Source organism: Anolis sagrei, chromosome 6 (genome assembly GCF_037176765.1).
Source record: "Anolis sagrei isolate rAnoSag1 chromosome 6, rAnoSag1.mat, whole genome shotgun sequence".
NCBI lineage: Eukaryota > Metazoa > Chordata > Lepidosauria > Squamata > Dactyloidae > Anolis > Anolis sagrei.
Genome location: NC_090026.1, coordinates 10,149,980 through 10,222,068, shown reverse-complemented (window position 1 = coordinate 10,222,068; position 72,089 = coordinate 10,149,980). Strand labels below are relative to the sequence as shown.

Genomic DNA, 72,089 nt, shown 5'->3' with positions numbered 1-72,089 from the left:
CCATGGCAACCATGGGGCTGTCCCAATGGGTATCTGGCCCCACTCACAACGCGGGACACACGTTGGACTTGGTTTTCTGTCAGGGATGGGAGCATGGTGGTGGTATTGAGGAGTTGTCTATCTCTCCGTTGCCATGGACCGACCACCACCTGGTCAGATTTAGGCTCACTGCACCCCCTAACCTCTGCAGGGGTGGGGGACCCATTAAGTTGGTCCGCCCCAGAAGGCTTATGGATCCGGATGGATTCCTGACGGCTCTTGGGGAGTTTCCCGCCACCTCGGTTGGTGATCCTGCCGATGCCTTGGTCACCCTCTGGAACAGGGAGATGACCAGGGCAATAGACACGATTGCTCCAGAATGTCCCCTCTCAAGTAGCCGAGCTAAACCAGCCCCTTGGTTCACCGAGGAGCTCGCAGCGATGAAGCGAAGGAAGAGGGAACTAGAGAGCGTGTGGCGTTCGGATCCGAGCGAGCCAAATCGAACACGGTTTGTGTCCTTTTTAAGGGCATATGCCGCGGCAATAAAGGCCGCAAAGAAATCTTTCTTTGCGGCCACTATTGCGTCTGCGAAGAACCGTCCGGCGGAGCTATTCCGAGTTGTCAGAGGCCTTTTAAACCCCACCACTCAGGATGGGAGCCCTGACAACTCGGTAGCCCACTGTGAAGCTTTTGCTCGGTTCTTCGCGGACAAAGTCGCTTTGATCCGTTCTGGGCTGGATGCCATATTAAGGGCAGTCTCTGAGGATGTAGCTGGAGCATCTGCTTGCCCGGTTTTGATGGATTCATTTCAATTGGTGAAACCCGAGGATGTGGACAAGATACTGGGAGGGATGAGGCCTACCACATGCATCCTAGACCCCTGTCCATCCTGGCTTTTAAAGCAAGCCAGAAGGGGATTGGCCGAGTGGGTAACGGTGGTGGTTAATGCCTCCCTTCGGGAAGGCAACATTCCAGCGAGCTTAAAACAAGCTGTAATAAAACCGCTGTTGAAGAAACCATCACTGGACCCCACTCAATTCGACAACTTTCGGCCAGTTTCCAATCGCCCCTTTTTGGGCAAAGTCCTGGAATGTGTGGTGGCTTCACAACTCCAGGTATTCTTGGACGACACGGATTATCTGGATCTGGCGCAGTCTGGCTTTAGGCCGGGACATGGAACTGAGACAGTCTTGGTCGCCTTAGTGGATGATCTGCGTCGGGAGCTCGACAGGGGGAGTGTATCCCTGTTGGTGCTGCTGGACCTCTCAGCGGCCTTCGATACCGTCGACCACGGTATCCTTCTGGGACGCCTCGCGGGAATGGGCCTTGGAGGAACTGTTTTACAGTGGCTCCGGTCCTTCCTAGAGGGTCGATCTCAGAAGGTGTTATTGGGAGACACCTGTTCTACCTCACAACCATTGTCTTGTGGGGTTCCTCAGGGTTCCATCTTGTCTCCTATGTTGTTTAACATCTACATAAAGCCGTTGGGTGAGATCATCCGGAGTTTCGGGGTACGGTGTCATCTGTACGCAGATGATGTCCAACTCTGTCACTCCTTTCCACCTGCTACTAAGGAGGCTGTCGAGGTCCTGAACCGGTGCTTGGCCGCTGTAACGGTCTGGATGAGGGCGAACAAATTGAAATTGAATCCAGGCAAGACAGAGGTACTCCTGGTCAGTCGTAAGGCCGAGCAGGGTATAGGGTTACAGCCGGTGTTGGACGGGGTTGCACTCCCCCTGAAGACGCAGGTTCACAGCTTGGGTGTGATCCTGAATTAATCGCTGAGCCTGGAACCCCAGGTTTCGGCGGTGACCAAGGGAGCATTTGCACAATTAAAACTTGTGCGCCAGTTGCGCCCGTACCTTGGGAAGTCTGACTTGGCCATGGTAGTCCACGCACTGGTTACATCCCGTATAGACTACTGCAACGCTCTCTATGTGGGGTTGCCTTTGAAGACTGCTTGGAAGCTTCAGATGGTCCAGCGGGCGGCAGCCAGGTTGCTAACGGGAGCGGCACTCCGGGAGCACACCACTCCTCTGCTGCACCAGCTCCACTGGCTGCCAGTTTGCTACCGGGCACAATTCAAAGTGCTGGCTTTAGCCTTTAAAGCCCTAAACGGTTCTGGCCCGACCTATCTGTCCGAACGCATCACCCCCTATGAACCAGTTAGGACATTAAGATTGTCCGGGGAGGCCCTGCTCTTGATCCCGCCAGCCTCGCAGGCACGGCTGGCAGGGACGAGAGACAGGGCCTTCTCAGTGGTGGCCCCTCGGCTGTGGAACGCCCTTCCCGCAGACATCAGATCGGCCCCCTCCTTGCTGGCGTTCAGGAGAAGAGTGAAGACCTGGCTCTTTGAACAGGTGTTTAATTAAGCAATGCAGTGCAATCAATTGATTGAGATTGGAACTTGGAACTTGGAATAATAGACGAGGAGATCGGATTATGACTTTATTGATGAGATGTGATGGATTAGTTGTTGTTATATTGTATTGTTGTTATATTGTTATACTGATGTTTTGCTATGTGACTTAGTTGCTTTAGTTACTGTTTTTTAAATGTTTATACTATTGTTGTGCACGTGTATATTGACCTGGTTGTAAACCGCACTGAGTCGCCTAAGGGCTGAGAGAATGTGGTATACAAATAAAGTAAATAAATAAATAAATAAATATTATTTTACTCTAGGTATTATTATGGTTATTACATGAACATTATTTTACTCTATTATTATTTTTATTATTATTGTTACATTTATTATTTTACTCTATTATTATTTTATTACATGTATTATTTTACTCACTTTATTATTATTGGAAGGATACGTGAGCATATTTAACACTGAAGGTTAGAATAATAGCTGAATCACCGTTGCACTGCCTTATCTTAAATTACAGTTTTATGCAAATATTAAAAAAACATTTAACCTACTGATGCCTCAGTTAATGCCATTTTATTGGTATCTATTTTTATTTTGAAATTTACCAGTAGCTGCTGCATTTCCCACCCTTGGCTTATATATGAGTCAATGTGTTTTCCCAGTTTTTTGTGGTAAAATTAGGTGCCTCAGCTTATATTCGGGTCGGCTTATACTCGAGTATATACGTAAGTGATAGTATAAATCTGTATTACTTTGAAGATATGTGGTTGTGTGTTAAAAAGATGGAGTCCTAACTAGATCACAAACCTGTAAGAAAGAGAGAGTGAGGGACAAGGACATGGGACCGCAGAAAACCTCTCCATGAATCACCAGCCAAGATGGCTGCATAACGCTAAGGTGCAAGGCTTTATTGTTGTGGGGTGTGCATTTTCCCTGTCACCCCCCACCCTCCAAGGTTTCTACTCTTTCTTCATCAATAACAACTTATCTTGTTTATCGTGCCCAGAGGTACTTGGCATTTCTGGTTGGGTCCTGGGGCTCCCATTTGGGCTGCCAACCTGGGATAGGACCATTCAGTTACCACACCATGTGATACGCACGATGGAACTGTGGCCATTTTGTGTGGGGGAATGCAAGCTAGCCTCAGTTAAGTGGCATGGCAGCTGCCATTTTGAGCATGTGTGTGAAGGGACGCTGTTGTGCCCCTAGAGGGCGCTGGCACACCACGCTCTACTGGACACACACACACGTTCCTATCCCCGTTGTCCATGAGTTCCGGCAAACCTTAGAAGGGCATCAACCCGAGGCAGGTTAAAGCTTACCTCACCTTTAGGAGTTAGCCAAGCACTTTGCGATGATGTAATCCAGTTGCTATGCTAGCACAGCCTTGTACCAAGCACAACAGGTTATATAAACCTTTGCTGAACAATAAAGGATGAGATCATCATCACTTCTTCACACCCTGAACTGCCTGTTTATTGCTACATCGTCGCCACATCTGGTGACCGCGACGTGATCTTCCTGCCCTACTCACTTGCTGGAATAGCCAAAAGGTGCACCTCAACGGCTGGACCGTTCCCAAAAATCGTGAGTATGGGACTAGGCCTGTCAGCTCTGCAGAAAGCTCATGCAAAAGAGCTGCACAGATTGTTGAAACAGAGAGGGTGTCCAGGAATAGTCCAGAGCAGTCTGGAAGATTTACTTAGAGAGATTGAGTGTCAATGCCACTGGTATCCGGAGAGGGGTTCTTTAAAGCCGTCAGACTGGGTCAAGATAGGAAAAACATTCCATGAGGAACCCCAGGTGGCAATTCAACACCTGTTGCTATGACAACAGTGTTGTGAAGCCATTAGTCGCCTGGGAGTGACAACTGATTACCAAACACTGCTGGCCCCAGTCATAAATCCTGCCCCTAACCCCCTTGAAATCCGATGTCCGCAGTTAACCCTGCCCGCTCCGCCTTCTCATGTCTTTGCTCTTAAATCACCCCCCATCTATATAAATCCCTCTGCACCCCCTGAGGCTAAAACAAATGGCAATGATTGTCAGCCCAGTCTTGAGGATTTTTCGCAACCATATCCACCGGGGGGCATGATTCCACAGGCAATTCAAGATGCTAGAAGGCAGGGGGACTTAACCCTTCATGACATGACAGAATTTGAGGGAACTTTATCTTCCACTCGACACATTCACTCATACCCTGTTATCCAGGCCATCAACGCCCAGGATGCGGCAATTCAACAATGGGAACCCCTACCATTCAGTGTAATTAGAGAACTTAATAAAGCAGTGAGAGAATCTGGTCTTCAGTCAACATACACCACAGGAATGATAGAAGGCATTGGGGCAGGTTACACCATGGCCCCACAAGATTGGAAAGATCTTATGCGCATGATTCTTAGTCCATCCCAATATGTTGTATGGGACATGGAATACCGCCTAGTTGCCATGGCTATAGGCACCCCAGCCATGATTCCAGACCAAATTTATGGCTCAGGGGCATTTGCTGGAGTAGCTGCCCAGTCACAACTTCCAGCAGCCACATTTGATGCTGTTTCTCAGTGCATTCAGCGGGCTTTCAAGCACGTCCCAGTTAATAATAAACCCACAAGATCCTTTACTAATGTCAAACAGCAACCCACAGAACCATATTATCAGTTCATAGATAGACTCAAAGAAGCCGTCGCTCGTCAGATTGACAGTCCCGAAGCCCAAATAGAGCTCCTAAAGAAATTGGCATTTGAGCAGGCTAACATCGATTGAAAAAAGTTCTCAATGCCGTTATTCACCGCCCGGCTTATGAGCTTGCAGACATGATCCAAGCAGCTATGGAAGTCGGTACTCAAACACATGCCATGGCCCTTTTTGCTGAGGCTGTTACATAATATAAACAATGCCTTGCGTCAAGTCTGGGTGGACCATCAAGTTGCAGACTCCCCACTTTCTCTATAGTCATTGCTGAGGCTGTTTAACCCTTTGCCGTCCTTGTCCAATCCCCACCCTCAGCTAAACTCCTCATCATTGAGTGAAACACCTTCCCGGTAGTTATGTTTCCCCAAACCTAGATTCTAATATCATGGCACTCTTCCTATCTTTACAATCCCTTCTCAAAGAAAGGCGAACCCCCCTGTTCATTGCCCACATCAGAAACCACACCCCATTTCCAGGAGAACTCACTGAAGGCAATCGGCAGGCAGATGCAGCCCTCCGCTGTTTTCCCCTCACTCCCTATGAAAGTCATGCCTTCCACCATCAAAATGCAAAAGCTCTTGCCAGAGAATTCTCCCTCCCCCTTTCAGATGCTCGATTGATAGTACAGCAATGCCCTCAGTGCACTCTAGTTCACTCATCCCCAGAATTTGGCGTAAACCCCAGGGGAACTAAAGCAAACCAACTTTGGCAAATGGATGTCACACACTTTTCCTCCTTTTCCCCTGGAAATATCTTCATGTCACTGTTGTCACATTCTCTGGTTACATTTGGGCGACCCCTCACAAAGGGGGACAAACCAAACATGTTACCACCTTCTTTGCACCTTTGCAGTCATGGGAGTTCCTGCTGCAATAAAAACTGACAACGGCCCCTCTTATTGCAGTGCTGCGTTCGCAGCTTTCTGCTCCTCTCGGAGCATCACCCACACCTTTGGAATTCCATACAATTACCAAAGGCAGGCGATTGTTGAACGCTCCAACCATACACTAAAGGAACATCTGGGCAAACAAAAACAAAAAAGGAGGAGTACCCCCTGGTCTCCCTGCTTTCCAGCAATGGTCTGCGCATGTATTATTTACCATTCATCATTTGAATTTAATTTCTTTATCTGATTCTTCTTTCATTACCAGGGTCCAGAAGCATTTCCAAACCTCTACCCCTCTCCCTGCTCCCTTGGTGTTTTATCGCAGGTTGCCAGATCCGGAGTGAAAGGGCCCAGTTCCTGGCTTCTTGTCAGCTGGATCAGAAGAACAGTTCAAGTTGTTTTATTATTGATTGTCTGTTTGATAACCTGTTGCTGTTACATTTAATGTATTCCATCGCTATAGAATTTTTGCCAGCCTCACGCTCTGCTGACCCCTCCTCGACGTGATGTCCTATATGCATACAAATTACTGAAAAATAAAGGGGGAGATGAAGGGATGCTGTTGTGCCCCTAGAGGGCACTGGCGCACCACGCTCTACTGGACACACACACACGTTACTATCCCCGTTGTCCATGAGTTCCGGCAAACCTTATAAGGGCATCAACCCGAGGCAAGTTAAAGCTTACCTCACCTTTAGGAGTTAGCCAATCACTTTGCGATTATGTAATCCAGTTGCTATGCTAGCACAGCCTTGTACCAAGCACAACAGGTTATATAAACCTTTGCTGAACAATAAAGGATGAGATCATCATCACTTCTTCACACCCTGCTACATCGTCGCCACATCGTCATTTATTGCTACATCGTCGCCACATGTGTGAGTCCAGCATGGCAGCGGTCATTTTAAACGCATGCAGAGCTTGAAGACAGTGGCCATTTTGAGAACTTGTTAGCCAATATGATGCCAGCCATTTCTGCCAACACTGTGAATAATCTTCAAATGCTTAGGCTGCATAATGGTGGCCATTCTTTGGCCTACTGGAACAAATGTTTTAAAGATGAAGCCAACTAAGTGTATGCATTTCATTGACATTGCGATCATAGGTCTGTTAATAAGGATTCCTATTTTGAAATTGGCTGGCCACATTCAACATGCTTTTTTACTAAATCCAGTCAATTTAAAGGATATGACTATACATATGAACATATGTGCTAGCAAAACAGTTCTTTATGAACTAGTCATGAGATAGCCAGAATTTAGATATGAATGTAAGTGCAAATAATAATAATAATAATTGCAAAGACTCTGGCATAAACCAGTACAGGTGGTCGCAGTGATGATCGGCACACTGGGTGCCATGCCAAAAGATCTCAGCTGGCATTTGGAAACAATAAACATTGACAAAATTATGATCTGTCAACTGCAAAAGACCACCTGACTTGAATCTGAAAGCATCATTCGAAAATATATCACACAGTCCTAGACGTTTGGGAAGTGTTTCACTTGGAGTTTGTGATACGAAATCCAGCAAATATATGTCATTTGCATATCTCATACTGTGTTTTGTGTCAGTAAAATAATAAGTGTAAGAATTATGATCCCAAGTATACTGAAGGTAGCAATCTTCATCAACCGAATGGATATTAGAGTAGGAAACCCTACTAAATATCCACATTGTAACGAAGTAGATACCTCACCCTTCTTTTTTCAATCCTGAGCTCCAACATGGCGGGCTTATGAAAGCTTCACAAATCTTTCAATCTTTCAAGAAAGAATAATATTTCACTTATATGCTGTGATCAGGCCTGTAGCCAGGATTTCATTTCGGGGGAGGGGCTGAATTTTTTTCAAGGGGGGTTTGGGGGGGGCTGAGTTTTGGGGGGGGCTGAGTCTGAGTGAAAGAGGGGCTAGCCTAGCAAACCTTTTGTATCATTACCCCAATGCCCCCATGCATATGGGATAGATTGAGTATGGTGATCAGATCATGATATGAATAAACATAACAGTTTAAATAATGCACCAGTAAGGCCTTTTCGCGAACCACCATGAGAATTTGGGGGGGGGGGGCTGAAGCCCCTCAAGCCCCCCCCCCCCCCCCCGGCTACATGCCTGGCTGTGATCTATGTAAATTCAAGTAATGCATTATCTTTTAATCCATGTTACGCACACACCCTGTGACCACACTATTCAGACACACATTTGTCTTTTTGTGAATGTTTCCCAAAGCAAGAAGTGACAAAATTATATCTTGGCTTACAATTGTTCAGCAGCAATTACAGGTAATTTGATTATTCTTTCCTATAGAGCCAAAGGATGTTGTTTCCCATCTATTATTTTCCAGTTAAATTGATAATCTCCTGTTCTTTCCAGATGTCCAATCACAAGTTCAGCCACTAGTACATGAGTCTGGTGAGGGCATAAAGAGACCTGGAGATTTCCTTCAACTCTCCTGCAAAGCCTCTGGGTTTTGCAAAGCCTCTGGGTTTGCTCTCAGCAGCCACTACATGAGTTGGGTGAGGCAGTCTTCTGGAAAGGGGCTGGAACAGATTGCAAGAATAGATACTAGACTTGGTTGATCTAGTTCGTTAATTTCTTAATTCGTTATTTATTCGTTATTTTTACACCTTTAGAAGCAATTTTGATGCGATTTAGCAACTTGGAACTGTTTTTGCAATATCGAAGCCATCTTCCATACGACTCCGCTAGTGAATCGTAAATGCTGGGGGGGGGGGGGGGGGGGGCGTGGCCTTCAGGAACAGCTGTTCTCTCAGCTTTCCTTCCCACCTTGCAACCACCTTCCCACCATGCCCACCTCACAAAGCCATCAATGCAAAGAAGAAAGATATAATATAATATAAATAATATAATATAATAATATCATATATATAATATAATATATATAATATATTATAATATAATATACAATAATAATATTATTATATAATTATATAATATATGATATATAATATAAAAATGTAATATAATATACAATAATATAATATAATATAATAATATTATAATACTATAATATAATGTAACATAGTTTGGTTTTGGTTAGTTGTTAGTTTTATCACCAACAGTCAACAACAGAGGGAGAGGGAAGCTTCAGAAGTTCCCCCTGTCCTGTTTGGAGGTTTTTTTCGCGTATTGCGTCGCAATCGTGTCCGCCATTAACGAATCAATTCATATGTTTATGAAATTTTGTAAATATCGAAACTTTAAAATTGGACATTTTGGAAATCCTCTCAGACTTCCTGGTGCCCCCCTGGATACGAAACGTGTTTAGAACCAAATTTTTTCTTGATCAACTAAGCCTAATAGATACTGATGGGGGGTGAGCAGTTGTATGATGACACAGTGAAAGGCCGCTTTCCTATTTCCAGGAATAATCCCTTTAAAATGCTCTATCTGCAAATGAACATCCTGAAACTGAAAATACTGGAGTGTATTACTGTGCAAGAACCACAGAGAAAGGAAATGAATCTGCAACAAGACAAGAACCCTCCTATGCCACCAGAGGAAATCTGAGTTGCTTTTAAGTGCTGTAGAATAGGGGAGATATTGTACATACTTCCTACCCACATCTCAGAAATATGATTTATCTCACAATATGGATGAAAATTAGAGAAGGTGTCAGATTGTTTGAGCAGGAATAATACCATACATAGCAATATCATTTGACATCATATCGAATCATAATATATGGAAACATGCTGAGCTTCATTAATGGCCTCTTCACATACTCGGTGACAACAACGAAAGCTGCTGGGTGTGCATTAAGCCCAATGGTGAGGATTTTGGGAAGCCAATGCTTCCTTGTCCTCCTCACCATGTAGCACTGCCCCACTCTACCATCACATTGGGGGAAGCAAGATGCGCACAGCTTTCCCCAATGGGCAGCCTTGAGCTTGCAATATGGGAGGTTTCTGTGTTGCCAGAGCAAGGCTGCATCCATGATGCCAATGCCAATGTGATGGCAAAGTGGGGCAGCGCTATGCAGTGAGGCAGCACATAAAACAATGGCTTTCCAAAAGCCTTACCATTGGGCTTAATGCATGCTAACGGCTTTCGTAGTTGCCACTGTGTGTGTGTGAAGTGGTCCTTAGTTTGGTGAGATCCAACCCAGAAAGGGCAAATCAGACTACATCCAAAACGACACACTGGAAAAAGAGATAACGAGCTGTTGATCAACAATAATCATTCAACAGCAGATTTCGTTCTTTGGTTTGCCATCACATGAATTTAGGACATATAGATTGTGGTTATTACATATTACATATTACGAGACAGGGTCAGATGCTTCAGTTCTTTCTCTTTATTAGATGGTCCTTGTTGTTTAACTCTGGTCTCAACAGAATAACATAGCATTTCGGGAAAAAGATGCATGTCAGTAGTCCAGCACTTGAGGCTAAGATAGAGAAGATCTCCACGGCTACGATGTATTTCCCTTTAGTGCTCACATAAGTTGGGACAAAAGACAACCACACACTGCAAAAGATCAACATACTAAAGGTGATAAACTTGGCTTCATTAAAACTATCAGGCAACTTCCTAGCAAGGAAAGCTACTGTAAAACTGATGATGGAAAGTAGTCCCATATAACCTAGGACAAGGTAAAACATGATGAAGGAACCTTCATTGCATTCCACAACTATTAGCCCGGTTAATGAATGCATATCCAAAACTGGGAATGGAGGAGAACTCCCTAGCCAGACTATACAAATAACAACTTGTATCGAAGTGCAAAAAAGGACAATTGAATTAGCTAGCCTCTTCCCTACCCATTTTCTCATGTTGGACCCTGGTTTGGTAGCCATGAAAGCTACAACCACAGTGATAGTTTTGGCGAATACACAAGAAACTGCCACTGAAAAGATGATGCCAAATGCCGCTTGCCTCAAAAAGCAACTCACTTTGCCAGGTCGACCAAGGAATAAGAAAGAAGAGAGGAAGCAGAGAAGAAGGGAAATGAGGAGAATGTAGGAGAGGTCCCGGTTGTTCGCTTTCACTATTGGAGTATCTTGGTGCTTAATAAAAATGGCTAACACCAAAGCGGTGATCAAGAAAAATAAAACAGCAACTGAAGCAGCACCAATCCCTAAGGGGTCATCATAAGACAGAAAGGAGATATCTTTAGGAACGCATCTGTTTTTGCTTTTGCTTGGATATTGATCTTCTGGACACTCAAAGCATTCGTTCATATCTGTGGAGGGAAATAAAAGAATTAATGCTGTCACAAGAAATTCAATGTGCAAATTTGATAAAGGTGAATTTAAAATGATGTGTGTGAATGAATGGAAGAGTGGAAGGATGTGTGGTTGGAGTTAATAATTTTGGAAACATCAGTATAATATTAAGGCCTGCAATGGCTAACTACCTGCTTGCTGCTTTGTGATTAAAACCTGCTAATGAGATCTGAAGAGTAAACTGTGATAAGAACTGGGACAGTGATAAAGGAAATGTTTGCAACCTTCCTTATGTCAAGAAGGAAGTCAACATAAGATCAACACCAATCAAGAAGATCAACATCTGGCCAGGAAACTGAGATGGATCCAGGATGGAAGATGTCTATCATTAGTTTACAACTTTGGGTCTACATCAACAGAATATTCCTATAAAAGTCTAATAATGCTCAAATCGTGGCAGACCGAGGAGTCTGTTCCACCCGCCGTGCTCTGCTCCATGGAAGGAGAGAGATGGTGTATTCTGAGAGTGGCAGATCTGCACGGGAGCAATCTGGTCACTTTGGCCTTCTTTCTCAAGGGAAGAGGAAGGAGTGCGCATTTGGAGTCTTGGATTTTGTGCAGGGAGTCACGTTCTGCTGTATGGAAAACAGAGATCTGGTCCTTGGCATTGTTCTTAGGGAAAGAAGTTTTGGCATCTCAGCATTGTGAAGTTTTGGCTTTATGGAAGTTATGGAACTATGCCTTGGCAGGCTGCAGGAAATGAGGGTCTGGCCTGACAGCTGCTTCTCCAAGGAGGGAGAAAGGATATGGTAATATTTGGATGCATGTGGATGAATGCGTGTACATGTGGTCTGAATGTTGAGTGAAAATGTTATTCCCCTTTGTTTGTTTGTTAACCAATGTAATTGTAAATCCAATGTAGCTGCATAGAATCTGTAGGTCTGTATGTCCAATGACATTCTTTGTCTAAATGTTTTCTGTAATCTAGTATACCTTCTCACACTGGAAACTGCAATAAAAAGAACCTATGCTTTAAAATCATTGAAAAGTCATTCATGACAATGCTTTCACATGGGCAATGTACAATGTATCCAAAAGTGGGTTGTTGTAGGTTTTTCGGGCTATATGGCCCGCCTTGCAGTTTAAGATCTACCAGGAGACCCTGCTCTCGCTTCCGCCAGCGTTGCAAATACGTGGGGACGAGAGACAGGGCCTTCTTGGCTATAGCCCCCCACTTGTGGAACTCACTTCCCAATGAGGTAAGATCAGCTTCATCCCTCCTTACTTTTAGGAAGAAATTTTAGGAAGAAATTGAAGTCGTGGTTTTGAGACCAGGCTTTTGTACAGCAGGTATAAATAGCGCTTTGGATATGGAATTTGACTGGAATGGTGATACGGCAGTTAATACTGTTTTTATTTATTTATTTAATTAATTATTTGGCTTGTATACTGCCACTCCCAATTTGGCTCGAGGCGGTTTACAGCAGTCGATTAAAAACAATACAACCAACTTTATAATACAATAAAAACTAGAACAGACATAGTCCCGAGTTATCCACCCATCGAAAGCTTGTCAGAAAAGAAAGGTTTTACAGGCTTTCCGAAAAGCAAGTAGCTCTCGGATGGTTCGGGTTTCAACTGGCAAGGCATTCCATAAATAAGGGGCCACAATCGAGAAGGAACTCTGCCTAGTAGATGACAGATGGTAAGTCCGGATGTTGGGGACTTCAAGCAAATTTTGGTCTTCGGACCGAAGTAATCTCTGGGGTTGGTAGGGGGATAAGCGGGCCCTCAGGTACGCCGGCCCCAGACCATATAAGGCCTTAAAGGTTAGTACCAGCACCTTGAAAGTGATCAGAAGCCGGTGCAGCTGTTGTAGAACTGAGGTGATACGACACCTCGCGGGCACCCCGGCGAGAAGACGAGCCACCACATATTTCACCAGCTTCAGTTTCTGGATCACTGACAAAGGAAGGCCAATGTAGCGGGCGTTACATCAGTCAAGCCTCGAGATGACCGTCACCTGGATCACCATAGCTAGGTCATTTCTAGATAGGAAGGGAGCCAGTCGCCTAGCCTGACGTAGATGGAAAAACGCATATCTGCTCACAGCAGAGACCTGAGCCTCCATTGTGAGCAGAGGGTCCAACAAGACACCAAGGCTTTTTACAGAAGATGACGGACATAGTGTCTCGCCATCCAGGGTAGGCAGCTGATCTCCCTCCCACCCGGATGGCCCAGCCAAAGGATCTCCGTCTTCGCTGGATTCACCCTCAACCTGCTGGCATGCAATCATCCAGTAACAGCCTCAAGGCACTGATGGAAATTTTCAGGTACAGAGTCCGGCCGGCCCTCCATCCCCAGAATGAGCTGAGTGTCATCAGCATACTGGTGGCACTCAAGCCCAAAGCTCAGCACCAGTCAGGCAAGCGGTCGCATATAGGTGTTAAATAATAGAGGAGAGAGAATAGTTCCCTGCGGGACCCCACAAGTTAGCGGAGATCTCTCGGAAACCATCCCTCCCCTCAGCACATGCTGTCCCCGATTCTGGAGGAAGGAGGACACCCATTTAAGGGGTATCCCCCTAACCCCAGTCATGGCTAGGCGGTGGGTCAATAGATTGTGGTCAACTGTATCAAATGCTGCTGTGAGGTCCAATAACACAAGCACCGTTGATCTACCTTGATCCATCTGGCCGCGGAGTTGATCTGTGATGGCAACTAGCACAGTCTCCATCCCATACTCCCTCCGTCCCATACCCCCTACGGAAGCCGGACTGGAAGGGATCGAGTCTGGCTGTGTCATTTAAGAACTGCTGCAACTGTTCTGCTGCTGCCTTCTCAACCACCTTGCCCAGAAACGGAAGGTTCGAGACTGGGCGGTAGCTAGAGCTAATGTTCTAGTTATTGTTTTAATTGTTGTTCTTTTGCCTTGTTATATTTAATGGCATCAAATTGTGCCAAATGTAAGCCATCCTGAGTCCTCCTTCAGGGGTTGGGAAGGATGGGGTAGAAATACTGGAAATAAACAAATAAATGTTCTAAAAGAATTCTCTCCAGACATTTTGCCTGCATATATGGCAAGCATCCTCAGAGGTTATGCGGTCACAACGTCTGAAGATGCTCACAACCTCACAACCTCTGAGGATGCTTACCATAGATGCAGGCGAAACATCACAAGAGAATGCTTCTAGAACATGGCTCTATAGCCCAAAAAAACCCACAAGAACCTAGTGATTCCAGCCATGAAAGCCTTCGACAATACATTGACTTTAAGAAAGTATTTGAAATGGAAGCTGATGAGTCTCCGACTGTATCTGAAGGTAATCCTGAGCAAAGTATTACTGTATATTTTTCTGGTCAGGTTTACTATACATTATTAAAATATCCAGTGGATTTATTTCTTTCCTTTCATCTATACTGTAAAATTAATGCTGTAATGCATCTCCGTTAACTGCTCTGGTTCAGTGCTCAAGATCTGTGAGATCTGTAGTTTAGCAAGGCTACTAGCACTCTTAGGCGTAAAAGGATATACACCTTGTAAAACCACAACTCCCGTAATTCCACAGAGGTATTATTTCACGGTATAGAAGCACTTTACACCTTTTATTAACCACAATGGCCCAACCAATCAATGTCTGAGATTTAACCCCACAAACCCAAAGCTTGATGTTCATTACTGTGAATTAGCATGTACTGAAGAATCATAGAAAGACAGAGACCTCATGGACCATCCAGTCCAACCCCCTGCCAAGCAGGAAAAAAACCTTCAAAGCACCCCCGACAGATGGCCATCCAACCTCTGTTTAAAAGACTCCAAATAAGGGGCCTCCATCACACTCCGGGGCAGAGAGTTCCACTGCTGAACAGTCCTCACAATCAGGAAGTTCTTCCTAATGTTCAAGTGGAATCTCCTTTCCTGTAGTTTGAAGCCATTGTTCTGCATCCTAGTCTCCAGGGCAGCAGAAAAGAAGCTTGCTCCCTCCTCCCTATGACTTCCTCTCACATATTAATACATGGCCATCATGTCTCCTCTCAGCTGTCCCTTTTGAAGAGAATTTTCTAATTCATGTTCCATATTGATATCCTCTGCTGATATTATTTAAAGTATATCACATTCTTTTATTTGCGTTTTCAACACTTTAAATATTTTAATGTAATCCACTAACTTATTCAATTTTTGCTCATTTTTTTAAAACCACAACCAACCATTTTTAGGTTGGAAACCCTCATCATCACACAACCCTATTGATAGGTGAGCCTCTTCGTTGACTCTCTATGTCTGAATTTTAGATTTCTTTTGTTACTTACTAGTTGCATTAGAAATTTTCCCTTCTGGACATGGGAGACAATTGAAGCAGCAAAATTTCTTCCCTTCCTCCTTTGTCTTTAGATTACCTGGCTGACAGGCGGCACTACAAGTAGAGAGGGGAAGCACCTGCCCATAAAAACAAGGAGATTTTGTGGGAAGAGAAGAAGGAGGTTCACGACTACAGACTTTAACACATGGAGGTGGTGAACTGGAACTGTAGCATAAAATGATCATTTGGGGACAATTCTTATAGCTCAAAGTAGTGTGACACGTGTGGCCATCCATCACCTCTCTGTAATTAAGTTATCAGGAGCTACTGATAACAGGCAAACGATAGGGTTACCACACAGTAATTCTTCCCAACCTGTGAACAGGGAAGCGTCAGCTGCCAGAAGTGTGGGAAATAGAAACTTTCTCAAGCCTCTACTAGTTATTTGTTATGTATATAATTCAGATTGCTTACTGTATTGTATATGTGTGTTTTGGTATGCAATTTTACTTTAACTCATTGTTGTAGGAGGGGCTGCAGACCATGTGATTAAAACTGGGATTGTTCAGGACTCCATACAGCCCTATATCCCAGAATATCAAGACAGAAAATCCCACATTATCTGAGTGTTGACTTAGATAATTAAGAGCGGATCCAGACTGGCATTTATCCCAGGACAACCCGCATTTTAAAAACACAGATTTTCCTGGGGGCCTGTACACACCCACCCCAGAAAGTGTACGCTTTCTGGGGTGGGTGTTCACATGCTGTCAAGGGACTGGCCCACGAGAACAACTGGAGGGCCTACCCCCTCCCCCAAAGCCTTCAGACCCCTTAGAAAAGTAAAATAACTTACCCAGCCTCCAGTACACTCTTGGAGCAGCTCTCCTGGCACGTAGAAATGACGCACCAGGAGAGCAGGGCAGGGGGAGAACCGGGTAAGTTTATTTTACTTTTCTAAGGGCTTTGGAGGCTTTGGTAGAGGGGGTTGGGTATTCCTGCAGTTTTCCAGATTGTGGGAGTGGTGCCTGGAATCTTGAGAGCATGACTTAAAGGCAAATATATTTTAAGGGAGAATAGATGTTTTGGGGCAACTAAAAAGAACACTTCTGAAACTCTGCTGAATGTGTTTTTGTGCACTGGCATATCTTTGTCCCTAACAGTCCAAAGACATAGCTAGGCACATCAGTTTAACAGTGAGAAACCTAGTTGCCTTGTATGAATGCTGTTGAATGCCATTTTTCCCAATAGGTTATGACTCTAACTGGTCATGCTTTTTGCCAAGAGGTTATGGCATCATTTTTCAAAAGGTTGTGATTTCTTACAAGGTCATGCGTTTCCAAAAATCATAAAATCTCCAAAAAGTTATGGAGTTTTCCATTTTCCAAAAAGCCAGGTGTGGGGTGGATGCCCTGATGCCCCCCAATTCACCATGGAAGCTAGCGAATCACATGAGATCACCTAGGCTGCTAAAGAAGTGTCCTTCAAGAGTTTAAAATAATCCACACCTGATTAAACCTTGCACGCCATTCCATCATATCCTCATTAATGATCAATCGATTTCCATCCTCATCATTGGGATTCACTATTCCAATTTTAGTTTTCAAGAAAGAATTGTTTGGAAACATGATCAGGTTCATTACGTCAAATCCAGTAATCAGTTCTCCATGATCATTGAATGATATGATTTCTCCAGCTGTGTTGTTAAAAAAAGTGGCTTGAAGAAAGGAATGAAGCTATGAACAAAAAGTGAAACATACAGATATTTGTGTTTTCAAAAGCATTTCATTCTAATTCACTTGTATGAATACTAATCAAAAGAGAGAGCTAGCCTGGAAGTACTATTCCCTCATGGCATTTTGATCATTTCCTTTGTTCTTTCTGTTGTATTTTTGACTTCTCTCAGAAGCCACTGTGGATACAAATGGCTGAGAGTTTCAAAGCTGCTGCAGTTATTATTCTGCATGCGATTACAGTAGTCTGGCTTATCAGGGCCGTAGCCAGAAAAAAAATTCGGGAGGGGCTGAAATTTTCAGCGGGGGGGGTTGAACATTTCGCAGGGGGGTTTGAAACCTGCCTCCTAGCTCACGCTGAAGCAAAGAGCACAGCATGGGGCAGAGCAGCCTTCAATAGCCTGCAGCTCCGTCCTTGTCAACCACCTCTACCAAGTCTGGCCTCCTTAATGAGAGCATTCAACATCCCCCCCCCCCAACTTGGTTGCTTCACTACTGTTCTGTCGCCCGCTGGGCCTGTAAATAATTGTCTTTAGAACAGGATGTGTAACCTTAGCCCAGTGGGAAGCCAGGGGGCCTAAAGAGAACTTCTCAGAGTTTTCCACCACAAACAGTCTTTAGATGGCTTGAGAAGTGCAACAAAGTCTTTTACTAATGAACAATCAAACAGAAACTTCTCTTGTCTTCAGTAAAGTTAAGCAAATGATTCCAAGCTTTTAGGCAACTGGTGAATTCCTAATCTTGCCCACGAAGAACAGGCAACTGTCTTCAATAACTTCTTCTTTAAAGGAAAATCCCCTTTTTAACTTCTCCCAGGCTGACTGTAATCTAACCCTTACTGATGTGGGCTCCGCTACCGGGTCGAACTGCGTCTCCAACGCCGAGTGGACCTACCAGCAAGGCAGTAGATGTTCTCCAGCTGGAGTTCTTTGGTCTTTAGGGCTGTTTTCCTGGAAATTCTTTGGAGACTCTTAAGACCTTTCTCCCCCGGAAGGTCTTAAGGGTTGAAGCTTTTGTACAGGTGAAGCTTGCACACATCCTATACATAAGCTTACCTTGATGAGACTAACTAAAAATGGCTCCCTTCCCAATTGCCCTGCGCAAGGGGCGGGACCAAAACTTAACAATGATGGACAGGTGACTTGCCCTATGACTGCAACCAAAGAAGCCACCTATCTGCAGAGTTCCTGAAACCTAGGACTGCAAGCAAACATTTAATACAAAGCAAATAAAGTTGGAGCTCCTGGTACAGCTGTACCACAACAACTACATCGGCTATTGCTGCAAGTAATGACAGTGTGAATAAATTGCTAATATTTGCTTGAGATAGTGCTTGCAGTTCTGGAGGGACTCTTGATTTTTTTGCATCTCATAGACTTAGCAGGGGGATTTGGTTAACCAGTTAAAATTCATGAATAAACCAGGTTTTTTAAAAAAAGTCTGAAACATTTCAGGGGGGGGGGGTTGAACCCCTAAAAAACCCCCCTCGCTACGGGCCTGTGGCTTATCCAACCTTCGCTCATCCAACATTCCGTATTATCCAACACAGCCTGCCTCCCGCGTAGATCCACAGCTGTTTCAATACATTGCGATGTTTTGGTGCTAAATTCATAAATACAGTAATTACTACATAATATTACCATGTATTGAACTGCTTTTCCTGTTGATTTATTGTAAATCATGATGTTTTAGTGCTTTATTAGTAAAATCATAATGTAATTTATTTATTATTATTTATTTATTTCTTATATTTATACCCCGCCCTTCTCACCCCCGAGGGGGGACTCAGGGTGACCTCACAGAAGCACCATACAATGCCATCATCATAAAACAATCAAAACATTAAAAAATATTAAAACAGTAATTAAAACAATGCCTATTAAAATCAGAAACCAAAATCCATAATAATTTGACCTTTAATACGCTTTCCTTAATCCCTCCTTATTATCCAACATTTTTGCTTATCCAACGTTCTGGCAGCCCATTTATGTTGGATAATTGAGACTCCACTGTATTAGGACTACTGCACTTCTAATGCACAGACATATAATATTGAGGCAACTCTGAGTAATATTACTACTACATCATCATTGTAGCATGTTGTACAGCTAACTGGGAGGCTATTTAACTCTCTACAAAACTCTTCATGTTGGAAAGATTACCTGCCAACCCTGGAGCTCTTGACATACAACTCTTCTAACTCCTGACATCATTCTGTGTTTGACTCTACACAATCCCATGGCATGGAGAGTATATGCCACAGCATACACGGCATTGTAGATGCTGTAGCTGTGACCAGATATGCTCATTTCAAAAACCGAGCTAGGAACCATCTCCAGCTTCTCCTCCCAAGTACATTTATTGCCAGTCTCCATTGGCTCCTGAGGATTTGGAACGGTACAGTCAAAAACCTGTTCCCAGAATTCTTTAAGAAGGTCACCTCCTTCTATACGGTTAGGTTTTGCATTCTGAAGATATGCTTGGAAACCCTGAGGTTCCTCTGAGTGAACTGCAAAGGATATTGTATCTCTGAAGATTTGAAAGTCCATTATCTTTGTAACCCCTGTTACAATAATCTCTGTCTGGGCTGTCATAATCCACAGCTTTCCCAAATATACAGGTTTCATATCCTCAGGAAGTAAAAAAACATGGAATGTGATCATCCACGTGACCACCACAGCATCACCATGCATAAGAAATACTCTGGCATTACCATCTACCATTACTTTCACAAATTTGTTATCCTGCACTTCAGTCAAACGACCATGACGTGGCAATCTTTGCGTGAAGGCTGAACAGATTCCATTTTGAGCAAACAAGGTCTCTATGACTTGCAAAAATTGGTCTCCACTTTCATCATCTGCAACCACCAGCCCAATCCATGTCCATCCAAAGTGATTAAGTAAACGAATAATCCCCATGTACTGATGGAATTCATTTGGACTCATGCGGTAGAAGGAAAAAACATGTGTTGCCTCACTCTCTTGAGATGCAAATGATCCATATGCAAGCTAAAATACAGTGTACAATGGTTCAGTTTAAAAAAAACTATAAGTGAAGTGAAATTATTGTGTTTTAGTTATTCCCTTTCATTTGGTTGCATATGTAATTGAGCAGCTTTTCAAAGAACTGCGGTCTACCCACTTCTGAGAGTAAAGCATGATAAAGATTTCGTTTGTAAGACCCCCTGAATCCTTTCTATGGCATTTGTGTTCTTTGAAGTCATTCCTGACCACTGACATCCCTAAAGGGAAGATATTACAGGGTGTTCTTGGCAAGATATGTTCTAGGTGGTGATGCTTTCCTTACCTTTGGGGTTGAGAGAATGTGACTTGCCCAGAATTACCCAGTGGATTTCCAGGGTCCAACAGAGATTGAATCTTATTCTCCACAACTGTAATCTTTATCTCCTGAATTTCTTGAGCCATTTTTATATGACCTATATCCATTTGTTTCCATTAACAATATCTCTGACTCTTCAGAACAGTCATCTCAATAGTAAGAATAGAGATATGCATATAAATAGCAAAGAATTAAACAAAACCTTTCCATCCTCCATCATGTTTCTCACCTGTGGGATCTTATAGGCTCCTAACAGTTCTGCCATGTGGAAGGAGAGGTCAGACCCAAGTGCTCCAATCACAGCTACTAGGTTCTTCTCTGGGCCACAGCGATAGTTGGGGACAAATCTTTGTGTTTTGAAGAGCAAGTCCAGAACGGTGCGATATGCCATCCTCTCAAAATAGTAGCTGTCATAAATATGGAAACCCAGGGTGATGTTGGGTAAAATCTCTGGATTCTCATTGATTTCATTTACAGCAAATGCCAATGCCAGGATATGCTGGTAGAATTTTGTTATCATCCTGCAAAAGGAGTTTCAGAAGGCATTTCTAGGTTGCATACGATTGCTTTGTCTGCATGTTGGACCTCATCATAGCACGGACAGACATTTCAAAAGGAGAGGGAGAGAGATAAAATGGAATTGTGCATGACACCAGGAAGGGTGCGGATAACGTTTATGAAGTACTGATGAAAAAGGTGTGACTTGGAAATCAATAAAAAATTGTATGAAATGATTCAAAGCAATGCATTAGGCATTGAAATTAGTTCCCACTTTTCCGTTGACATACTATTTTAAGTTCAACATGAATAAGAAAAAATAGAACCTCCTTTTCTGACACAGAAAATAAAAGTATTTGTTATACTTGGGAAGGGTGGTTCAAGGATACACAAAGTATTATGTTATTGTTGTTGAAACTTCAAATATGATGTCATATGACAGGTTTATTGCTTATATACACAATAAAGAGGAGTAACTTCTCTTTGTCATGGATAAATGTCCATATTCATGTATATTCATGTCTGATGATTTAAAGAGTCACTTGTAAATATTTCGAAGGACTATTTGTAGCATCCAAAGTTTTGCCAGATAAGAGTTTTACATGGTGACCAGGTTACAACAAGGTATCCCGGGTGTAGTTCCTTGCTTCGGTGTTGATGATGAAAACACCTTTTTCAGGTAATGAATTCTTCTTAATATTTCAACAAGAGACAAGTCCTTGGTACTACAATTGCATGTATGAAAAGAACAACAACATACATAAAATAGATATGCTATAGCACCCTTATTGTTAAGATTAAATCAATACATAACCAATACAAGATAGTCAAAGTAATGTTCACATGACTTACATTGAAGTTTCAACAATAACGTCATACTTTGTGTATCTTAGTAATAGATATCTGTGTTCTATATATTGCTGCCTATATCAAGGGTGGTTCTAGCACATTGTGAACAAATTAGAAATTACAGTATTGACAACAGATAAAACATTTTTGAGACATAAAGATTAAATGAGCATCACACACATTTTTTCATTATTCTATTTTCTGGCTTATACAGTTCTAACATTTTTACAAATACCTTATACAGAAAAATTGGAGGAGTTCCTTACATGTGAAAATTAAGACCCAGTTCCTGGAAGTCATTTGGGTGTTTTTTGAAGGAAAGCTTGTGGAACATACAAATGATGTGAGATGCAATGCCACCAATAAGGAGGGCTCCCGGCTGATACCACTCATGAGGAACCGGAATGGGCAGAGAATCCTTTCTTGGGCATTTTGTATTCTCTCTTTTGCATTGATGGAAAGTCACCAGAAGAAGCAAGACCAGCAACCTTAACATTCTCAGCTTCTTAGAAACAACGTGTCTAGAAATTCAAATTTCAAATTCAAAACATCACTCGAAGTTCTAAAATTTAGACTGATGGTTAGCAGCTAACGTTGTCAATGTCACTTTGTAAGAAAGACATCTATCAACTTTATCTTTAAGAACTTTAACAGAGATAGGAAAAAAATGCCCAGAGCAACAGACATCAAACCACCTCTATGCAACACTGAAAGTGGATGTGAGTGTGACCTGACGGAGCCTTGTCACCCCTCATCCTCCCTCCGAATGGCACTTGGAGGGGATTTTATAACCTCTATTTGATTTCATTATAGACTGTTTTTCCAAGCCTCTTCTGAAAAGGTGCTGGAGCTTTGACCAACATAAATAATTGTTATGATTTTCATAATTATATGGGGTGATAATTATCTCCGTACCGTCCCAGCTATGGTTAACAAAATGGTTTATAATTATGTTTGCTCAGTTCCTTCTTGTGTATTTCATATATACCGTATTTTGACATACATTCTTCCAATTTGTCCTAACTTCTTGAACTTTAAAAATATGAACCCCCAAGAAAAGTCAGATAGATAACTTTAAAGCCATGACAGATAAGTAACATGTTAATTACAAATATCCACAAAAACTCACTGATGTCCTAGATGACCAGGGTGTCACAGTACAGAATCAGGTCAAGTCTCACTCACATCCACCTTCAGTATTGCATAGTATGTAAGTATCGCATATACTCAAGTATAAACCAAGTTTTTCAGTCCTTTTTTGAGGCTGAAAAAGCCCCCCTTGGCTTATACTCAAGTCAAAGTTATTTATTCTTTTACATTATTATTATTATTATTATTATTATTATTATTATTTGAAACATAACAAGATGAGTCAACTGCAGACAAGATCACTCTGTTGGCTGTTGTATTGGATCACACGTCGGACCCTTCCCAAGTGTCTAGGACTGAGTGATGTTTCGGCGAATGATGCATGCAGATCCCAGTAAGGTGGCCTTCTGCAGCTGGCAGATGGTAATTTTGTCAGCGTCGATTGTGTTTAAGTGCAGGCCTATTATTATTATTATTATTATTATTATTATTATTATTATTATTATTATTTTACTCTAGGTATTATTATGGTTATTACATTAACATTATTTTACTCTATTATTTTATTATTTTTATTGTTACATTTATTATTTTACTCTATTATTATTTTATTACATGTATTATTTTACTCACTTTATTATTTTTGGAAGGATACGTGAGCACATTTACATTGAAGAAGGTTAGAATAATAGTTGAATCAGAGTTGGACAATCTTAACTTAAATTACAGTTTTATGCAAATATTAAAAAACATTTAACGTCCTGATGCCTCAATTAATACCATTTTATTGGTATCTATTTTTATTTTGAAATTTACCAGTAGCTGCTGCATTTCCCCACCCTTGGCTTATACATGAGTCAATGTGTTTTCCCAGTTTTTTGTGATAAAATTAGGTGCCTCAGCTTATATTCGGGTCGGCTTATACTCAAGTAAATACGTAAGTGGTAGTATAAATCTGTATTAATTTGAAGATGTGTTGTTGTGTGTTATAAAGATGCACAATCATTCAAGGGAATCGCTGTTGTCGCATGTTGGGGAATAAATTGTTTTTGTCTAAACAATAAATGTGTGAATTTTTCTGAAATTTCTGGGGACAGATGCCATGGTTATCTTGTGCATTGTATGTAAAATTCAAGTAGATAACTCCTGTAGTTTTTTTAAATGTTGTTTTAAAAACTTTGAAGATTTCCCCAAAATTTGTAGATAAGTGAAACATTCAGAAAATTGGTGAGCTCACAGTGAGTGAGAAAATTGGTGAGCTCATATGTTCTACCCTTGTAGCAAGTCTCACTCCAGTAGCTTTAAAAATTAGGGAGAAAAGAGCCCCTTAATTTCCCCCCATTATAGTAATTGTGTGCACATGCTATAATGAAGTAGTAATGAAATTTCATTATTCTCATTATAGTCACAAAGTTTTCACTTACTATACTTTAGAAACAATTTAGAAATGTATTGTCGAAGGCTTTCATGGCTGGAATCACTCAGTTCTTGTGGGGGTTTTTGGGCTATATGGCCATGTTCTAGAGGCATTTCTCCTGACGTTTCGCCTGCATCTATGGCAAGCTTCCTTACCCTCTGAGGAAGCTTGCCATAGATGCAGGCGAAAGGTCAGGAGAAATGCCTCTAGAACATGGCCATATAGCCCGAAAAAACCCACAAGAACTGAATTTAGAAATGAAACACCAGCAAATCCCCACCCCAGTTTTGTAGTGACTTTTGAACCATGTTTAGTGGTTTGCACACCCCTAGTAAATATAAAGATGTAGGGAGTGCTGGTGGTTCGATTCTAAAGCCAATTCCTTTTTTCACAGAAAAAAATGTTCAAAACTTTTTGAGACTTCTGAATCCTTCCTTAATGGTTTGAAAGTGAGGTGGATCTGGAATTGGTTAAATGGACGAACCCAGAGGGTGCTCACCAATGCTTCCTCTTCATCCTGGAAAGAAGTGACGAGCGGAGTGCCACAAGCAGGGTTCCGTCCTGGGCCCGGTCCTGTTCAACATCTTTATTAATGACTTAGATGAAGGGCTAGAAGGCAGGATCATCAAGTTTGCAGACGACACCAAATTGGGAGGGATAGCCAATACTCCAGAGGACAGGAGCAGGATTCAAAATGATCTTGACAGATTAGAGAGATGGGCCAAAGCTAACAAAATGAAGTTCAACAGTGACAAATGCAAGATACTCCACTTAGGCAGGAAAAACGAAATGCAAAGATACAGAATGGGGGACAATGCCTGGCTTGAGAGCAGTATGTGTGAAAAAGATCTTGGAGTCCTCGTGGACAACAAGTTAAACATGAGCCAACAATGTGATGTGGCGGCAAAAAAAGCCAATGGGATTTTGGCCTGCATCAATAGGAGCATAGTTTCTAGATCTAGGGAAGTCATGCTACCCCTCTATTCTGCTTTGGTTAGACCACACCTGGAATATTGTGTCCAATTCTGGGCACCACAATTCAAGAGAGATATTGACAAGCTGGAAGTGTCCAGAGGAGAGCAACTAAAATGATCAAAGGTCTGGAGAACAAGCCCTATGAGGAGCGGCTTAAGGAGCTGGGCATGTTTAGCCTGAAGAAGAGAAGGCTGAGAGGGGATATGATAGCCATTAGGCCTGTCGGTTTCGTTTCATTAATTCGTTATTTCGTATTAAAATCGTTATTTTTTGCATATCCGAAGCGATATCAAAACATATTTTTAAACCCGGAAGGGTTTAAAAATATCGAAGCAGCAGCCCCATGTATTTTACGAGCTTCAGCTCGTGTCGTTAATGGCATGGAGGCTGCTGCTGAGTGGTGCTGCAGTGCTGGTGCCTGGGAGCCAATCCGGCGCTCCCAAGCACCCCAGCAGTGCACCGTGGCAGAAGCCGGATGGCGCGCGGAGGCCGCTTGTGAGCGCGCGCGCGCCATCCAATGGGCTCCGGCTCCTGCGCCCCCCTCCTCCTCCTCCTCCTCCTCCTCCCAGCTGTGTTGCAGGAAGTGCAGCTGGGAGGAGGAGGAGGAGGAGGAGGAGGAGGAGGAGGAGGGGGGCGCAGAAGCCGGAGCCCATTGGATGGCGCGCGCGCGCTCACAAGCGGCCTCCGCGCGCCATCCGGCTCCGGCTCCTGCGCCTCCCTCCTCCTCCTCCTCCTCCTCCTCCTCCTCCCAGCTGGGAGGAGGAGGAGGAGGAGGAGGAGGAGGAGGAGGGGGGCGCAGAAGCCGGAGCCCATTGGATGGCGCGCGCGCGCGCTCACAAGCGGCCTCCGCGCGCCATCCGGCTCCGGCTCCTGCGCCTCCCTCCTCCTCCTCCTCCTCCTCCTCCTCCTCCCAGCTGGGAGGAGGAGGAGGAGGAGGAGGAGGAGGAGGAGGGGGGCGCAGAAGCCGGAGCCCATTGGATGGCGCGCGCGCGCTCACAAGCGGCCTCCGCGCGCCATCCGGCTCCGGCTCCTGCGCCTCCCTCCTCCTCCTCCTCCTCCTCCTCCCAGCTGGGAGGAGGAGGAGGAGGAGGAGGAGGAGGGGGGGGCGCAGAAGCCGGAGCCCATTGGATGGCGCGCACAGCGCTCACAAGCGGCCTCCGCGCGCCATCCGGCTCTGGCTCCTGCGCCCCCCTCCTCCTCCTCCTCCTCCTCCCAGCTGGGAGGAGGAGGAGGAGGAGGAGGGGAGCGCAGAAGCCGGAGCCCATTGGATGGCGCGCGCGCGCTCACAAGCGGCCTCCGCGCGCCATCCGGCTTGTGTGACTTTTCAGGGCTGTATATGACCATGTTCCAGAAGCATTCTCTCCTGACATTTTGCCCACATCTATGGCAGGCATCCTCAGAGGTCTGTTGGAAACTAGGCAAATGGTGAGTTATATATCATCTAATACTATGGAATGTCCAGGGTGGGAGAAAGCCATTCAATGCTAATCAAGGTGACCATTACTGCAACATTCACACTTAGCCTGTTTGATCAAGAAAAATTTTTTTTCTAAAATGTTTTGTAAAATATTTACGAAAATTCGTAAATAACAAAACATTTTTTTGGAAAGTTTTGTAAATATTTTTAATATCGAAACAAAAAAACACCCCAATTAAGAATCGAATTTAGAAACAAATTTTTTCTTGATCAAACAGGCCTAATAGCCATGTATAAATATGTGAGAGGAAGCCACAGGGAGGAGGGAGCAAGCTTGTTTCCACTTCCCTGGAAACTAGGACACGGAACAACGACTTCAAACTACAAGAGAGGAGATTCCATCTGAACATGAGGAAGAATTTCCTGACTGTGAGATCCGTTCAGCAGTGGAACTCTTTGCCCCGGAGTGTGGTGGAGGCTCCTTCTTTGGAAGCTTTTAAACAGAGGCTGGATGGCCATCTGTCAGGGGTGATTTGAATGCAATATTCCTGCTTCTTGGCAGGGGGTTGGACTGGATGGCCCATGAGGTCTCTTCCAACTCTTTGATTCTATGATTCTATGAAAGTGTTATTTTCTGTTTCATTGGAAGGTCTTTACTTTGAAAGTAGTTGTTTTACTCCAGAAGCCGGGGGGGGGGGGGAGCGAGATTGAGAGAGAGAGCAAAGGGAGGAAATTCATTCACTCTGGTTTAAAAGAGCTTTCCAGGCTTGAGATACAAGCGGGTGGAGAGGAAAGGGAGGAAATTCATCCACTCTGGTTTAAAACAGCTTCTCTGGCTTGAGACAAGGCCAGGGACCAGAAGCAGGGAAAAACTGAATCATTTCCGACTCACTGACTGCTTCATAACAGCTTCATAAAAGCTTCGGAAGGGCAAAGGGACTTCTGGTTTCCTTAAAAACTTCAAAATCATTTTTTTTTCATTTTATCAAGTACAGTTGAAGTGTCTTCTGCACAACAGATTCGAGTAAATGTCTCAAACTTCCACTAGGTGAAACTTGTAAATTTTCACTATTGTGAAATTTTTCAAGACCCCAAAATTGAGCTAGGGGGACCACATTTGGGGTCAGTACCCACATTTTAAGAAGAAGTGTCCTAGAACACCATAATTGGATTCTATGCAATATGAGATTTCTCCCCCCCCCCCCCCTGCAAGCTTTAGAGGGGAAGGCTATTTACTGGGCTCAATGGATGAGGTCCAGTGAAAGTAAAATAGTCCTGGCCAGGGCTGTTAGATAAGAACGGAGTCCTAACTAGATCACAAACATGTAAGCAAGAGAGAGGGAGGGACAAGGGCATGGGACCCCAGAAGACCTCTCCATGAATCACCAGCCAAGATGGCTGCATAACGCTAAGGTGCAAGGCTTTATTGTTGTGGGGTGTGCATTTTCCCTGTCACCCCCCACCCTCCAAGGTTTCTACTCTTTCTTCATCAATGACAACTTATCTTATTTATCATGCCCAGAGGTATTCGGCATTGCTGGTTGGCTCCTGGGGCTCCCATTTAGGCTGCCAACCTGGGATAGAACCATTCAGTTACCACACCATGTGGTACATATGATGGAACTGTGACCATTTTGTGTGGGGGAATGCAAGCTAGCCTCAGTTAAGTGGCATGGCAGCTGCCATTTTGGGCATGTGTGAGTCCAGCATGGCAGCGGTCATTTTAAATGCATGCAGAGCTTGAAGACAGTGGCCATTTTGAGAATTTGTTAGTCAATATGATGTCAGCCATTTCTGCCAACACTGTGAATAATCTTCAAATGCTTAGGCTGCATAATGGTGGCCATTCTTTGGCCTACTGGAACAAATGTTTTAAAGATGTAGCCAACTAAGTGTATGCATTTCATTGACATTGCGATCATAGGTCTGTTAATAAGGATTCCTATTTTGAAATTGGCTGGCCACATTCAACATGCTTTTTTACTAAATCCAGTCAATTTAAAGGATATGACTATACAAATGAACATATGTGCTAGCAAAACAGTTCTTTATGAACTAGTCATGAGATAGTCAGAATTTAGATATGAATGTAAGTGCAAATAATCTGGCATAAACCAGTACAGGTGGTCGCAGTGGTGATCGGCACACTGGGTGCCATGCCAAAAGATCTCAGCCGGCATTTGGAAACAATAAACAGTGACAAAATCATGATCTGTCAACTGCAAAAGACCACCTGACTTGGATCTGCATGCAACATTCAAAAATACAACACACAGTCCTAGACGTTTGGGAAGTGTTTCACTTGAGAGTTTGTGATACGAAATCCAGCAAAAATATCTCATTTACTGTGTCATACTGTGATTTGTGTCAGTAAAATAATAAGTGTAAGAATTATGATCCCAAGTATACTGAAGGTAGCAATCTTCACCAACCTAATGGATATTAGAGTAGGAAACCCTACTAAATATCCACATTGTAATGAAGTATATACCTCACCCTTCTTTTTTCAATCCTGAGCTCCAACATGGCAGACTTATGAAAGCTTCACAAATCTTTCAATCTTTCAAGAAAGAATAATATTTCACTTATATGTTGTGGTTTATGTAAATTCAAGTAATGCGTTATCTTTCAATCCATGTTATGCACCCACCCTGTGACCACACTATTCAGACACACATTTGTGTTTTTGTGAATGTTTCCCAAAGCAAGAAGTGACAAAATTATATCTTGGCTTACATTTGTTCTAATTTCAGCAGCAATTACAGGTAATTTGGTTATTCTTTCCTATGGAGCCAAAGGATGTTGTTTCCCATCTATTATTTGCCAGTTGAATTGATAATCTCCTCTTCTTTCCAGATGTCTAATCACAAGTTCAGCCACTACTACAGGTGTCTGGTGAGGGCATAAAGAGACCTGGAGATTTCCTTCAACTCTCTTGCAAAGCCTCTGGGTTTGCTCTCAGCAGCCACTACATGAGTTGGGTGAGGCAGTCTTCTGGAAAGGGGCTGGAACGGATTGCAAGAATATTTATTTATTTATTTATTTATTTACTATGCTTATATACCGCTGTATCTCAAGCCCGAGGGCGACTCACAGCGGTTCACAAACAGTAAAGACAATAAAAAATTCAATAAACAATTACAATTAATTTACACATTTTCCATTAATAACTAATAAGCAATCCCAATACACAATTATTACAAACCCCATCCCCAATCGCCTCATCATCCATGCATGTTCCAATTTCGTCGTCCATTGTTCCGTTCCTATGTTCAATTACCAGATTGCACTAAATTACTCAAACGCCTGCACAAACATCCAGGTCTTCAACTTTCTACGGAATGCCATGAGAGATGGTGCCAGCCTAATGTCTGTAGGAAGGGCGTTCCACAGCCGAGGAGCCACCACCGAGAAGGCCCTATCTCTCGTCCCCGCCAACCGTGCCTGGGAGGCCGGCAGGATCGAGAGCAGGGCCTCCCCGGAAGATCTCAAAGTCCGGGTGGGTTCATAGGCCGAGATGCGGTCAGATAGGTATCTTGGGCCGGAACCGTTTAGGGCTTTATAGGCCAATACCAACACCTTGAATTGAGCCCGGTAGCAAATCGGCAGCCAGTGGAGCTGGTGCAACAGGGGGGTTGTGTGCACCCTGCGCTCCGCTCCTGTTAGGATCATGGCTGCCGCGCGTTGGTCTAATTGCAGCTTCCAGGCCGTCTTCAGGGGCAGCCCCACGTAGAGAGCATTGCAGTAGTCTAGGCGGGATGTGACAAGAGTGTGGACTACCGTGGCCAAGTCAGACTTCCCAAGGTACGGGCACAGCTGGCGCACGAGCCTAAGCTGTGCAAATGCTCCCCTGGTCACCGCTGAAACCTGGGGCTCCAGGCTCAGCAATGAATCCAGGGTCACACCCAAGCTGCAAACCTGTGTCTTCAGAGGGAGTGCGACCCCATCCAACACAGGCTGTAACCCTATGCCCTGTTCGGCCTTATGACTGACCAGGAATAGATTCTAGACTTGGTTGATCTAGTTCGTTAATTTCTTAATTCGTTATTTATTCGTTATTTTTACACCTTTAGAAGCGATTTTGACGCGTTTTAGCAACCCGGAAGTGTTTTTGCCATATCGAAGCCGCATCCGCCATCTTCCATACGACTCTGCCAGTGAATCGTAAATGCTGGGGGCGTGGCCTTCAGGAACAGCTGTTCTCTCATCTTTCCTTCCCACCTTGCAACCACCTTCCCACCATGCCCACCTCGCAAAGCCACCAATGCAAAAAGGAAAGATATAATATAATATATATAATATAATATAATAATATAATATATATAATATAATATAATAATATACAATTATAATAATATAATATATAATATAATATATATAATATAATATAATATAATATACAATAATATAATATTATAATATAATTATATAATATAATATATAATAATATAATATAATATACAATAATATAATATAATAATATTATAATAATATAATATAATGTAACATAGTTTGGTTTTGGTTAGTTGTTAGTTTTATCACCAACAGTCAACAACAGAGGGAGAGGGAAGCTTCAGAAGTTCCCCCTGTCCTGTTTGGAGGGTTTTTTTCCGCGTATTGCGCAATCGTGTCCGCCATTAATGAATCAATTCGTATATTTACAAAATTTCGTAAATATCAACATTTTAAAATTGAAAATTTTGGAAATCCTCTCAGATTAGAAACGCTGGTGCCCCCTAGATATGAAACGGGTTTAGAACCAAATTTTTTCCTGATCAACCAAGCCTAATAGATACTGATGGGGGTGAGCAGTTGTATGATGACACAGTGAAAGGCCGCTTTCCTATTTCCAGGAATAATCCCTTTAAAATGCTCTATCTGCAAATGAACATCCTGAAACCTGAAAATACTGGAGTGTATTACTGTGCAAGAACCACCGAGAAAGGAAATGAATCTGCAACAAGACAAAAACCCTCCTATGCCACCAGTGGAAATCTGAGTTGCTTTTGAGTGCTGTAGAATAGTGGAGATATTGTTGTAGATACTTCCTATCCACATCTCAGAAATATGATTTATCTAAGAATATGGAAGAAAATTAGAGAAGGTGTCAGATCGTTTGAGCAGGAATAATACCATACATAGCAATATCATTTGACATCATATCGAATCATAATATATGGAAACATGCTGAGCTCCATTAATGGCCTCTTCACATACTCGGTGACAACTACAAAAGCTGCTGGGTGTGCATTAAACCCAATGGCGAGGATTTTGGGAAGCCAATGCTTCCTTGTCCTCCTCACCATGTAGCACTGCCCCACTCTACCATCACATTGGGGGAAGCAAGATGCGCACAGCTTTCCCCAATGGGCAGCCTTGAGCTTGCAATATGGGAGGTTTCTGTGTTGCCAGAGCAAGGCTGCATCCATGATGCCAATGCCAATGTGATGGCAAAGTGGGGCAGCGCTATGCAGTGAGGTGGCACAAAAAACAATGGCTTTCCAAAAGCCTTGCCATTGGGCTTAATGCATGCCAATGTGTGTGTGTGAAGAGGTCCTTAGTTTGGTGAGATCCAACCCAGAAAGTGCAAATCACACTACATCCAAAATGACGCACTGGAACAAGAAATAATGGGCTGTTGATCAACAATAATCATACAACATCAGATTTCGTTCTTTGGTTTGCCATCACATGAATTTAGGACATATAGATTGTGTTTATTACATATAATGAGACAGGGTCAGATGCTTCAGTTCTTTCTCTTTATTAGATGGTCCTTGTTGTTTAACTCTGGTCTCAACAGAATAACATAGCATTTTGGGAAAAAGATGCATGTCAGTAGTCCAGCACTTGAGGCTAAGATAGAGAAGATCTCCACGGCTACGATGTATTTCCCTTTAGTGCTCACATAAGTTGGGACAAAAGACAACCACACACTGCAAAAGATCAGCATACTGAAGGTGATACACTTGGCTTCATTAAAACTATCAGGCAGTTTCCTAGCAAGGAAAGCTACTGTAAAACTGATGACGGAAAGTAGTCCCATATAACCTAGGACAAGGTAAAACATGATGAAGGAACCTTCATTGCATTCCACAACTATCAGCCTGGTTAGTGAATGCATGTCCAAAACTGGGAATGGAGGAGAACTCCCTAGCCAGACTATACAAATAACGACTTGTATCAAAGTGCAAAAAAGGACAATGGAATTAGCTAGCCTCTTCCCTACCCATTTTCTCATGTTGGACCCTGGTTTTGTAGCCATGAAAGCTACAACCACGGTGATAGTTTTGGCTAATACGCAAGAAACTGCCACTGAAAAGATGATGCCAAATGCCGCTTGCCTCAAAAAGCAACTCACTTTGCCAGGTCGACCGAGGAATAAGAAAGAAGAGAGGAAGCAGAGAAGAAGGGAAATGAGGAGAATGTAGGAGAGGTCCCGGTTGTTTGCTTTCACTATTGGAGTATCTTGGTGTTTAATAAAAATGGCTAGCACCAAAGCTGTGATCAAGAAAAATAAAACAGCAACCGAAGCAGCACTAATCCCTAAGGGGTCATCATAAGACAGAAAGGAGATATCTTTGGGAATGCATCTATTTTTGCTTTTGCTTGGATATTGATCTTCTGGACACTCAAAGCATTCGTTCATATCTGTGGAGGGAAATAAAAGAATTAATGCTGTCACAAGAAATTCAATGTGCAAATTTGATAAAGGTGAATTTAAAATGATGTGTGTGAATGAATGGAAGAGTGGAAGGATGTGTGGTTGGAGTTAATAATTTTGGAAACATCAGTATAATATTAAGGCCTGCAATGACTAACTACCTGCTTGCTGCTTTGTGATTAAAACCTGCTAATGAGAGCTGAAGAGTAAACTGTGTTAAGAACTGGGACAGTGATAAAGGAAATGTTTGCAACCTTCCTTATGTTAAGAAGGAAGTCAACATAAGATCGACACCAATGAAGAAGATCAACATCTGGCCAGGAAACTGAGATGGATCCAGGATAGAAGATGTCTATCACTAATTTACAACTTCGAGACTACATCAACAGAATATTCCTATAAAAGACTCAGTCTCATAATGCTCAAATTGTGACCGACCTGAGGAGTCTGGTTCACCCGCTATGCTCTTCTCCATGGGAAGGAGAGAGATAGTATCCCTAAGGAGAGTGACAGATATGCTATGGGAAAGCATGATTCTGGTCACTTTGGCCTTCTTTCTCAAGGGAAGAGGAAGGAGTGCGCTTTTGGAGTCTTGGATTTTGTGCAGGGAGTCAGGTTCTGCTGTATGGAAAACAGAGATCTGGTCCTTGGTATTGTTCTTAGGGAAAGACGTTTTGGCATCTCAGCGTTTTGAAGTTTTGGCATTATGGAAGTTATGGAACTATGCCTTGGCAGGCTGCAGGAAATGAGGGTCTGGCCTGACAGCTGCTTCTCCAAGGAGGGAAAAAGGATATGGTAATATTTGGATGCATGTGGATGAATGCGTGTACATGTGGTCAGAATGTTGAGTGAAAATGTAATTCCCCTTTGTTTGTTTGTTAACCAATGTAATTGTAAATCCAATGTAGTTGCATAGAATCTGTAGGTCTGTATGTCCAATGTCATTCTTTGTCTAAATGTTTTCTGTAATCTAATATACCTTCTCACACTGGAAACTGCAATAAAAAGAACCTATGCTTTAAAATCATTGAAAAGTCATTCATGACAATGCTTTCACATGGGCAATGTACAATGTATCCAAAAGTGGGTTGTTGTAGGTTTTTCGGGCTATATGGCCCGCCTTGCAGTTTAAGATCATCCAGGGAGACCCTGCTCTCGCTCCCGCCAGCGTTGCAAATATGTGGGGACGAGAGACAGGACCTTCTTGACTATAGCCCCCCACTTGTGGAACTTGCTTCTCAATGAGGTAAAACCTGACTTTTAGGAAGAATATTGAGGAAGAAATTGAAGTTGTGGTTCTGAGACCAGGCTTTTGGACAGCAGGTTTAAATAGCGCTTTGGATATGGAATTTGACTGGAATGGTGATACGGCAGATATTACTGTTTTTATTGTTTTAATTAAATGCTAGTTATTGTTTTAATTGTTGTTCTTTTCCCTTGTTATATTTAATGGCATCAGATTGTGCCAAATGTAAGCCATCCTGAGTCCCCCTTTGGGGGTTGAGAAGGATGGGGTAGAAATACTGGAAATAAATAAATAAATGTTTTAAAAGCATTCTCTCCTGACATTTCGCCTGCATCTATGGCAAGCATCCTCAAAGGTTAGGCGGTCACAACATCTGAGGATGGTCACAACAGCATTAATTCTACAGTATAGATGCTTGCCATAGATGCAGGCGAAACATCAGAAGAGAATGCTTCTAGAACATGGCCATATAGCCCAAAAAACCTACAACAACCCAGTGATTTCAGCCATGAAAGCCTTCGACAATACATTATGCAAAAGTGACTTTAAGAAAGTATTTGAAATGGAAGCTGATGAGTCTCCGACTGTATCTGAAGGTAAACCTGAGCAAAGTATTACTGTATATTTTTCAGGTCAGGTTTACTATATACTTATAATAAAAATAAAGGATGGTGGACAAAGTGAAGTTAGTAAAGACACAACCGATTAAGGGAAACCACATTATTAAAATATCCAGTGGATTTATTTCTTTCCTTTCATCTATACTGTAGAATTAATGCTGTAATGCATCTACGTTAACTGCTCTGGTTCAGTGCTCAAGATCTATGAGATCTGTAGTTTAGCAAGGCTACTAGCACTCTTAGGCGTAAAAGGATATACACCTTGTAAAACCACAACTCCCGTAATTCCACAGAGGTATTATTTCACGGTATAGAAGCACTTTACACCTTTTATTAACCACAATGGCCCAACCAATCAATGTCTGAGATTTAACACCACAAACCCAAACCTTGATGTCCATTACTGTGAATTAGCATGTATTGAAGAATCATAGAAAGACAGAGTTGGAAGAGACTTCATGGACCATCCAGTCCAACCACCTGCCAAGCAGGAAAAACATCTTCAAAGCACCCCTGACAGATGGCCATCCAGCCTCTGTTTAAAAGCCTCCAAATAAGGTGCCTCCATCACACTTCAGGGCAGAGAGTTCCACTGCTGAACAGCTCTCACAGGAAGTTCTTCCTAATGAATCTCCTTTCCTGTAGTTTGAAGCCATTGTTCTGCATCCTAGTCTCCATGGCAGCAGAAAATGAGCTTGTTCCCTCCTCCCTGTGACTTCCCCTCACATATTGATACATGGCCACCATGTCTCCCCTCCGCCATCCCTTTTGAAGAGAATTTTCTAATTCATGTTCCATATTGATATCCTCTGCTGAAAACCACAACCAACCATTTTTGGGTTGGAAATCCTCATCCTCACACAACCCTATTGATAGGTGAGCCTCTTCGTTGACTCTCTATGTCTGAATTTTAGATTTCTTTTGTTACTTACTTGTTGCATTAGAAATTTTCCCTTCTGGACATGGGAGACAATTGAAGCAGCAAAATTTCTTCCCTTCCTCCTTTGTCTTTAGATTACCTGGCTGACAGGCGGCACTACAAGTCGAGAGGGGAAGCACCTGCCCATAAAAACAAGCAGATTTTGTGGGAAGAGAAGAAGGAAGTTCATTGACTACAGACTTTAACACATGGAGGTGGTGAACTGGAACTGTAGCATAAAATGATCATTTGGGGACAATTCTGATAGCTCAAAGTAGTGTGACACGTGTGGCCATCGATCACCTCTCTGTAATGAAGTTATCAGGAGCTACTGATAACAGGCAAACGATACTGATAACAGGCCAACCTGTGAACAGGGAAGCGTCAGCTGCCAGAAGTGTTGGAAATAAAAACTTTCTCAAGCGTCTACTAGTTATTTGCTATGTATATAATTCAGATTGCTTACTGTATTGTATATGTGTGTTTTGGTATGCAATTTTACTTTAACTCATTGTTGTGGGAGGGGCTGCAGACCATGTGATTAAAACTAGGATTGTTCAGGACTCGGGGTCCTTCCACACAGCCCTATATCCCAGAATATCAAGACAGAAAATCCCACATTATCTGAGTGTGGACTCAGATAATTAAGGGTGAATCCAGACAGGCATTTATCCCAGGACAACCTGCATTTTAAAAACAAGGATTTTCCTGGGGGCCTGTACACATCCACCCCAGAAAGTGCACGCTTTCTGGGGTGGGTGTCCAGATGCTCTCAAGGGACTGGCCCGCGAGAACAACTGGAGGCCCTACCCTCTCCCCCAAAGCCGTCAGATCCCTTAGAAAAGTAAAATAACTTACCCAGCCTCCAGTACACTCTTGGAGCAGCTCTCCTGACACGTAGAAATGACGCACCAGGAGAGCAGGGCAGGGGGGGCACCGGGTAAGTTTATTTTACTTTTCTAAGGGGTTTGAGGGCTTTGGTAGAGAGGGTTGGGTATTCCCACAGTTTTCTAGATTGTGGGAGTGGTGTCTGGAATCTTGAGAGCATGACTTAAAGGCAAATATATTTTAAGGGAGAATAGATGTTTTGGGGCAACTAAAAAGAACACTTCTGAAACTCTGCTGAATGTGTTTTTGTGCACTGGCATATCTTTGTCCCTAACAGTTCAAAGACATAGCTAGGCACATCAGTTTAACAGCTGAGAAACCTAGTTGCCTTGTATGAATGCTGTTGAATGCTATTTTTCCCAATAGGTTATGACTCTAACTCGTCATCCTTTTTGCCAAGAGGTTATGGCATCATTTTTCAAAAGGTTGTGATTTCTTACAAGGTCATGCATTTCCAAAAGTCATAAAATCTGCAAAAGGTTATGGAGTTTTCCATTTTCCAAAAAGCCAGGTGTGGTGTGGATGCCCTGATGCCCCCCAATTCACCATGGAAGCTAGCGAATCACATGAGATCACCTAGGCTGCTAAAGAAGTGTCCTTCAAGAGTTTAAAATAATCCACACCTGATTAAACCTTGCACGCCATTCCATCATATCCTCATTAATGATCAATCGATTTCCATCCTCATCATTGGGATTCACCATTCCAATTTTAGTTTTCAGGAAAGAATTGTTTGGAAACATCATCAGGTTCATTACGTCAAATCCAGTAATCAGTTCTCCATGGTCATTGAATGATATGATTTCTCCAGCTGTGTTGTTAAAAAAAGTGGCTTGAAGAAAGGAATGAAGCTATGAACAAAAGGTGAAACATATAGATATTTGTGTTTTCAAAAGCATTTCATTCTAATTCACTTGTATGAATACTAATCAAAAGAGAGAGCTAGCCTGAAAGTACTATTCCCTCATTCCCTCATGGCATTTTGATCATTTCCTTTGTTCTTTCTGTAGTATTTTTGACTTCTCTCAGAAGCCACTGTGGATACAAATGGCTGAGATTTTCAAAGCTGCTGCAGTTATTATTCTGCATGCGATTACAGTAGTCTGGCTTATCCAACCGTTGCTCATCCAACATTCTGTATTATCCAACACAGCCTGCCTCCCACCTAGATCCACAGCTGTTTCAATACATTGCGATGTTTTGGTGCTAAATTCATAAATACAGTAATTACTACATAATGTTACCATGTATTGAACTGCTTTTTCTGTTGATTTATTGTAAATCATGATGTTTCAGTGCTTTATTTGTAAAATCATAATGTAGTTTATTTATTATTATTATTTATTTATTTCCTATATTTATACCCCGCCCTTCTCACCCCCAAGGGGGGACTCAGGGCGGCCTCACAGAAGCACCATACAATGCCATCATCATAAAACAATCAAAACATTAAAAAAATATTAAAACAGTAATTAAAACAATGCCTATTAAAATCAGAAACCAAATCCATAATAATTTAACGTTTAATACGCTTTCTTTAATCCCTCCTTATTATCCAACATTTTTGCTTATCCAATGTTCTGCCAGCCCATTTATGTTGGATAATTGAGATTCTACTGTACTAGGACTACTGCACTTCTAATGCACAGACATATACTATTGAGGCAACTCTTTGTAATATTACTACTACATCATCATTGTGGCATGTTGTACAGCTAACTGGGAGGCTATTTAACTATCTACAAAACTCTTCATGTTGGAAAGATTACCTGCCAAGCCTGGAGCTCTTGACATCCAGCTCTTCTAAATCCTGACATCATTCTATGTTTGACTCTACACAATCCCATGGCATGGAGAGTATATGCCACAGCATACACGGCATTGTAGATGCTGTAGCTGTGACCAGATATGCTCATTTCAAAAACCGAGCTAGGAACCATCTCCAGCTTCTCCTCCCAAGTACATTTATTGCCAGTCTCCATTGGCTCCTGAGGATTTGGAACGGTACAGTCAAAAACCTGTTCCCAGAATTCTTTAAGAAGGTCACCTCCTTCTATATGGTTAAGTTTTGCATTCTGAAGATATGCTTGGAAACCCTGAGGTTCCTCTGAGTGAACTGCAAAGGATATTGTATCTTTGAAGATTTGAAAGTCCATTAACTTTGTAACCCCTGTTACAATAATCTCTGCCTGGGCTGTCATAATCCACAGCTTTCCCAGATATACAGCTTCCATATCCTCAGGAAGTAAAAAAACATGGAATGTGATCATCCCCGTGACCACTGTAGCATCACCATACATAAGAAATACTCTGACATTACCATCTACCGTTACTCTCACAAATTTGTTATCCTGCACTTCAGTCAAACGACCATGGTCTAGCACTCTTTGCGTGAAGGCTGAACAGATTCCATTTTGAGCAAACAAGGTCTCTATGACTTGCAAAAATTGGTCTCCACTTTCATCATCTGCAACCACCAGCCCAATCCATGTCCATCCAAAGTGATTAAGTAAACGAATAATCCCCATGTACTGATGGATTTCATTTGGACTCATGCGGTAGAAGGAAAAAACATGTGTTGCCTCCCTCTCTTGAGATGCAAATGATCCATATGCAAGCTAAAATACAATGTACAATGGTTTCAGTTAAAGAAAACTATAACTAAAGTGAAAATATTGTGTTTTAGTTATTCCCTTTCATTTGGTTGCATATGTAATTGAGCAGCTTTTCAAAGAACTGTGGTCTACCCACTTCTGAGAGTAAACAATGATAAAGATTTCATTTGTAAGACCTCCTGAATCCTTTCTATGGCATTTGTGTTCCTTGAAGTCATTCCTGACCACTGACATCCCTAAAGGGAAGATATTACAGGGTTTTCTTGGCAAGATATGTTCTAGGTGGTGACGCTTTCCTTACCTTTGGGGTTGAGAGAATGTGATTTGCTCAGAATTACCCAGTGGATTTCCAGGGTCCAACAGAGATATGAATCTTATTCTCCACAACTGTAATCTTTATCTCCTGAATTTCTTGAGCCATTTTAATATGGCCTATATCCATTTGTTTCCATTAACAAAATCTCTGAATCTTCAGAGTCATCTCAATAGTAAGAATCAAGATACGCATATAAGTAGCTAAGAATTAAACAAAACCCTTCAACCCTCCGTCATGTCTCTCACCTGTGGGATCTTATAGGCTCCTAACAGTTCTGCCATGTGGAAGGAGAGGTCAGACCCAAGTGCTCCAATCACAGCTACTAGGTTCTTCTCAGGTCCACAGCGATAGTTGGGGACAAATCTTTGTGATTTGAAGAGCAAGTCCAGAACGGTGCGATATGCCATCCTCTCAAAGTAGTAGCTGTCATAAATATGGAAACCCAGGGTGATGTTGGGTAAAATCTCCGGATTCTCATTGATTTCATTTACAGCAAACGCCAATGCCAGGATATGCTGGTAGAATTTTGTTATCATCCTGCAAAAAGAGTTACGTGATCTTTCAGAAGGCATTTCTAGGTTGCATACAATGGCTTTGTCTGAATATTGGACCTCATCGTAGCATTTACAGACATTTCAAAGGGAGAGAGATAAAATGGAATTGTGCACAAAGATACAGATAACATTTATGAAGTACTGACAAAAAAGGTGCAACTTGGAAATCAATAAAAAGTTATATGAAATTATTCAAAGCAAAGCATTTCGCACTGAAATTAGTTCCCACTTTTCCTGTTGACATACTATGTTAAGATCAACATGAATAGGAAAAAAATAGAACCTCCTTTTCTGACACAGAAAATAAAAGTATTTGTTATACTTGGGAAGGGTGGTTCAAGGATACACAAAGTATTGTGTTATTGTTGTTGAAACTGCAAATATGATGTCATATGACAGGTTTATTACTTATATACACAATAAAGAGGAGTAACTTCTCTTTGTCATGGATAAATGTCCATGTTCATGTAGATATTCATGTCTGATGATTTAAAGAGTCACTTGTAGATATTTCGAAGGACTATTTGTAGAAGTTTTGCCAGATAAGAGTTTTACATCGTGACCAGGTTACAACAAGGTATCCCTGGTGTAGTTCCTTGCTTCGGTGTTGATGATGAAAACACCTTCTACGGGTAATGAATTCTTCTTAATATTTCAACAGGAGACAAGTCCCTGGCATTACAATTGCATGTATGAAAAGAACAACAACATACATAAAACAGACATGCTATAGCACCCTTATTGTTAACATTAAATCAGTACATAACCAATACAAGATAGTCAAAGTAATGTTCACATGACTTACATTGAAGTTTCAACAATAACGTGATACTTTGTGTATCTTAGTAATAGATATCTGTGTTCTATATATTGCTGCCTATATCAAGGGTGGTTCTAGGACATTGTGAACAAATTAGAAATTATAGAATTGACAACAGATAAATCATTTTTGAGAGATAAAGATTAAAGAGCCTCACACACATTTTTTCATTATTCTATTTTCTGGCTTATACAGCTTTAACATTTTTACAAATACCTTGTATAGAAAAGGTGGAGGAGTTCCTTACATGTGAAAATCAATACCCAGTTCCTGGAAGTCATTTGGGTGGTTTTTGAAGGAAAGCTTGTGGAACATACAAAAGATGTGAGATGCAATGCCACCGATAAGGAGGGCTCCCGGCTGATACCACTCATGAGGGATTGGAATGGGCAGAGAATCCTTTCTTGGGCATTTTGTATTATCTCTTTTGCATTGATGGAAAGTCACCAGAAGAAGCAAGACCAGCAACCTTAACATTCTCAGCTTCTTAGAAACAACATGTCTAGAAATTCAAAATTCAAATTCAAAACATCACTCGAAATTCAACAATTTAGACTGATGGTTAGCAGCTGACGTTGCCAATGTCACTTTGTAAGAAAGACATCTATCAACGTTATCTTTAAGAGCGTTAAAGGAGGTAGGGAAAAATGCCCAGAGCAACAGACATCAAACCACCTCTATGCAACACTGAAGGTGGATGTGAGTGTGACATGACGGAGCCTTGTCACCCCTCATCCTCCCTCTGAATGGCACTTGGGGGAGATTTTATAACCTCTTTTTGATTTTAATATCCACTATTTTTCCAAGCCACTTCTGAAAAGGTGCTGGATTTTGACTGAGATAAATAATTGTTATGATTTTCATAATTATATGGGGTGATAATTATCTCTGTACCATCTCAGCTATGGTTAACAAAATGATTTGTAACTATGTTTGCTCAGTTCCTTCTTGTGTATTCCACATATCATGTATTTTGACATACATTCTTCCAATTTGTCCTAACTTCTTGAACTGCCAAAATATGAACCCCCAAGAAAGTCAGATAGATAACTTTAAATCCATGGCAGATAAGTAACATGTCAATTACAAATATCGACAAAATTTCACTGATGTCCTAGATGACCAGGGTGTCACAGTACAGAATCAGGTCAAGTCACACTCACATCCACCTTCAGTATTGCATAGTATGTAAGTACCGCATATACTCAAGTATACACCAAGTTTTTCAGTCCTTTTTTTAGGCTGAAAAAGCCCCCCTGTTCCGTCTCCCAGCCTTTTTGGGTTGCTTAAATTGGTTGCCTCTTGCCTTTCTCTTGGAAGCTGCAGCAGCCTTGCAGGGCCTGGAGTTTTGCAGCCAAAGGCGGGGAAAAAGGGGGTCAGCCTGCAAACTCTTTGCAGTGATTGGCCTAGGGAGCAGTTCTTAGAGCCCGCCCTTCCTCCTGGGGAGAATTTCCTTTTTAGAATCTCCCTGCCCTGTTCAGTCCTAAAGAAGCCATTGGATGTGCTGAAGGCCAAAAAAGGTAGCTCAGAAAAAACCACTGCAAAAACGATTGAGTTAAGCTTAATTGAGTTACAGTTAGGTAAGCCAAATTAAGAACAACTGAGAGTTGAGATAAGTGTAATTGAGATATCGTAGTTAGAGAATTGAGAGAAGCTAAATTGAGTCATAGATCAAATAGAATTGAGTTTTATAGAGTTTATAGGGAGATAGGCCGTATTGCCTTTTCTTCAAGGCTAGTCTGGAACCTAGATAGTTAGAGAAAGATTGGTTCTTTCTATAGATAAGGGCTCTGGATTAGGGTGAGGGATTCCTGGACCCTTTGCCTCTTGGAGAAGGAATATCTGTTTGATTTTATCTATTGACTGTTTGATTGCAACTTTGAAAGAACTGTACCAAGTCTGCAAGACTTTGAAATAAATATCCTTTTTGATGTTTAGAACCCACAATAGACTCCATTGTTGATTATCTCAATTTTCTCCAGAAAGCCCCAGCAGTTTGCCCAGACATAGGGACAGCACATCATAGTTTGTTTTATAGGCCTGGGTAACAACGCAAAAATTTGTTTCTAAAATCAATTCGTTTTTTGGAGGTTTTTGCGTTTCGTTATTTAAAATAATTACAAAATTTTCCTTTAAAAAAGTTCGGTGTTTACGAAATTTCGTTATTATTAACAAATCAATTCGTTAAGATGGCGGGGGCCCCGCGCATGCGCAAAACACTTCCGAAACTTCGTTATTGATGGGGGTCGATTTGTTAAGGTGATAATGAATCGATTCGTTAAAATGGCGGACGCGATTTGCGCATGTGCAAAAACGACTTCCGAACTTCGTTATTAAATACGAATCGATTCTTTTCTTTTTTTTAGATTATTTTTTGAATTTTTTGAAGAATAAAAGAGGAATATATTTATCACAAATATTTAAAAATGGAAAATTAACAAAAAAACTGACCCTCTTGTGGAGCAAACACAGCCACAGGACAGGGAGAAACGCACACACAGGCACACAAGATTCTTTTCTTTTTTTAGATTATTTTTTGAATTTTTTGAAGAATAAAAGAGGAATATATTTATCACAAATATTTAAAAATGGAAAATTAACAAAAAACTGGCCCTCTTGTGGAGCAATCACAGCCACAGGACAGGGAGAAACGCGCACACAGGCACACAAGATTCTTTCTTTTTTTTAGATTATTTTTTGAATTTTTTGAAGAATAAAAGAGGAATATATTTATCACAAATATTTAAAAATGGAAAATTAACAAAAAAACTGACCCTCTTGTGGAGCAAACACAGCCACAGGACAGGGAGAAATGCACACACAGGCACACAAGATTCTTTTCTTTTTTTAGATTATTTTTTGAATTTTTTGAAGAATAAAAGAGGAATATATTTATCACAAATATTTAAAAATGGAAAATTAACAAAAAACTGGCCCTCTTGTGGAGCAAACACAGCCACAGGACAGGGAGAAACGCGCACACAGGCACACAAGATTCTTTTTTATTATTATTATTATTTGAATTTTTTGAAGAATAAAAGAGGATTATATATTTATCACAAATATTTAAAAATGGAAAATTAACAAAAAAAACTGGCCCTGCTGTTGAGCAAACACAGCCACAGGACAGGGACAAGCGCACACACAGGAACACAAGGGTCTTTTCTTTTTTTGGTTATTTTTTGAATTTTTTGAAGAATAAAAGAGGAATATATTTATCACAAATATTTAAAAATGGAAAATTAACAAAAAACTGGCCCTCTTGTGGAGCAAACACAGCCACAGGACAGGGAGAAACGCGCACACAGGCACACAAGATTCTTTTTTATTATTATTATTATTTGAATTTTTTGAAGAATAAAAGAAGAATATATTTATCACAAATATTTAAAAATGGAAAATTAACAAAAAAAAACTGGCCCTGCTGTGGAGTAAACACAGCCACAGGACAGGGACAAGAGCACGCACACAGGAACACAAGATTCTTCTCTTTTTTTAGATTATTTTTATAAATTTTTGAAGAATTAAAGAAAAATATTTTCAGAAAAAAATGGAAAATTCACAAAAAGCTTTCCCTGCCCTGTTGTAGGGCGAGAACAGGGCAAAGCCTCCAAGCTGCTCGCGCCTCCCAGCCCAGAGGTCTCAACCGCCCTTGCAAGCAATGAATCCTAGCCGCCAAGCCTCCCTCCCGATCCTCCCGCCTTCGCCCTCGCCTTCGCAATGAGCAATGCGGCCACGCGGAGCCGCTTTTAAAGGGCTGCCCGGCCAATCACAATCAGCCACGGTGCTGCTTGGGTGCTTGGGAGCGCCGGATTGGCTCCCAGGGCACCCAGCATCCTCCATCCCTAAAACGTCATTTCCGAAACGGGCGGAAGCTCGTAAAAAGGATGGAGGATGCCGCTTCGATATTGAAAAACCCTTCCGGATTTGAAATTATGTTTCGAAATCATTTTGTAATTGTTAAATATAACGAATATTTAACGAATTACAAAATTAACGAACGAAACCGCCCAGGCCTATTGTTTTATAAAGCGTCTGGGTGTAACAGCACCCCCCCCCCTTGGCTTTTACTCAAGTCAAAGTTATTTATTCTTTTACATTATTATTATTATTATTATTATTATTATTATTATTATTATTATTTGAAACACAACAAGATGAGTCCACTGCAGACAAGATCACGCTGCTGGCTGTTGTATTGGATCACACGTCGGACCCTTCCCAAGTGTCTAGGACTGTTTGATGTTTTGGCGAATAATGCATACAGATCCCAGTAGAGCGGCCTTCTGCAGCTGGCAGATGGTAATTTTGTCAGCGTCGATTGTGTTTAAGTGCAGGCTTATTATTATTATTATTATTATTATTATTATTATTATTATTATTATTTTACTCTAGGTATTATTATGGTTATTACATTAACATTTACATTATTATTAATTTTATTATTATTATTGTTACATTTATTATTTTACTCTATTATTATTTTATTACATGTATTATTTTACTCACTTTATTATTATTGGAAGGATACGTGAGCACATTTAACATTGAAGAAAGTTAGAATAATAGTTGAATCAGAGTTGGACAGTCTTATCTTAAATTACAATTTTATGCAAATATTTAAAAACATTTAACCTACTGATGCCTCAATTAATGCCATTTTATTGGTATCTATTTTTATTTTGAAATTTACCAGTAGCTGCTGCATTTCCCCACCCTTGGCTTATATATGAGTCAATGTGTTTTCCCAGTTTTTTGTGGTAAAATTAGGTGCCTCAGCTTATATTCGGGTCGGCTTATACTCGAGTATATATGTGATAATATAAATCTGTATTAATTTGAAGATATGTGGTTGTGTGTTATAAAGATGAACAATCATTCAAGGGAATCGCTGTTGTCGCATGTTGGGGGATAAATTGTTTTTTTCTAAACAATAAATGTGTGATTTTTTCTGAAATTTCTGGGGACAGATGCCATGGTTATCTTGTGCATTGTATGTAAAATTCAAGTAGATAACTCCTGTAGTTTTTTTAAAAAAAATATTTTAAAAACTTTGAACATTTCCCCAAAATTTGTAGATAAGTGAAACATTCAGAAAATTGGTGAGCTAACAGTGGTAAATATGTTCTACCCTTGTAGCAAGTCTGACTCCAGTAGCTTTAAAAATTAGGGAGAAAAGAGCCCCTTAATTTCCCCCCATTATAGTAATTGTGTGCAAATGCTATAATGAAGTAGTAACGAAATTTCATTACTCTCATTATAGTCACAAAGTTTTCACTTACTATACTTTAGAAACAATTTAGAAATGAAACACCAGGAAACCCCCACCCCAGTTTTGTAATGAGTTTGAACCATTTTTAGTGGCTTGCATACCCCTAGTAAATGTAAAGATGTAGGGAGTGCTGGTGGTTCAATTCTAAAGCCAATTCCTTTTTTCACAGAAAAAAATCTTGATGAACTAGTCATGAGATAGCCAGAATTTAGATATGAATGTAAGTGATAATAATAATAATAACAATAATAATAATAATAATAATAATAATAATAATTGCAAAGACTCTGGCATAAACCAGTACAGGTGGTTGCAGTGGTGATCGGCACACTGGGTGCCATACCAAAAGATCTCAGCCGGCATTTTGAAACAATAAACAGTGACAAAATCATGACCTGTCAACTGCAAAAGGCCACCTGACTTGGATCTGCAAGCATCATTCGAAAATACATCACACAGTCCTAGACGTTTGGGAAGTGTTTCACTTGAGGGTTTGTGATAGAAAATCCAGCAAATATATCTCATTTGCATATCTCATACTGTGTTTTGTGTCAGTAAAATAATAAGTGTAAGAATTATGATCCCAAGTATACTGAAGGTAGCAATCTTCATCAACCGAATGGATATTAGAGTAGGAAACCCTACTAAATTGTAATGAAGTATATACCTCACCCTTCTTTTTTCAATCCTGAGCTCCAACATGGCAGGCTTATGAAAGCTTCACAAATCTTTCAATCTTTCAAGAAAGAATAATATTTCACTTATATGCTGTGATCTATATAAATTCAAGTAATGTGTTACCCTGTGACCACACTATTCAGACACACATTTGTGTTTTTGTGAATGTTTCCCAAAGCAAGAAGTGGCAAAATTATATCTTGGCTTACATTTGTTCTAATTTCAGCCGCGATTACAGGTAATTTGGTTATTCTTTCCTATAGAGCCAAAGGATGTTGTTTCCCATCTATTATTTTCCAGTTAAATTGATAATCTCCTGTCCTTTCCAGATGTCTAATCACAAGTTCAGCCACTAGTACATGAGTCTGGTGAGGGCATAAAGAGACCTGAAGATTTCCTTCAACTCTCTTGCAAAGCCTCTGGGTTTGCTCTCAGCAGCCACTACATGAGTTGGGTGAGGCAGTCTTCTGGAAAGGGGCTGGAACGGATTGCAAGAATAGATACTAGACTTGGTTGATCTAGTTCGTTAATTTCTTAATTCGTTATTTATTCGTTATTTTTACAGCTTTAGAAGCGATTTTGACGCGTTTTAGCAACCCGGAAGTGTTTTTGCCATATCGAAGCCGCGTCCGCCATCTTCCATACGACTCTGCCAGTGAATCGTAAATGCTGGGGGCGTGGCCTTCAGGAACAGCTGTTCTCTCAGCTTTCCTTCCCACCTTGCAACCACCTTCCCACCATGCCCACCTCGCAAAGCCACTAATGCAAAGAGGAAAGATATAATATAATATAATATAAATGATATAATATAATAATATAATATATATAATATAATATATAATATATAATATATAATATATATAATATAATATATTATAATATAATATAATATAATACACAATAATAATATTATAATATAATTATATAATATATGATATATAATATTATAATAATATAATATACAATAATATAATATAATAATATTATAATAATATAATATGATGTAATATAGTTTGTTTTTGGTTAGTTGTTAGTTTTATCACCAACAGTCAACAACAGAGGGAGAGGGAAGCTTCAGAAGTTCCCCCTGTCCTGTTTGGAGGTTTTTTTTCATGTATTGCGCCGCAATCGTGTCCGCCATTAATGAATCGATTCGTATATTTATAAAATTTCGTAAATATCGAAATTTTAAAATTGGAAATTTCAGAAATCCTCTCAGATTAGAAACGCTGGCACCCCCTAGATACGAAACGAGTTTAGAACCAAATTTTTTCTTGATCAACCAAGCCTAATAGATACTGATGGGGGGTGAGCAGTTGTATGATGACACAGTGAAAGGCCGCTTTCCTATTTCCAGGAACAATCCCTTTAAAATGCTCTATCTGCAAATGAACATCCTGAAACCTGAAAATACTAGAGTGTATTACTGTGCAAGAACCACCGAGAAAGGAAATGAATCTGCAACAAGACAAAAACCCTCCTATGCCACCAGTGGAAACCTGAGTTGCTTTTGAGTGCTGTAGAATAGGGGAGATATTGTACATACTTCCTACCCACATCTCAGAAATATGATTTATCTCACAATATGGATGAAAATTAGAGAAGAGAATTAGAGAAAGTGTCAGATCGTTTGAGCAGGAATAATACCATACATAGCAATATCATTTGACGTCCTATCGAATCATAATATATGGAAACATGCTGAGCTCCTTTAATGGTCTCTTCACATACTCGGTGACAACTACAAAAGCTGCTGGGTGTGCATTAAGCCCAATGGCAAGGATTTTGGGAAGCCAATGCTTCCTGTGCCTCCTCACCATGTAGCACTGCCCCACTCTACCATCGCATTGGGGGAAGCAAGATGCTCACAGCTTTCCCCAATGGGCAGCCTTGATCTTGCAATATGGGAGGTTTCTGTGTTGCCAGAGCAAGGCTGCATCCATGATGCCAATGCCAATGTGATGGCAAAGTGGGGCAGCGCTATGCAGTGAGACAGCACAAAAAACAATGGCTTTCCAAAAGCCTTGCCATTGGGCTTAATGCATGCCAATGTGTGTGTGTGAAGAGGTCCTTAGTTTGGTGAGATCCAACCCAGAAAGTGCAAATCTCACTACATCCAAAACGACACACTGGAACAAGAGATAACGGGCTGTTGATCAACAATAATCATACAACAGCAGATTTCGTTCTTTAGTTTGCCATCACATGAATTTAGGACATATAGATTGTGGTTATTACATATTACGAGACAGGGTCAGATGCTTCAGTTTTTTCTCATTATTCGATGGCCCTTGTTGTTTAACTCTGGTCTCAACAGAATAACATAGCATTTTGGGGAAAAGATGCATGTCAGTAGTCCAGCACTTGAGGCTAAGATAGAGAAGATCTCCACGGCTACGATGTATTTCCCTTTAGTGCTCACATAAGTTGGGACAAAAGACAACCACACACTGCAAAAGATCAGCATACTGAAGGTGATAAACTTGGCTTCATTAAAACTATCAGGCAACTTCCTAGCAAGGAAAGCTACTGTAAAACTGATGACGGAAAGTAGTCCCATATAACCTAGGACAAGGTAAAACATGATGAAGGAACCTTCATTGCATTCCACAACTATTAGCCCGGTGAGTGAATGCATGTCCAAATCTGGGAATGGAGGAGAACTCCCTAGCCAGACTGTACAAATAACAACTTGTATCAAAGTGCAAAAAAGGACAATGGAATTAGCTAGCCTCTTCCCTACCCATTTTCTCATGTTGGACCCTGGTTTTGTAGCCATGAAAGCTACAACCACGGTGATGGTTTTGGCTAAGACGCAAGAAACCGCCACTGAAAAGATGATGCCAAATGCCGCTTGCCTCAAAAAGCAACTCACTTTGCCAGGTCGACCGAGGAATAAGAAAGAAGAGAGGAAGCAGAGAAGAAGGCAAATGAGGAGAATGTAGGAGAGGTCCAGGTTGTTTGCTTTCACTATTGGAGTATCTTGGTGCTTAATAAAAATGGCTAGCACCAAAGCTGTGATCAAGAAAAATAAAACAGCAACCGAAGCAGCACTAATCCCTAAGGGGTCATCATAAGACAGAAAGGAGATATCTTTGGGAACGCATCTGTTTTTGCTTTTGCTTGGGTATTGATCTTCTGGACACTCAAAGCATTCTTTCATATCTGTGGAGGGAAATAAAAGAATTAATGCTGTCACAAGAAATTCAATGTGCAAATTTGATAAAGGCTAACTACCTGCTTGCTGCTTTGTGATTAAAACCTGCTAATGAGACCTGAAGAGTAAACTGTGATAAGAACTGGGACAGTGATAAAGGAAATGTTTGCAACCTTCCTTATGTTAAGAAGGAAGTCAACATAAGATCAACACCAATCAAGAAGATCAACATCTGGCCAGGAAACTGAGATGGATCCGGGATGGAAGATGTCTATCATTAGTTTACAACTTTGGGTCTACATCAACAGAATATTCCTATAAAAGACCAAGTCTAATAATGCTCAAATCATGGCAGACCGAGGAGTCTGTTCCACCCGCCGTGCTCTGCTCCTTGGAAGGAGAGATATTCAGATAGTATTGTATTCAGATAGTGGCAAATCTGCACGGGAGCAGTCTGGTCATTTTGGCCTTCTTTCTCAAGGGAAGAGGAAGGAGTGTGCTTTTGGAGTCTTGGATTTTGTGAAGGGAGTCAGGTTCTGCTGTATGGAAAACAGAGATCTGGTCCTTGGCATTGTTCTTAGGGAAAGAAGTTTTGGCATCTCAGCGTTGTGAAGTTTTGGCTTTATGGAAGTTATGGAACTATGCCTTGGCAGGCTGCAGGAAATGAGGGTCTGGCCTGACAGCTGCTTCTCCAAGGAGGGAGGGAGGATATGGTAATATTTGGATGCATGTGGATAAATGCGTGTACATGTGATCTGAATGTTGAGTGAAAATGTAATTCCCCTCTGTTTGTTTGTTAACCATTGCAATTGTAAATCCAATGTAGTTGCATAGAATCTGTAGGTCTGTATGTCCAATGTCATGCTTTGTCTAAATGTTTTCTATAATCTAATATACCTTCTCACACTGGAAATTGCAATAAAAAGAACCTATGCTTTAAAATCATTGAAAAGTCATTCATGACGATGCTTTCACATGGGCAATGTACAATGTATCCAAAAGTGGGTTGTTGTAGGTTTTTCGGGCTATATGGCCCGCCTTGCAGTTTAAGATCATCCAGGAGACCCTGCTCTCGCTTCCGCCAGCGTTGCAAATACGTGGGGACGAGAGACAGGGCCTTCTTGGCTATAGCCCCCCACTTGTGGAACTCGCTTCCCAATGAGGTAAGATTGGCTTCATCCCTCCTTACTTTTAGGAAGAAATTGAAGTCATGGTTCTGAGACCAGGCTTTTGTATAGCAGGTATAAATAGCGCTTTGGATATGGAATTTGACTGGAATGGTGATACGGCAGTTAATACTGTTTTTATTTATTTATTTGACTTGTATACTGACACTCCCAATTTGGCTCGAGGCGGTTTACAGCAGTCGATTAAAAACAATACAACCAACTTTATAATACAATAAAAACTAGAACAGACATAGTCCCGAGTTATCCACCCATCGAAAGCTTGTCAGAAAAGAAAGGTTTTACAGGCTTTCCGAAAAGCAAGTAGCTCTCGGATGGTTCGGGTTTCAACTGGCAAGGCATTCCATAAATAAGGGGCCACACTCGAGAAGGCACTCTGCCTAGTAGAGGACAGATGGTAAGTCCGGATGTTGGGGACTTCAAGCAAATTTTGGTCTTCGGACCGAAGTAATCTCTGGGGTTGGTAGGGGGATAAGCGGGCCCTCAGGTATGCCAGCCCCAGACCATATAAGGCCTTAAAGGTTAGTACCAGCACCTTGAAAGTGATCCGGTACTCAGTCGGAAGCCGGTGCAGCTGTTGTAGAATTGGCGTGATACAACACCTCACTGGCACCCCGGCGAGAAGACGAGCCGCCACATTTTGCACCAGCTTCAGTTTCCGGATCACTGACAAAGGAAGGCCAATGTAGAGGGCGTTACAGTAGTCAAGCCTCAAGATGACCGTCGCCTGGATCACCGTAGCTAGGTCATTTCTAGATAGGAAGGGAGCCAGTCGCCTAGCCTGATGTAGATGGAAAAACGCATATCTGCTCACAGCAGAGACCTGAGCCTCCATTGTGAGCAGAGGGTCCAATAAGACACCAAGGCTTTTTACAGAAGATGACGGACGTAGTGTCTCGCCATCCAGGGTAGGCAGCTGGATCTCCCTCCCACCCGGACGGCCCAGCCAAAGGATCTCCATCTTCGCTGGATTCACCCTCAACCTGCTGGCACGCAATCATCCAGTAGCGGCCTCAAGGCACTGATGGAAATTTTCAGGTACAGAGTCCGTCCGGCCCTCCATCCTCAGAATGAGCTGAGTGTCATAAACGTACTGGTGGCACTCAAGCCCAAAGCTCCGCACCAGTCGGGCAAGCGGTTGCATATAGATGTTAAATAATAAAGGAGAGAGAATAGTTCCCTGCGGGACCCCACAAGTTAGCGGAGATCTCTCGGAAACCATCCCTCCCCTCACCACATGCTGTCCCCGATTCTGGAGGAAGGAGGACACCCATTTAAGGGGTATCCCCCTAACCCCAGTCATGGCTAGGCGGTGGGTCAATAGATTGTGGTCGACCGTATCAAATTCTGCTGTGAGGTCCAATAACACAAGCAGCGCTGATCCACTTTGATCCATCTGGCAGCGGAGCTGATCTGTGATGGCAACTAGAACAGTCTCCGTCCCATACCCCCTACGGAAGCCTGACTGGAAGAGATCGAGTCCGGCTGTATCATTTAGGAACTGCTGCAACTGTTCTGCTGCTGCCCTCTCAACCACCTTGCCCAGAAACGGAAGGTTCGAGACTGGGCGGTAGCTAGAGCTAATGTTCTAGTTATTGTTTTAATTGTTGTTCTTTTGCCTTGTTATATTTAATGGCATCAAATTGTGCCAAATGTAAGCCATCCTGAGTCCCCCTTCGGGGGTTGGGAAGGATGGGGTAGAAATACTGGAAATAAACAAATAAATGTTCTAAAAGCATTCTCTCCAGACATTTCGCCTGCATCTATGGCAAGCACCCTCAGAGGTTATGCGGTCACACCGTCTGAGGATGCTCACAACCTCACAGCCTCTGAGGATGCTTGCCATAGATGCAGGCGAAACATCAGAAGAGAATGCTTCTAGAACATGGCCATATAGCCCGAAAAACCTACAACAACCCAGTGATTCCAGCCATGAAAGCCCTCGACAATACATTATGGATAAGTGACTTTAAGAAAGTATTTTAAATGGAAGCTGATGAGTCTCTCAAAGTATCTGAAGGTAAACCTGAGAAAAGTATTACTGTATATATTTCTGGTCAGGTTTACTATACATTATTAAAATATCCAGTGGATTTATTTCTTTCCTTTCATCTATACTGTAGAATTAATGCTGTAATGCATCTCCATTAACTGCTCTGGTTCAGTGCTCAAGATCTGTGAGATCTGTAGTTTAGCAAGGCTACAAGCACTCTTAGGCATAAAAGGATATAAACTTTGTAAAACCACAACTCCCATAATTCCACAGAGGTATTATTTCACGGTATAGAAGCACTTTACACCTTTTATTAACCACAATGGCCCAACCAATCAATGTCTGAGATTTAACACCACAAACCCAAACCTTGATGTTCATTACTGTGAATGTATTGAAGAATCATAGAAAGACAGAGTTGGAAGAGACCTCATGGACCATCCAGTCCAACCTCCTGCCAAGCAGGAAAAACACATTCAAAGCACCCCCGACAGATTGCAATCCAGCCTCTGTTAAAAGCCTCCAAATAAGGTGCCTCCATCACACTTCAGGGCAGAGAGTTCCACTGCTGAACAGTCCTCACAATCAGGAAATTCTTCCTAATGTTCAAGTGGAATCTCCTTTCCTGTAGTTTGAAGCCATTGTTCTGTGTCCTAGTCTCCAGGGCAGCAGAAAACAAACTTGTTCCTTCCTCCCTATGACTTCCCCTCACATATTTATACATAGCCATCATGTCTCCTCTCCGCCGTCCTTTTTGAAGGGAATTTTCAATTTCATGCTCCATATTGATATCCTCTGTTGATATTATTTGAAGTATATCACATTCTTTTTTATTTGTGTGTTTAGCACCCTGATTATTTTAATGTAAGCCAAAAACTTAGTCACAAACTTTTTAAAGAAAACCACAACCAACCATTTTTGGGTTGGATATCCTCATCCTCCCTCAACCCTATTGATATGTGAGCCTCTTGGTTGACTCTCTATGTCTGAATGTTAGATTTCTTCTGTTACTTACTTGTTGCATTAGAAATTTTCCCTTCTGGACATGGGAGACAATTGAAGCAGCAAAATTTCTTCCCTTCCTTCTTTGTCTTTAGATTACCGGGCTGACAGGCAGCACTACAAGTAGAGAGGGGAAGCACCTGCCCATAAAAACAAGGAGATTTTGTGGGAAGAGAACAAGGAAGTTCATTGACTACAGACTTTAACGCATGGAGGTGGTGAACAGGAACTGTAGCATAAAATGATCATTTGGGGACAATTCTTATAGCTCAAAGTAGTGAGACATCCATCACCTCTCTCTAATTAAGTTATCAGGAGCTACTGATAATAGGCAAACAATAGGGTTACCACACAGTAATTCTTACCAGCCGGTGAACGGGGAAGCGTCGGCTGCCAGAAGTGTTGGAAATAGAAACGTTTCGAGCCTCTACTAGTTATTTGTTATGTATATAATTCAGATTGCTTACTGTATTGTATGTGTGTGTTTTGGTATGCAATTTTACTTTAACTCATTGTTGTGGGAGGGGCTGCAGACCATGTGATTAAAACTGGGATTGTTCAGGACTCGGGATCCTTCCACACAGCCCTATATCCCAGAATATCAAGACAGAAAATCCCACATTAACTGAGTGTTGACTCAAATAATTAAGGGTGGATCCAGACAGGAATTTATCCCAGGACAACCCGCATTTTAAAAACACAGATTTTCCTGGGGGCCTGTACACACCCACCCTAGAAAGTGTACGCTTTCTGGGGTGGGTGTCCAGATGCTGTCACAGGACTGGCCCGTGAGAACAACTGGAGACCCTACCCCCTCCCCCAAAGCCTTCAGACCCTTTAGAAAAGTAAAATAACTTACCCAGCCTCCAGTACACTCTTGGAGCAGCTCTCCTGGCACATAGAAATGACGCACCAGGAGAGCAGGGCAGGGGGAGCACTGGGTAAGTTTATATTACTTTTCTAAGGGGTTTGGGGGCTTTGGTAGAGGGGGTTGGGTATTCCCACAGTTTTCCAGATTGTGGGAGTGGTGTCTGGAATCTTGAGAGCATGACTTAAAGGCAAATATATTTTAAGGGAGAATAGATGTTTTGGGGCAACTAAAAAGAACACTTCTGAAACCCTGCTGATTGTGTTTTTGTGCACTGACATATCTTTGTCCCTAACAGTCCAAAGACATAGCTAGGCAAATCAATTTAACATTTGAGAAACCTAGTTGCCTTGTGTGAATGCTTGTGAATGCCATTTTTCCCAATAGGTTATGACTCTAACTGGTCATGCTTTTTGCCAAGAGGTTATGGCATCATTTTTCAAAAGGCTGTGATTTCTCACAAGGTCATGCGTTTCCAAAAATCATAAAATCTCCAAAATGTAGTTTTCCATTTTCCAAAAAGCCAGGTATGGCGTGGATGCCCTGATGCCTCCCAATTCAACATGGAAGCTAGCGAATCACATGAGATCACCTAGGCTGCTAAAGAAGTGTCCTTCAAGAGTTAAAAATAATCCACACCTGATTAAACCTTGCACGCCATTCCATCATATCTTCATTAATGATCAATCGATTTCCATCATCATCATTGGGATTCACCATTCCAATTTTAGTTTTCAGGAAAGAATTGTTTGGAAACATGATCAGGTTCATTACGTCAAATCCAGTAATCAGTTCTCCATGGTCATTGAATGATATGATTTCTCCAGCTGTGTTGTTAAAAATAGTGGCTTGAAGAAAGGAATGAAGCTATGAACAAAAAGTGAAACATTTAGATATTTGTGTTTTCAAAAGCATTTCATTCTGATTCACTTGTATGAATTCTAATAAAAAAAGAGAGCTACCCTGATAGTACTATTCCCTCATTCCCTCATGGCATTTTGATCATTTCCTTTGTTCTTTCTGTAGTATTTTTGACTTCTCTCAGAAGCCACTGTGAGTACAAATGGCTGAGATTTTCGAAGCTGCTGCAGTTATTATTTTGAATGGCTTATCCAAACTTCGCTCATCCAACATTCTGTATTATCCGACACAGTCTGCCTCCCGCCTAGATTCACAGCTGTTTCAATATTTTGCGATGTTTTGGTGCTAAATTCATGAATACAATAATTACTACTAGGCCTGGGCATTTTCGTTCGTTAATTTTGTATTTCATTATTGATTCGTATTTAAATTAGCTTACGATCCAATATTGAGCCATTTTGGAATAGTGTGAGGAGTAATTAAGAATCGATTTTTTTCCAATTTTTGTCACAGCATGTGTAGGAGTCTTAATATAACAGCAGGAAATTCATGAATATGTTTACTGATCAGCCGATCAGCCGGACTATCAGGAATGTGGTCTCAGATAACCCACCTTTCCACACAGCCATATAACCAGAATATCAAAGCAGAAAATCCCCCAATACATGCTTTAAACTGGATTATATGGCAGTGTGGTCTCAGATAACCCACCTTTCCACACAGCCATATAACTCAGAATATCAAAGCAGAAAATCCCCCAATACGTGCTTTAAACTGGATTATATGGCAGTGTGGTCTCAGATAACCCACCTTTCCACACAGCCATATAACTCAGAATATCAAAGCAGAAAATCCCCCAATAAATGCTTTAAACTGGATTATATGGCATAGGGCTGGGCGGTTTCGTTCGTTAATTTCGTAATTCGTTATTGATTCGTATTTAAATTAGCTTATGATCCAATATCGAGCCATGCAGGAGCAACCAAAAAACGAAACGATTTTTTAAATCTATTTCGTAATTGTTTCGTAATTGTTTCGTAATTGGTTCGAAATTGTTTCGAAATCGTTTCAAAATCATTTCGTTATTATTTCCGTATGTCTGGTGCAAGTTTTATATTTGTTGTTTGTTTTATCAGTGATAAAAAAATAAATTATCACACCAACAGCCAACAACAGAGGGAGAGGGAAGCTTCAGAAGTTCCCCCTGTCCCATTTGGAGGTTTTTTTAGCGTATTGTGCAATCGCGTCCGCCATTAACGAATCAATTATGAAATTTACGAAATTTCGTAAATAACGAAATTTTTTAAAAGAAAATTTCGGAATTCTTTTAAATAACGAAACGCAATGGACCCCTAAAAACGAAACGAGTTTAGAAACAAATTTTTCCATGGTTACCCAGGCCTAATTACTACATAATATTACCATGTATTGAACTTCTTTTTCTGTTGATTTATTGTAAATCATGATGTTTTAGTGCTTTATTTGTAAAATCATAATGTAATTTATTTATTATTATTTATTTATTTCCTATATTTATACCCCGCCCTTCTCACCCCCAAGGGGAGACTCAGGGCAGCCTCACAGAAGCACCATACAATTCCACCATCATAAAACAATCAAAACATTAAAAAAATATTAAAACAGTAATTAAAACAATGCCTATTAAAATCAGAAACCAAATCCATAATAATTTGACGTTTAATACGCTTTCTTTAATCCCTCCTTATTATCCAACATTTTTGCCTATCCAACGTTCTGCCAGCCCATTTATGTTGGATAATTGAGACTCTACTGTACTAGGACTACTGCACTTCTAATGCACAGACATATAATATTGAGGCAATTCTTAGTAATATTACTACTACATCATCATTGTGGCATGTTGTACAGTTAACTGGGAGGCTATTTAACTATCTACAAAACTCTTCATGTTGGAAAGATTACCTGCCAAGCCTGGAGCTCTTGACATCCAGCTCTTCTAAATCCTGACATTATTCTGTGTTTGACTCTACACAATCCCATGGCATGGAGAGTATATGCCACAGCATACACGGCATTGTAGATGCTGTAGCTGTGACCAGATATGCTCATTTCAAAAACTGAGCTAGGAACCATCTCCAGCTTCTCCTCCCATGTACATTTATTGCCAGTCTCCATTGGCTCCTGAGGATTTGGAACGGTACAGTCAAAAACCTGTTCCCAGAATTCTTTAAGAAGGTCACCTCCTTCTATACGGTTAAGTTTTGCATTCTGAAGATATGCTTGGAAACCCTGAGGTTCCTCTGAGTGAACTGCAAAGGATATTGTATCTTTGAAGATTTGAAAGTCAATTACCTTTGTAACCCCTGTTACAATAATCTCTGCCTGGGATGTCATAATCCACAGTTTTCCCAGATATACAGCTTTCATATCCTCAGGAAGTAAAAAAACATAGAATGTGATCATCCACATGAACACCATAGCATCACCATGCATAAGAAATACTCTGGCATTACCATCTACAGTTACCCTCACAAATTTGTTATCCTGCTCTTCAGTCAAACGACCATGGCGTGGCGATCTTTGTGTGAAGGCTGAACAGATTCCATTTTGAGCAAACAAGGTCTCTATGACTTGTAAAAATTGGTCTCCACTTTCATCATCTGCAACCACCAGCCCAATCCATGTCCATCCAAAGTGATTAAGTAAACGAATAATCCCCACGTACTGATGGAATTCATTTGGACTCATGCGGTAGAAGGAAAAAGCGTGTGTTGCCTCACTCTCTTGAGATGCAAATGATCCATATGCAAGCTAAAATACAATGTACAATGGTTTCAGTTAAATAAAACTATAAGTGAAGTGAAATTATTGTGTTTTAGTTATTCCCTTTCATTTGGTTGCATATGTAATTGACCAGCTGTTCAAAGAACTGTGGTCTACCCACTTCTGAGAGTAAAGAATGATTTCATTTGTAAGACCCCCTGAATCCTTTCTATTTGTGTTCTTTGAAGTCATTCCTGACCACTGACATCCCTAAATGGAAGATATTACAGGGTTTTCTTGGCAAGATATGTTCTGGGTGGTGATGCTTTCCTTACCTTTGGGGTTTAGAGAATGTGATTTGCTCAGAATTACCCAGTGGATTTCCAGGGTCCAACAGAGATTTGAATCTTATTCTCCACAACTGTAATCTTTATCTCCTGAATTTCTTGAGCCATTTTTATATGACCTATATCCATTTGTTTCCTTTAACAATATCTCTGAATCTTCAGAACAGTCATCTCAATAGTAAGAATCAAGATACGCATATAAGTAGCAAAGAATTAAATAAAACCTTTCCATCCTCCGTCATGTTTCTCACCTGTGGGATCTTATAGGCTCCTAACAGTTCTGCCATGTGGAAAGAGAGGTCAGACCCAAGTGCTCCAATCACAGCTACTAGGTTCTTCTCAGCGCCACAGCGATAGTTTGGGACAAATCTTTGTGATTTGAAGAGCAAGTCCAGAACGGTGCGATATGCCATCCTCTCAAAGTAGTAGCTGTCATAAATATGGAAACCCAGGGTGATGTTGGGTAAAATCTCCAGATTCTCATTGATTTCATTTACAGCAAATGCCAATGCCAGGATATGCTGGTAGAATTTTGTTATCATTCTGCAAAAGGAGTTACGTGATCTTTCAGAAGGCATTTCAAAGGGAGAGGGAGACAGAAAAAATGGAATTGTGCATGACACCAGGAAGGGTACGGATAACGTTTATGAAGTACTGATGAAAAAGGTGCGACTTGGAAATAAAAAAAATTGTATGAAATTATTCAAAACAATGCATTCGGCACTGAAATAAGTTCCCACCTTTCCTGTTGTCATACTATTTTAAGTTCAACATGAATAGGAAAAAATAGAACCTCCTTTTCTGACACAGAAAATAAAAGTATTTGTTATACTTGGGAAGGGTGGTTCAAGGATACACAAAGTATTATGTTATTGTTGTTGAAACTTCAAATATGATGTCATATGACATTTTTATTACTTATATACACAATAAAGAGGAATAACCTCTCTTTGTCATGGATAAATGTCCATATTCATGTAGATATTCATGTCTGATGATTTAAAGAGTCACTTGTAGATATTTTGAAGGACTATTTGTAGCATCCAAAGTTTTGCCAGATAAGAGTTTTACATGGTGACCAGGTTACAACAAGGTATCCCTGGTGTAGTTCCTTGTTTCGGTGTTGATAATGAAAACACCTTCTTCAGGTAATGAATTCTTCTTAATATTTCAACAGGAGACAAGTCTCTGGCACTACAATTGCATGTATGAAAAGAACAACAACATACATAGAACAGACATGCTATAGCACCCTTATTGTTAACATTAAATCAATACATAACCAATACAAGATAGTCAAAGTAATGTTCATATGACTTACATTGAAGTTTCAACAATAACATAATACTTTGTGTATCTTAGTAATAGATATCTGTGTTCTATATATTGCTGCCTATATCAAGGGTGGTTCTAGGACATTGTGAACAAATTAGAAATTAGAGAATTGACAACAGATAAATCATTTTTGAGACATAAAGATTAAATGAGCCCCACACACATTTTTTCATTATTCTATTTTCCGGCTTAGACAGTTCTAACATTTTTACAAATACCTTATATAGAAAAATTGGAGGAGTTCCTTACATCTGAAAATTAAGACCCAGTTCCTGGAAGTCATTTGGGTGTTTTTTGAAGGAAAGCTTGTGGAACGCACAAATGATGTGAGATGCAATGCCACCGATAAGGAGGGCTCCCGGCTGATACCACTCATGAGGAACTGGAATGGGCAGAGAATCCTTTCTTGGGCATTTTGTATTATCTCTTTTGCATTGATGGAAAGTCACCAGAAGAAGCAAGACCAGCAACCTTAACATTCTCAGCTTCTTAGAAACAACATGTCTAGAAATTCAAATTCAAATTCAAAACATCACTCGAAATTCTAAAATTTAGACTGAGGGTTAGCAGCTGACGTTGCCAATGTCACTTTGTAAGAAAGACATCTATCAACGTTATCTTTAAGAGCGTTAACAGAGGTAGAGAAAAAATGCCCAGAGCAACAGACATCAAGCCACCTCTATGCAACACTGAAGGTGGATGTGAGTGTGACCTGACGGAGCCTTGTCATCCCTCATCCTCCCTCCGAATGGCACTTGGGGGAGATTTTATAACCTCTTTTTGATTTTAATATCCACTATTTTTCCAAGCCACTTCTGAAAATGTGCTGGATTTTGACTGAGATAAATAATTGTTATGATTTTCATAATTATATGGGGTGATAATTATCTCTGTACCATCTCAGCTATGGTTAACAAAATGATTTGTAACTATGTTTGCTCAGTTCCTTCTTGTGTATTCCACATATCATGTATTTTGACATACATTCTTCCAATTTGTCCTAACTTCTTGAACTGCCAAAATATGAACCCCCAAGAAAAGTCAGATAGATAACTTTAAATCCATGGCAGATAAGTAACATGTCAATTACAAATATCGACAAAATTTCACTGATGTCCTAGATGACCAGGGTGTCACAGTACAGAATCAGGTCAAGTCACACTCACATCCACCTTCAGTATTGCATAGTATGTAAGTACCGCATATACTCAAGTATAAACCAAGTTTTTCAGTCCTTTTTTTAGGCTGAAAAAGCCCCCCTGTTTATTTATTATTTATTTATTATTTATTATTGGCATTTGTTAACCGCCACTCTCAGCCCGAAGGCGACTCGTGGCGGTGTACAGAACATAGAACAAAAAGACAACAGTTACAATAGATTCAGGGCTAAACATACATCATACTAACACACAATTACTTAAACTAAAACTAAAAATCCGCTTCGTCTTGTTTGGGTCTTGAACAGTCTCGTAATCCTAGTCCATTCCGGTGGTCGTTCCAAAGCATAGCACTAGTTGAAGGCCTTTTCGAAGAGCCAGGTTTTCAGGCCCTTGCGGAAGGCCATGAGGGAAGGCGCCTGTCTAATTTCAGCAGGGAGGGAGATCCACAGCCGGGGGGCCACCACCGAGAAGGCCCGCTCTCTGGTCCCCGCCAGACGTGCCTGTGAGGCAGGCGGGACCGAGAGAAGGGCCTCCCCGGATGATCTCAAGGTCCTCGTGGGCTCGTAGGCCGAGATGCGGTACTCAAGGTATTTTGGGCCGGAACCGTTTAGGGCTTTGTAGGTCTCCCAGCCTTTTTGGGTTGCTTAAATTGGTTGCCTCTTGCCTTTCTCTTGGAAGCTGCAGCAGCCTTGCAGGGCCTGGACTTTTGCAGCCAAAGGCAGGGAAAAGGGGGGTCAGCCTGCAAACTCTTTGCAGTGATTGGCCTAGGGAGCAGTTCTTAGAGCCCGCCCTTCCTCCTGGGGAGAATTTCCTTTTTAGAATCTCCCTGCCCTGTTCAGTTCTGAAGAAGCCATTGGATGTGCTGAAGGCCAAAAAAGGTAGCTCAGAAAAAACCACCGCAAAAACGATTGAGTTAAGCTTAATTGAGTTACAGTTAGGTAAGCTAAATTAAGAACAGTTGAGAGTTGAGATAAGTGTAATTGAGATATCATAGTAAGAGAATTGAGAGAAGCTAAATTGAGTCATAGATTGAATAGAATTGAGTTTTATAGAGTTTATAGGGAGATAGGCCGTATTGCCTTTTCTTCAAGGCTAGTCTGGAACCTAGATAGTTAGAGAAAGATTGGTTCTTTCTATAGATAAGGGCTCTGGATTAGGGTGAGGGATTCCTGGACCCTTTGCCTCTTGGAGAAGGAATATCTGTTTGATTTTATCTATTGACTGTTTGATTGCAACTTTGAAAGAACTGTACCAAGTCTGCAAGACTTTGAAATAAATATCCTTTTTGATGTTTAAAACCCGCAATAGACTCCATTGTTGATTATCTCAATTTTCTCCAGAAAGCCCCAGTGGTTTGCCCAGACATAGGAACAGCACATCATAGTTTGTTTTATAGGCCTGGGTAACAACGCAAAAATTTGTTTCTAAAATCGATTCGTTTTTTGTGGGTTTTTGCGTTTCGTTATTTAAAATAATTACAAAATTTTCCTTTAAAAAACTTCGGTATGTACGAAATTTCGTTATTATTAACGAATCGATTTGTTAAGATGGCGGGCCCCCCGCGCATGCGCAAAACACTTCCGAAACTTCGTTATTGATGGGGGTCGATTCGTTAAGTTGATAACGAATCGATTCGTTAAAATGGCGGACGCGATTTGCGCATGCGCAAAAACGACTTCCGAACTTCGTTATTAAATACAAATCGATTCTTTTCTTTTTTTTAGATTATTTTTTGAATTTTTTGAAGAATTAAAGAGGAATATATTTATCACAAATATTTAAAAATGGAAAATTAACAAAAAACTTGCCCTCTTGTGGAGCAAACACAGCCACAGGACAGGGAGAAACGCGCACACAGGCACACAAGATTCTTTTCTTTTTTTAGATTATTTTTTGAATTTTTTGAAGAATTAAAGAAAAATATTTATCACAAATATTTAAAAATGGAAAATTAACAAAAAACTTGCCCTCTTGTGGAGCAAACACAGCCACAGGACAGGGAGAAACGCGCACACAGGCACAGAAGATTCTTTTCTTTTTTTAGATTATTTTTTGAATTTTTTGAAGAATAAAAGAGGAATATATTTATCACAAATATTTAAAAATGGAAAATTAACAAAAAACTTGCCCTCTTGTGGAGCAAACACAGCCACAGGACAGGGACAAGCACACACACAGGAACACAAGGGTCTTTTCTTTTTTTAGATTATTTTTTGAATTTTTTGAAGAATTAAAGAAAAATATTTATCACAAATATTTAAAAATGGAAAATTAACAAAAAAAACTTGCCCTCTTGTGGAGCAAACACAGCCACGGGACAGGGACAAGCACACACACAGGAACACAAGGGTCTTTTCTTTTTTTAGATTATTTTTTGAATTTTTTGAAGAATTAAAGAAAAATATTTATCACAAATATTTAAAAATGGAAAATTAACAAAAAACTGGCCCTGCTGTGGAGCAAACACAGCCACAGGACAGGGACAAGCGCACACACAGGAACACAAGGGTCTTTTTTTTTAGGTTATTTTTTGAATTTTTTGAAGAATGAAAGAGAAATATTTATCAGAAATATTTAAAAATGGAAAATTAACAAAAAGCTGGCCCTGCTGTGGAGAAAACACAGCCACAGGACAGGGACAAGCGAACACACAGGCACACAAGATTCTTCTCTTTTTTTAGGTTATTTTTTGAATTTTTTGCAGAATAAAAGAGAAATATTTTTTAGAAATATTTAAAAATGGAAAATTAACAAAAAAACTGGCCCTGCAGTGGAGCATACACAGCCACAGGACAGGGACAAGCGCACGCACACAGGAACACAAGATTTTCTCTTTTTTTAGATTATTTTTTGAATTTTTTGAAGAATAAAAGAGAAATATTTATCAGAAATATTTAAAAATGGGAAATTAACAAAAAAAACCCTGGCCCTACTGTGGAGCAAACACAGCCACAGGACAGGGACAAGCGCACACACAGGCACACAAGATTCTTTTCTTTTTTTAGGTTATATTTTGAATTTTTTGAAGAATAAAAGAGAAATATTTTTCAGAAATATTTAAAAATGGAAAATTAACAAAAAAAAAACTGGCCCTGCTGTGGAGCAAACACAGCCACAGGACAGGGACAAATGCACACACAGGAACACAAGATTCTTCTCTTTTTTTAGGTTATTTTTTGAATTTTTTGAAGAATAAAAGAGAAATATTTTTCAGAAATATTTAAAAATGGAAAATTAAGAAAAAAACTGGCCCTGCTGTGGAGCAAACAGCCACAGGACAGGGACAAGCGCACGCACACAGGAACACAAGATTCTTCTCTTTTTTAAGATTATTTTTATAAATTTTTGAAGAATTAAAGAAAAATATTTTCAGAAAAAAATGGGAAATTCACAAAAAGCTTTCCCTGCCCTGTTGTAGGGCGAGAACAAGGCAAAGCCTCCAAGCTGCTCGCGCCTCCCAGCCCAGAGGTCTCAACTGCCCTCGCAAGCAATGAATCCTAGCCTCCAAGCCTCCCTCCCAATCCTCCCGTCTTCGCCCTCGCCTTCGCAATGAGCAATGCGGCCACGCGGAGCCGCTTTTAAAGGGCTGCCCGGCCAATCACAATCAGCCACGGTGCTGCTTGGGTGCTTGGGAGCGCCGGATTGGCTCCCAGGGCACCCAGCATCCTCCATCCCTAAAACGTCATTTCCGAAATGGGCGGAAGCTCATAAAAGGGATGGAGGATGCCGCTTCGATATTGAAAAACCCTTCCGGGTTTGAAATTATGTTTCGAAATCATTTTGTAATTCTTAAATATAACGAATATTTAACGAATTACAAAATTAACGAACGAAACCGCCCAGGCCTATTGTTTTATAAAGCGTCTGGGTGTAACAGCACACCCCCCTCTTGGCTTTTACTCAAGTCAAAGTTATTTATTCTTTTACATTATTATTATTATTATTATTATTATTATTATTATTATTTGAAACACAACAAGATGAGTCCACTGCAGACAAGGTCACTCTGTTGGCTGTTGTATTGGATCACACGTCGGACCCTTCCCAAGTGTCTAGGACTGTTTGATGTTTTGGCGAATAATGCATGCAGATCCCAGTAAAGTGGCCTTCTGCAGCTGGCAGATGGTAATTTTGTCAGTGTCGATTGTGTTTAAGTGAGGCTTATTATTATTATTATTATTATTATTATTATTATTATTATTATTTTACTCTAGGTATTATTATGGTTATTACATTAACATTTACATTATTATTAATTTTATTATTATTGTTACATTTATTATTTTACTCTATTATTATTTTATTACATGTATTATTTTACTCACTTTATTATTATTGGAAGGATACGTGAGCACATTTACATTGAAGAAAGTTAGAATAATAGTTGAATCAGAGTTGGACAATCTTATCTTAAATTACAATTTTATGCAAATATTTAAAAACATTTAACCTACTGATGCCTCAATTAATGCCATTTTATTGGTATCTATTTTTATTTTGAAATTTACCAGTAGCTGCTGCATTTCCCCACGCTTGGCTTATATATGAGTCAATGTGTTTTCCCAGTTTTTTGTGGTAAAATTAGGTGCCTCAGCTTATATTCGGGTCGGCTTATACTCGAGTATAAATGTGATAATATAAATCTGTATTAATTTGAAGATATGTGGTTGTGTGTTATAAAGATGAACAATCATTCAAGGGAATCGCTGTTGTCGCATGTTGGGGGATAAATTGTTTTTGTCTAAACAATAAATGTGTGATTTTTTCTGAAATTTCTGGGGACAGATGCCATGGTTATCTTGTGCATTGTATGTAAAATTCAAGTAGATAACTCCTGTAGTTTTTTTTAAAAAAAATATTTTAAAAACTTTGAACATTTCCCCAAAATTTGTAGATAAGTGAAACATTCAGAAAATTGATGAGCTAACAGTGGTAAATATGTTCTACCCTTGTAGCAAGTCTCACTCCAGTAGCTTTAAAAATTAGGGAGAAAAGAGCCCCTTAATTTCCCCCCATTATAGTAATTGTGTGCAAATGCTATAATGAAGTAGTAACGAAATTTCATTACTCTCATTATAGTCACAAAGTTTTCACTTACTATACTTTAGAAACAATTTAGAAATGAAACACCAGGAAACCCCCACCCCAGTTTTGTAATGAGTTTGAACCATTTTTAGTGGCTTGCACACCCCTAGTAAATGTAAAGATGTAGGGAGTGCTGGTGGTTCAATTCTAAAGCCAATTCCTTTTTTCACAGAAAAAAATCTTTATGAACTAGTCATGAGATAGCCAGAATTTAGATATGAATGTAAGTGATAATAATAATAATAATAACAATAATAATAATAATAATAATAATAATAATAATAATAATTGCAAAGACTCTGGCATAAACCAGTACAGGTGGTTGCAGTGGTGATCGGCACACTGGGTGCCATACCAAAAGATCTCAGCCGGCATTTTGAAACAATAAACAGTGACAAAATCATGACCTGTCAACTGCCAAAGGCCACCTGACTTGGATCTGCAAGCATCATTCGAAAATACATCACACAGTCCTAGACGTTTGGGAAGTGTTTCACTTGAGGGTTTGTGATAGAAAATCCAGCAAATATATCTCATTTGCATATCTCATACTGTGTTTTGTGTCAGTAAAATTATAAGTGTAAGAATTATGATCCCAAGTATACTGAAGGTAGCAATCTTCATCAACCGAATGGATATTAGAGTAGGAAACCCTACTAAATTGTAATGAAGTATATACCTCACCCTTCTTTTTTCAATCCTGAGCTCCAACATGGCAGGCTTATGAAAGCTTCACAAATCTTTCAATCTTTCAAGAAAGAATAATATTTCACTTATATGCTGTGATCTATATAAATTCAAGTAATGTGTTACCCTGTGACCACACTATTCAGACACACATTTGTGTTTTTATGAATGTTTCCCAAAGCAAGAAGTGGCAAAATTATATCTTGGCTTACATTTGTTCTAATTTCAGCCGCGATTACAGGTAATTTGGTTATTCTTTCCTATAAAGCCAAAGGATGTTGTTTCCCATCTATTATTTTCCAGTAAAATTCATAATCTCCTGTCCTCTCCAGATGTCCACTCACAAGTTCAGCCACTAGTACGTGAGTCTGGTGAGGGCATAAAGAGACCTGGAGATTTCCTTCAACTCTCTTGCAAAGCCTCTGGGTTCGCTCTCAGCAGCCACTACATGAGTTGGGTGAGGCAGTCTTCTGGAAAGGGGCTGGAACGGATTGCAAGAATAGATTCTAGACTTGGTTGATCTAGTTCGTTAATTTCTTAATTAGTTATTTATTCGTTATTTTTACAGCTTTAGAAGCGATTTTGACGCGTTTTAGCAACCCGGAAGTGTTTTTTGCCATATCGAAGCCGCGTCCGCCATCTTCCATACGACTCCGCCAGTGAATCGTAAATGCTGGGGGCGTGGCCTTCAGGAACAGCTGTTCTCTCAGCTTTCCTTCCCACCTTGCAACCACCTTCCCACCATGCCCACCTCGCAAAGCCACTAATGCAAAGAGGAAAGATATAATATAATATAATATAATATAAATGATATAATATAATAATATAATATATATAATATAATATTTATTTATTTATTTATTTATTTATTAATGCGCTTGTATACCGCTAATATCTCAGCCTAAATCGGCGACTCATTGCAGTTTACAACACTTAGAAAACAACAATATTCAGTTTAAAAACATAAAACACATATACAATACACAGTATTGGGCCACCAATACAGACCAATGCATCTCTTAACTAAAATCATAATCCAATTTCATCGTCTGTGATTACCAGTCCTTGATCATCAACTTCATCGCACCGGATTAGCCGAATGCTTGTTCAAACATCCATGTCTTCAGTCTTTTTCGAAATACCATCAGCAAGGAGGCTGATCTTATCTCTATGGGGAGGGCATTCCAAAGCCGAGGGGCCACCACAGAAAAGGCCCTGTCTCTCGTTCCCACCAGCCGCACCTGTGAAGCAGGTGGGATGGAGAGCAGGGCCTCCCCCGAAGATCTTAGGGTCCTGGTGGGCTGATAGGCCGAGATACGTTTGGATAGATATGTTGGGCCAGAACCGTTTAGGGCTTTAAAGGCCAACGCCAGCACTTTGAATTGGGCCCGGTAGCAAATCGGCAGCCAGTGGAGCTAGTACAGCAGAGGAGTTGTATGCTCCCTGCGCCCCGCTCCTGTTAGTACCATGGCTGCCGCCCGTTGGACTAATTGGAGCTTCCGAGCCGTCTTCAAAGGCAACCCCACGTAGAGAGCGTTGCAGTAGTCAAGACGGGATGTAACCAGAGCGTGGACTACCGTGGCCAAGTCAGACTTCCCAAGGTACGGTCGCAGTTGGCGCACGAGTTTTAACTGTGCGAATGCTCCCCTGGTCACCGCCGAAACCTGGGGATCCAGGCTCAGCGATGAGTCCAGGATCACACCCAAACTGCGAACCTGTGTCTTCAGGGGGAGTGCGACCCCGTCTAACACAGGCTGTAACCCTATACCCTGTTCGGCCTTGCGACTGACCAGGAGTACCTCTGTCTTGTCTGGATTCAATTTCAATTTGTTCGCCCCCATCCAGACCGTCACAGCGGCCAAGCACCGGTTCAGGACCTCGACAGCCTCCTTAGTAGCAGGTGGAAAGGAGTGACAGAGTTGGACATCATCTGCGTACAGATGACATGGCACTCCGAAACTCCGGATGATATAATATACAATAATATAATATAATAATAATATTATAATGATATAATATAATGTAACATAGTTTGGTTTTGGTTAGTTGTTAGTTTTATCACCAACAGTCAACAACAGAGGGAGAGGGAAGCTTCAGAAGTTCTCCCTGTCCTGTTTGGAGGTTTTTTTTCATGTATTGCGCCGCAATCGTGTCCGCCATTAATGAATCGATTCGTATATTTATGAAATTTCGTAAATATCGAAATTTTAAAATTGGAAATTTCAGAAATCCTCTCAGATTAGAAACGCTGGCGACCCCTAGATATGAAACGAGTTTAGAACCAAATTTTTTCTTGATCAACCAAGCCTAATAGATACTGATGGGGGGTGAGCAGTTGTATGATGACACAGTGAAAGGCCGCTTTCCTATTTCCAGGAACAATCCCTTTAAAATGCTCTATCTGCAAATGAACATCCTGAAACCTGAAAATACTAGAGTGTATTACTGTGCAAGAACCACCGAGAAAGGAAATGAATCTGCAACAAGACAAAAACCCTCCTATGCCACCAGTGGAAACCTGAGTTGCTTTTGAGTGCTGTAGAATAGGGGAGATATTGTACATACTTCCTACCCACATCTCAGAAATATGATTTATCTCACAATATGGATGAAAATTAGAGAAGAGAATTAGAGAAAGTGTCAGATCGTTTGAGCAGGAATAATACCATACATAGCAATATCATTTGACATCATATCGAATCATAATATATGGAAACATGCTGAGCTCCATTAATGGTCTCTTCACATACTCGGTGACAACTACAAAAGCTGCTGGGTGTGCATTAAGCCCAATGGCAAGGATTTTGCGAAGCCAATGCTTCCTGTGCCTCCTCACCATGTAGCCCTGTTCCACTCTACCATCACTTTGGGGGAAGCAAGATGCGTGCATTGTGTGCACAGCTTTCCCCAATGTGCAGCCTTGATCTTGCAATATGGGAGGTCTCTGTGTTGCCAGAGCAAGACTGCATCCATGATGCCAATGCCAATGTGATGGCAAAGTGAGGCCGCGCTATGCAGTGAGGCAGCACAAAAAACAATGGCTTTCCAAAAGCCTTGCCATTGGGCTTAATGCATGCCACTGTGTGTGTGTGAAGAGGTCCTTAGTTTGGTGAGATCCAACCCAGAAAGTGCAAATCTCACTACATCCAAAACGACACACTGGAACAAGAGATAACGGGCTGTTGATCAACAATAATTATACAATAAAGATCTAGCACTAGAACGCCACGACTTGCGTAGTGGATGGCACGCATATCTGTGGTATGCAAAAAGAAAAATAGAAAAAAATCTCGGCAACCACTTCATCCGGTCTTCCCTAATAAAGATCTGGGAAAAATATAAAGCGAAATTCTACTCAAAAACCCCACTCTGGATATCCCCGCTCGAAGCGTATCAAAGAAGGGAATTAGGATGGGAAAAATGGCCCCGCTACAAAGACGTCCTCAAGAAAAACAACGGAGAATATAGGCTGAAGTCACTTGAAGAAATCAAACAAACCCATAGTGAGATCAACTGGCTCCAACACAGACAATTAGCAGAAGCGTTCAACAAGGACAAAAAAATAGGATTTGAGCCAAGAGAAAGATCTTGGGACAAAATAATGTCCTCAGAAAGAAAAAGCATCACAAAACTTTATAAAATACTGCTGGAGTGGAAGACCGAAAAATACCAAAACAAAAACTGTCTCACAAAATGGTCAAGAAATATAGAACACACGATAAGCTTAAAAGACTGGGAGGAGATTTGGAACAACAAACTGAAGTGGATAAATTCATACGACCTGCGTGAGAACTGGATAAAAATGATGTACCGTTGGTACATAACACCCAGCCAACTAGCAAAATGGTAAAAAAAATACACCGGGATCTTGCTGGAAATGCCAGGAAAAAAAAGGAACCTTCTTTCACTGTTGGTGGGGATGTGATAAAATCAAAAGCTTCTGGAAGGAGATACACATTATAACAGACAAAATCTTGGAAATTAAGAAAGAAATGAAGGCGGAATACTTCCTCTTAGGAATCTTTGACTTACACATGGACAAGAACAAAGATAAGCTGCTCTTCCACATGATGACCGCAGCAAGAATAGTGATAGCCAAAAAGTGGAAACACAAAGAAACCCCCACGATCGACGAATGGACACTCAAACTACTAGACATAATGAACATGGACTGTCTATCAGAACACTTGAAAAACAAACAACCAAGGACGACCAGCAAGGTAGACTGGTCCCCAGTCAGAAAATTCTTTAACATCAACTAATTACAACACACAGAGGAAGCTCGTGAAGACCCCAAACTACTCTACATCTAACATGCGAACCGGGCTA

The 72,089-nt window shown here is 41.0% G+C and overlaps 3 protein-coding genes and 3 gene segments (V, D, J or C); 3 read left to right on the top strand and 3 right to left on the bottom strand.

Annotated features, from left to right (window-relative positions):
- Positions 1-10,236: 10,236 nt before the first annotated feature.
- LOC137097335 (vomeronasal type-2 receptor 26-like) lies at positions 10,237-20,102 on the bottom strand. The gene is made up of 4 exons (XM_067469763.1): positions 19,317-20,102; positions 16,930-17,157; positions 15,432-15,558; positions 10,237-11,138 (listed from the first exon to the last, which is right to left on the bottom strand). The coding sequence occupies exons 1-4, from the start codon at positions 20,100-20,102 to the stop codon at positions 10,237-10,239; spliced, it is 2,043 nt and encodes a 680-aa protein (XP_067325864.1).
- Positions 20,103-28,413: 8,311 nt separating this feature from the next.
- Positions 28,414-31,751, top strand: LOC137097311 (Ig heavy chain V region 914-like). The segment is given in 3 exon segments: positions 28,414-28,438; positions 29,613-29,771; positions 31,540-31,751. Coding segments are annotated over 3 exon segments (396 nt in total).
- Positions 31,752-32,490: 739 nt separating this feature from the next.
- Positions 32,491-39,633, bottom strand: LOC137097334 (vomeronasal type-2 receptor 26-like). The gene is made up of 4 exons (XM_067469762.1): positions 38,848-39,633; positions 37,702-37,929; positions 36,204-36,330; positions 32,491-33,392 (listed from the first exon to the last, which is right to left on the bottom strand). The coding sequence occupies exons 1-4, from the start codon at positions 39,631-39,633 to the stop codon at positions 32,491-32,493; spliced, it is 2,043 nt and encodes a 680-aa protein (XP_067325863.1).
- A 2,397-nt stretch (positions 39,634-42,030) lies between these two features.
- Positions 42,031-48,847, top strand: LOC137097310 (Ig heavy chain V region 914-like). The segment is given in 3 exon segments: positions 42,031-42,082; positions 47,678-47,823; positions 48,629-48,847. Coding segments are annotated over 3 exon segments (417 nt in total).
- A 749-nt stretch (positions 48,848-49,596) lies between these two features.
- On the bottom strand, positions 49,597-59,148 carry LOC137097309 (vomeronasal type-2 receptor 26-like). Its single transcript, XM_067469562.1, has 4 exons — positions 58,346-59,148; positions 56,180-56,407; positions 54,686-54,812; positions 49,597-50,498 (listed from the first exon to the last, which is right to left on the bottom strand). The coding sequence occupies exons 1-4, from the start codon at positions 59,129-59,131 to the stop codon at positions 49,597-49,599; spliced, it is 2,043 nt and encodes a 680-aa protein (XP_067325663.1). The 5' UTR covers positions 59,132-59,148.
- Positions 59,149-61,477: 2,329 nt separating this feature from the next.
- On the top strand, positions 61,478-70,293 carry LOC137097308 (Ig heavy chain V region 914-like). The segment is given in 4 exon segments: positions 61,478-61,529; positions 62,828-62,926; positions 68,093-68,263; positions 70,079-70,293. Coding segments are annotated over 4 exon segments (537 nt in total).
- Positions 70,294-72,089: the final 1,796 nt, after the last annotated feature.

Coding starts and splice junctions, on each gene's coding strand:
- LOC137097335 (XM_067469763.1), bottom strand. CDS start 20,102: ATGAGTCCAAATGAATTCCATCAGTACATGGGGATTATTCGTTTACTT. Junction 17,158..19,316: donor AAGAGCTCCAGGGTTGGCAG/GTAATCTTTCCA, acceptor TTTTGTTCATAG/CTTCATTCCTTTCTTCAAGC. Junction 11,139..15,431: donor GAAAATTTCTAATGCAACTA/GTAAGTAACAAA, acceptor TTCCCTCCACAG/ATATGAACGAATGCTTTGAG.
- LOC137097334 (XM_067469762.1), bottom strand. CDS start 39,633: ATGAGTCCAAATGAAATCCATCAGTACATGGGGATTATTCGTTTACTT. Junction 37,930..38,847: donor AAGAGCTCCAGGCTTGGCAG/GTAATCTTTCCA, acceptor TTTTGTTCATAG/CTTCATTCCTTTCTTCAAGC. Junction 33,393..36,203: donor GAAAATTTCTAATGCAACAA/GTAAGTAACAAA, acceptor TTCCCTCCACAG/ATATGAACGAATGCTTTGAG.
- LOC137097309 (XM_067469562.1), bottom strand. CDS start 59,131: ATGAGTCCAAATGAATTCCATCAGTACGTGGGGATTATTCGTTTACTT. Junction 56,408..58,345: donor AAGAGCTCCAGGCTTGGCAG/GTAATCTTTCCA, acceptor TTTTGTTCATAG/CTTCATTCCTTTCTTCAAGC. Junction 50,499..54,685: donor GAAAATTTCTAATGCAACAA/GTAAGTAACAGA, acceptor TTCCCTCCACAG/ATATGAAAGAATGCTTTGAG.